At 46.1% G+C, this 60,000-nt stretch overlaps 1 protein-coding gene and 1 pseudogene across 1 annotated transcript; both read left to right on the forward strand.

The window, feature by feature from the left end:
- The first annotated feature begins 33,297 nt into the window (after positions 1-33,297).
- LOC136533412 (subtilisin-like protease SBT3.5) lies at positions 33,298-37,113 on the forward strand (annotated as a pseudogene).
- Positions 37,114-41,958: 4,845 nt separating this feature from the next.
- LOC136533413 (subtilisin-like protease SBT3.10) lies at positions 41,959-44,872 on the forward strand. The gene is made up of 7 exons (XM_066525964.1): positions 41,959-42,048; positions 42,150-42,241; positions 42,435-42,532; positions 42,647-42,802; positions 43,894-44,516; positions 44,596-44,666; positions 44,755-44,872. Exons 1-7 carry the CDS (start codon positions 41,959-41,961, stop codon positions 44,813-44,815), a joined length of 1,191 nt encoding a protein of 396 aa, XP_066382061.1. The 3' UTR covers positions 44,816-44,872.
- The last annotated feature ends 15,128 nt before the right edge of the window (positions 44,873-60,000 follow it).

Below are 60,000 nucleotides of genomic sequence, written 5' to 3' on the forward strand. Positions count from 1 at the left end.
AAGACGAGGACATAAACAACATATGGGAGAAGATGGCAACCAACATTTGGAAGGTGGCCTCAGAGGTGTGTGGAGTAACCAAAGGAAGTGGAGGCGAGGCTAAAGATACTTGGTGGTGGAACGAGGAAGTCCAAAGGGCTATTAAGGAGAAGAAAGAGTGCTATAGACGCTTGTACCATGACAGGAGTGTGAACAACATAGAGAAGTACAAGGTAGCAAAGAAGACTACAAAGCGAGCTGTAAGTGTGGCAAAGGGTAGAGCGTACGAGGATCTTTACCAACATTTGAGTATGAAGGAAGGAGAGAAGGACATTTATAGGATGGCTAGGGTTCATGAGAGAAAGACAAGGGACTTCAACCAAGTTAAGTGCATTAAGGATGAAAGGGAGCATCTCTTGGTGAAGGAGGATGAGATTCGACATCGATGGCAAGAGTATTTTGACAAATTGTTCAATGGTGAGAATACAGACACAACCTTTTAGTTGGATGACTCTTTTGATGACACCAATAGGCGCTTTGTGCGGAGAATCTAAGAATCTGAGGTCAGAGAGGCGTTGAAAAGGATGAAAGGAGGTAAGGCGATGGGACCGGATGGTATCCCAATCGAGGTGTGGAGATGCCTCAGGGACATAGCTATAGTATGGCTAACCAAGCTGTTCAACCATATTTTTCGATCGAACAAAATGCCTGATAAGTGGAGGAGAAGTATATTGGTACCGATCTACAAGAATAAAGGGGATATTCAAAGTTGTACTAATTACCGGGGAATTAAGTTGGTGAGCCATACTATGAAGCTATGGGAGAGAGTTATCAAGCATCACTTGAGAGCAATAATGCGGGTCTCTATAAACCAATTTGGTTTCATGCCCGGAAGATCAACCATGGAAGCCATTTTCTTAATAAGACAAGTTATAGAGCGGTATAGGGAGAAGAAGAAGGACCTACACATGGTTTTTATTGACTTGGAGAAGGCTTATGATAAAATACCAAGGGATGTTATGTGGTGGGCTTTGGACAAACATAAAGTCCCAACGAAGTACGTCGGGCTCATTAAGGACATGTACAACAATGTTGTGACTAGAGTTCAAACAAGTGATGGAGACACAGATGACTTCCCAATTAGGATAGAACTACATCAAGGGTAAGCTTTGAGCCCTTATTTGTTTGCCTTAGTGATGGATGAGGTCACAAGGGACATACAAGGGGACATCCCTTGGTGTATGCTTTTCGCGGATGATGTAGTGCTAGTTGATGAAAGCTGGACAGGAGTGAATCAGAAACTGGAGTTATGGCGGGAGATTTTGGAGTCCAAAGGTTTTAGACTCAGTAGAACTAAAACTGAGTATATGAGATGTGACTTCAGCACTACTACTTAGGAGGAGGAAGATATTAGTTTGGAAGATCAAGTAGTGCCTAGGAAGGACACCTTTCGATATTTAGGATCAATGCTACAGAGAGACGGAGATATTGATGAAGATGTTAGCTATAGCATCAAAGCAGGGTGGATGAAGTGGCGGCAAGCATCTGGTGTCCTATGTGACAAAAGGGTACCACAGAAGCTAAAATGCAAATTTTATAGGATGATGATTAGACCTGCTATGTTGTATGGTGCAGAATGTTGGCCTGTGAAAAGACGACCCATTCAATAGATAAGTATCGCGAAAATGCGTATGTTGCGTTGGATTTGCGGTCATACAAGAAGGGATCGAGTTTGGAACGATGATATACATGATAGATTAGGGGTAGCACCAATTGAAGAAAAGCTTGTTCAACACTGGTTGAGATGGTTTGGACATGTCCAACGGAGACCACCAGAAGCACCGGTGCGTAGTGGAATCCTAAGCCAGGATAGTAACGTGAAGAGAGGTAGAGGAAGACCGAAGTTGACTTGGGTAGAGGCAATAAAAGGAGACTTGAAAGGATGGAATATATCCAAAGACTTAGCCTTATATAGGAGTGCTTGGAAGACAGCTATCCACATGCCTGAACCTTGATTGCTTCTGCTAGGTTTCAACTCTAGCCTACCCCAACTTGTTTGGGACTTAAAGGCTTTGTTGTTGTTGTTGATGAGTTGCTTGTGATCTCTTCTTGACCGTGGCGGCACTCTTCTCCCTCCCGACGGCGGCCGTGGTGCCATTCCCTGTCCCGACGGCCTTGCATGCAAGGGTGTCGGTGATGGGTAGCCGCCCTCGAGCTTTGGATCAGTGACTCTGATCCCCATCCATCTTGTGGTCTCTGGATCCATGACTCCAATCCCCATCCATCCCACATCCCATGCCCTCCGTGTCCATCATCGTGCAGCGCAGCGGTGGCCTTCTCCCGTGTGGACCTCCTCGCACACGATGTAGATCTCCTCCTTGCACACGATGCAAGTAACCTAGACAGGCGGTAGCCGTGGCAGGTCTCTGGATTGGTTGAAAAGCTTGACTACGTGGTTTTCCTCTTACTGTCTTGCTACACTTGGTTAGATCCTTCCGATTAACTACCCGTAGTGCAAGGTGCCCAATTCAACCCTAGCTATATCTAGATCCTAACGATTTTTTTACATTTGCTTTGAGAAAGACCTGACAATTGTGAATTACATCGTGCACCTACCTCATCCTGATGGCAATTAGAATGCAAGCATCAAATAAGTACAGTTGATTGCTTTTCTCCCTCACTTCTCTGATTATATTTTGGATTGATTTAAATGTGCTAGGGGCTCTGCCGCATGCCATAGCTTGTGAAGTCATTCTGAAGTGACCCCGTGTCCGGCGACGCACGGTTCAGTTACATACCAGCTTCCTGTTAGACTGAGGAGGTGTGAGCTGTCTATGTTCTTATCTTCTTATGGTTGTTGTTGCTTGATTTTATCTGATTTGTTTGGGATGCGCGTGTGAGCAGGAGGACGTCCTCGCTATACAACAAGATCAACCCCACTGAAGAGTCTCCGAAGGCTTGCTTAGATTCCAGCCGTGTGCAATCCCTCCTTGCAGGATGACTCTGTCCTCCTTGTTTCCTAATTTTTAGGTATGATTATATATGAATGTGCAATGCATGTAATTTCTTTGTATAGTTAAAACCTAGGAGTGAGGGATTTTGGAAGTGTGTAGCAAATTATTCACAAACTTTCTTCAAGGGATTAATTATTTATGTCCGAGACCATTGTGCTTTGGTGGGAAGTCATGGATATTTAAACTGGAAGCTTGGAAATTGACCTTATTGTGTGCAAATAAACTGCAGAGCTTGATTTGCAGCATTTTTTTTTAAAAAAAGTGCTAAAAATGAGGTTCAGCTGCCATTTTTTCTCTTATCATCAAAGCAATGCTATGATTGTTCATCGTTCAGGTAAGGAAATTCTTATAAAATAAATGGCTGAGGGGGCAACAACAATTTACCACATATGTGTCACTATTAGTTCCATGATTTAGTTTTTAAAAGAAGTGCAGGTTCATCATCAAGGCACAGTTGCTTTAAGTTTTCCAGTTATTTAGTTCATAGATGGTTATAGAATGTCCTTATTTTGTCTTCTTACCACAAGGTGTTGCTTAGTGTGTGTGCTATATATATTTGTATCACATCTGTGTGAAATCTCTGAATAATAAAAATAGTCTCATTTGCTGTTGAAATAAAATTAGTGGAACTTTTCAGTCTCCTATTTCATATTAAATTGGTGCATGACAATGTAGATTGCCTGGTTTGAACATTGTACAAGTCGTGGAAGAGGTAATACTGCTAGGACGGCTATGGATCACGGCGTTGGTGGTGCCAAAAATGGATGTGGACGAGCTGCGCCTCCTACTCCGACACGGGAGGGAATCAGCCGAGGTATGGAGATGGGTTTGTTTGTCAATCACTATTGCGTGAGTAGTTCTCTGTGAATTCTAGATTGTAACAAAATTTGGTCTGCTTCTGTTTATTTGCAGATGAGGGGGCAGCCGTCCCGGCTGCCAAGCATGCGGAAGCAATGGCCCGAGAAGCCACTGTTGTATGGAATCAGCACCCTGTTGGTCACAGCCGGCACTGGTCGACACCCCCGGTCGGCCAGCAATGTATAAGTCTTGGGTAGATGTTTTCCTGTATATAATATAGCTTTATGTTCTGCTCAGTAACTCTTGTGGTCTATGAAAATGATAACTTCAGGTAGTTTTGGATGTGGGTTGCGGCACTGGTGTTCTTTCGATATTTTGTGCTTTTGCTGGTGCCACTCGTGTAAGTTTGTAGTTATTAGTTGCACACTTTGCATGTATGATGATCTTATCAATGTAGGAAAACCGATGATTTTTTAATCCCGCACTCTATAGATGCTACTATATTCCTTGTATATGTGTAGGCATTCACCATTACATGATACCAGTGCAATCGACAGGGAGTGCATTCAGTCCGAGAACCTTAGCTCATCACTGTTATTTGTCCGGCAACAGCTATGGACAAGTGAAGCCTTATCATCCTATGTTTCACTGAAACATAATATACAGACGTATACGCAGCATGCACTAGAAATTATAATATTGAAATTCTTCTTCTGTCAGGTTGTACTGTTTTTCTTTAGTATAGTTTTTCGTTTTCTCTCTGGTGGCCTTCAGCTTCAGTAATCTCTGAGAGTTTAGATTCTTTGGGATTCCTTCAGGTGCAGCATAGCTGAATCTTTTTAGTTCAGTAAAGAAACAACAAATCATTTCAGGCCTACGCAATCGTCTGTTTGTTGATGAAGCTAGACGTCGTCGAGTTCAAGAATTTGCTAAGGACACCGTGTCGCGTCTCATAGATTTAGAGAACTAAATAATATTAAAATTATTTACACGCCTGTGACATGCACTCTGAATAGATGATGGACATGAATTTAGTTTAATATAATAATTATTTTATGCATTTTTATTGGTCAAACAGATTCAAAATATGTGGATTGAGCAATGTTTGTCGACATATCGACATGCACTAATATTGACATATATACTCGAGCCTGCGTACAGAATGATATGGAGATATGGCGGAACTTATTCGTGGATTTATTGGCGCACAAAAAAATAGATACCAGAGATTTCTTCCTGCTGATATAAAACATTATCTTAGACGCATCACGGAAAGTTCTAAAAAGTAGAGTTTATAAGCCTGTGATGTCGTGCTCTCCGTGACTGTTAATTTGATAAACTATGCTTTTTGGATTAGCGGTCACTTTAACGTTGGTATTTAATTTTTACAGCATTGTTATCTTATCGTGCGATCCTTATCTACCCTACTAATGCACCAAGTTTTCTTCGCTTGGTCCACCCAGAAAAGCGTCCCCCGCTGAGATGGCCATCCTAAATGCACCCCCAAAATTGTACACACAAAACCAACCACATCCGAATCAACCGCCTAGATCCGTCCTCAATATTCTTTCTCATTACTCACGCACGATCCAACGATCAGCATATTTTGTATGGTATTCCTCCTCCCCCTCCATGCGTCGCGGAAAAAGGAATATTGACGCGAGAAAAATTGACGTACGAGAAATCCACGGCTCTTTCCACGCGGAGTCCGCCTCTGCTCGATCTCCTGCCTCCGCACCTACGAAGCCTCGCCGCAGCACGTCTGCGCCGCAGTGACCGTTCCGGCGTTCTCAATTCCCGTAAGGCGTAAGCCGTAATCCCGTGATCGTGATCCCCAGCGGCCGGCTGCAAACATAGCGGCGCTGCGGTCCCTCTCCGTCCCTGAACCGCCCCGGTGGTAAGTGATTTGAGTTCATCAATATTCAGTTATAGGGCCCGGCGGTGTTTGTTTGATCTCATCTGACAATTTCAATTTTCTAATCGACCTTGCAATCCAATCCGTACAGTACAGGCATCAAGCGACCGAAGCCAATAGTTGATCCATTAATTTAATTATTTAATTCATCAAGCCACATAGGAACAGGCCGTAGGCTATAGGTAATTTTTTCTAAACTCCATATTACCGTGATAGACTGATAGCGTTCTAATTTTCTAATTTTCTAATTCAATATACTTTTTGAACATGTTAGATGTTGACTAAGTAACATTTGTTTGGTGCTCAGAAAAGAAAAAAAAGAAAACCAGAAGTTCAGTCCATAGAATCGTAAAGGGGTGTCATATTAAAACATTAGATTGCCAGGCCTTTAGTGCCATGCTTGCCCAAGAGCCCTTGAAATCAACACTCTTTCACCCTAACTTTTGTAGTGCTACCCTCAACTTTCTATCTGAGTTCTAACATTCCATTTTTCATTGACCTGAACAGGGAAGCTATTCATCGACTTGACAATGGGGACACCAACAGATGGACGCACTGCCTTCAGCGATATAACAAACATCCAAACCCCATGTACGTGATTAACCAAATTAACATATATACAAACAACACCATGTATATATATGACACCACCATTCCGAACAGCTTGCACGGATGAAGATCGCAAGAGGGAGGAAAGAAATAGGAAATAGCGGGAGTACCGCATAAGGAGAAGGGCTGAACAAACTGACGAGGAAAGGGAGGAAATAAATAGGAAGGCACGTGATTATCGTGCACGGCGGAAGGCTGAATCAAGTGCACTTTCAAACCCACCGGATCAAACACGATCTTCGGGAGGTAACAATACGCTATTTAGAACGTGGCTACATCTCCTAGCTGCGCATCTTGTTTTTAATTATGCCCCTTGACAGCAATAGAAGGACAATATCCACATACTAACACCGTTGGAGGAGGAAAGTTAACAACAAACGGGACAAATCCATCGACAGTTGTCCCGCCCTCGGCGGAAAGATTTCATCCTGCCGCAGCGGTGAATTTCTGTGATAGGGAAGCTACAGGGACCTACTCTAGAATAAGGCTACACACACCCATTCCGACTGCGGCCTCAGCAATTTTGAGTGGTGCATCTTCGCTTCAACACAAAGAAAATGAAAACCCTCATCGGTCTCCGGAATGGTTGCATCGAAATGATAATTACATCAGGAGTCATCAAATGTATGGAAATAATGCACGTCAGCAGTCTACTGAATTCCACCGTGGTCCAGGTGAGTCAGCATTTCGATGACGATTAGACATTTACATGGTACTTATTTTTTATGAATCTATTTTAATGAGTTAATAAATGCACTGAACAAACCTGAGCAGGGTCCAGTTCAAGTGGAGACAGGCTTTTGAGAAGAAGAGAGTGGTACAATAATATGGATGACTCCAAAAAACATGAAGTATTGACCAAAATGGCATTGTATACAAGGGATAATAGAAATAGTACACCTCCATCCATGCAGGCTACTCTAACCAATGCCCAACGGATAGGTTTGTATGGCACTGCTCTATTACACCCACCTTGGTCTAATAACCACAACTAACGTATGGTCCATGACCTACTGCAGGGCTACCACCGCCGCTCCAACGGTACAATGGGAACAGCGATGAGGTACATGAATATGACAGTACCTTGTTTGAGCCAGCACACAATGAACAACCTGATTCAGATGAAGAGGAAGGTGGGTGATGAGGACATGACACCCATGCATATGACCATGTTTGGCGCATGGGATAGAGGGGAAGGAGGCCAACAAGGGTGTCCAAGTCAAGAAGGAGGCCCGAGGCTAATTCGGTTCGAGTCCCCGAGGTGGAGGCCCAAAGCAACTCAAGTTCGAGTCTGCCTTAGAATCCAGGACCAGTCTTCCTTAAACTAGTCACCTAGGACGCATCCGAACTCTATTTTCGATGATCCACATATGGATGGAAAGATAATTTGATAAGGAAGCCAATCCAAGTGGTTTCACGTCAAAAGCTCTTCAGAATCAATAGGAATCGTCAAAACAATTCAACGTCCAGAATCTGCCAGGGTGCTGCGACACCTTCTTTTGGTCCGTTGGATCGTGTATCGTGTTTGGGCCCATTAGGGGGCGCGTCCAGGGTAGGCGATGACCCTAAGACCTTTATAATCATACGCCGCTGCCGTTATTAGGGTTTGGGGTTTTGCTTAGATTAATCTATCAATAACAGTTTCGCCATTCATCGGTTTGTGAGACCCCAACTTCGTGAGTTTAATCATTCATCTGTAATTTGGTTGCGTTCTTTCTTGTTCTTGCTTGTGTTCTTCATTGCGCAGGCAGGGATTAGCCTTCTTGGCAAGGTCAACTTGGTCCATGACTTGGTTGATAACCAGAGGAGCTGTGGTGCTAAGATTGCAGGGTTCGATCTTTTGATCTGAAGCCAGATCGGTGTGTCACTTTCCGCCACAACGATAGTTACCATCACCTGACGGAAGATCGGGATCCCCATCTCCATTAGTGGGTTCCTTTTTAATATTAATCTAATTTAGAACACAGAAAAAATACACTATAATATGAATCATTTTGGCTAACTGTGCAGTTCCTTACTTATAAGTGGAATACATGGAAGATCAGAGTGACGACGATGAAGCGAGGCAATTTTGCGGGGAAGGTACTTATGGAAATGTACTGAAGTCCAGAATTAGTGTGTTTAAATAGTTTTACCATGTCCATTTGCATCTGATCCTTAATTTCCATGCAGATGAAAGATTCGAATCTTACCGTATACCTAGTCATACTAACACCGACGATCCTTACGACTACATCTACAAGGATTTACCAGATCAGCACCACGTTTTGAGAAAGGTACCTGATTGCAGGTATTGTGGGGCTATACGGTTCGAATATGAACCACCAGGATTTTGTTGCCGAAAGGGAAAGATTCATGTGCATATTCCTGAAGTGCCAGCTGAATTAAAGAGGTTATTTACCAGCCAGGTAGACGTCGATGCAAAATATTTTAGAAAACACATACGTTACTTCAACTCTCATTTCTCTTTCATGACCCTTGGGGTTACCTTGGATCGACGAGTTGCCACCGCAGCAGGCACCGATATCTATACATTCCGGGTGCAAGGTTCTTTGTACCATCGTCTTGATCATTTGGTCCCGGGTTCCAAGGGCCCGCGACACATGCAGCTCTACTTTTATGATACGACAGATGCAGGGTTAACACACAGAACACGGAGATCTCCTGACCTCGACATAAACCTCATTAGAAATATTCTGATGATATTGGAGGACAATCCATATGTTTAGACCTTCCAGCAGGTTGGAGCCATTCCAAATCTTGATAACTACGTCATTGAACTAAATACCAATGTCACGCCTGACCAGCGGAGGTACGCGTCTAACACACTACAATATCCTCGGATACTGTAAGTAATCTAATTGTTCTTGTTTCGCTGATCCTTGTGCCTAAAAGGTACAATGCACCAACATCCTCCCAGGTTGGTGCTATCTGGACCAAAGGAGATGACCCCCAAAGATGTTTTGATAGGAGTGTGCTTGTGTATGCAAGAGGAGACCACCCAATTTATATCAAGGCATATCATGGTTGTTATGATCCATTGTCATATCCTTTCTTTAATCCTAGGGGTGAGACTGGTTGGAATAAATTTATGCCATATAGTGGATCATCAACCGTTCAAGCTACTACTGCTGAGGACGAGCCTACAGGTTTAATATCCTTGTATTATTATAAGAAATCAATTCAAACCTGTCTCCACTCGATACTCATTTTTTTCTAATAATTTGAAACCATACACATAAGCCTGGGCGTTCGGGTTACCCGATTTTTTCGGGTCGGGTAATTCGGGTAATTCAAAATTCGGGTAATAAAAATTGCTACCCGATATTACCCCCGAAAAAACACTACCCGCAAATTTGGGTACCCGATAATTCGGGTTCGGGTTCGGGTATTACCCGATATACCCAAATTTACAGAAAACAACAAACTACACTAAATTTCAGTAGCGATCTATACATAATTTCAGCAGTAATTTGTATAGAATTTCAATAGCAATTTGTAGAGAATAATATATTACAGTCACTCATTCAAATAGAGAGAATTATATTCTAATAAAGTGATAAGTTAAATGGTTCAGCTAATAACACATGATGAATACAAAGACAAAACAAATCTTTGGGTAGTTCGGGTAGTTTGGGTACCGGGAGGTATTACCCGAATTACCCAAACTAATTTCGGGTAATCAAAATCGCTATCCGAATTTGGGATCAGGTATCTCGGGTTCGGGTAATTCGGGTCCGGGTTCGGATAATTTGGGTACGGGTAATGGGTATCGGGTATTTTGCCCAGGCTTACATACACAGATGATGCTGAACATGACGCTGACATATAGCAAGTTGAATACTTAAGTAGCCTTATGGACGAAAATCAATCTGGAAAATTTGTGACTGCCCGAGAATACTATTGTTTCTTAATGCAAGTTAGAAGGGGTCTTTTTAACATCTTGTTATTCGGAGAACGACTGTTCCAGCAGTGGGCTGTCGACATGTATATCAAGATAGAGTCTATGAGGCTTGATTGGTATTCTAACCCGGCAAACCAGAAACTCATACGGGCTGAACTATATCAGGTGAGGGAAATGCTCTCCATACAAATTTTTATTCCTGTACATTATATATATTCATTATTATATATATCGTATATATGTTCATCCAATTAAATAATCATTCTAACTATGTTTATTGCACTACTTCATGTAGGGCCTTGTTGATGTAGTTTCTAACGGAGAGACTAGAGCTTCGGAAGTTGGAAAGAGAATTGTGTTGCCGCGTTCTTTCCCGGGTGGTGATCGTGACATGATGCGGCGGTACCTTAACGCAATGGCCATTGTGCAACGTTTTGGCAGACCAGATTATTTCATCACAATGACATGCAATCCGCAATGCAAGAGATCACAGAAAATCTTGAACCTGGTCAAGAGCCACAAGATAGACCAGACCTGGTTTCAAGAGTATACAGGGCCAAGTTACGATCATCGATGGATTTATTGACCAAGAAAAAATACTTTGGAGATGTTGTAGCATATGTGCATGTCACGGAATTTCAAAAAAGAGGCTTGCCCCATGAACACATCCTATTGATTATGAAATCAGGAAGTAAGTTGACAAACCCTGATGATTATGACAAGGTCATTTGTGCTGAGATACCAGACAAAGACAAGTATCCTGTGTTGCATGGACTTGTGATTAAGCATATGTTGCATGGACCATGTGGAGTCTTGAATAGAAGGTGTCCTTGTATGGTTGATGGAGCATGTCGGTTTCAGTTTCCTCGTCAATTTTGTTATGCAACACGGCAGGGGAATGATTCATATCCTTTGTATAGGAGGAGAGACGATGGGCATCGAGTGAAAATAAGAGGGGCTGAGTTAGACAACCGGTGGGTGGTTCCATACAATCCTGGACTCCTTATGAGGTATAATTGCCACATGAACATTGAAGCATGCGCAAGCATCAAAGCTTGTAAGTACCTATTTAAATATGTATACAAAGGCCACGACCGTGCTTCATTCTCAGTTGAACCTGCTGGAGTTATCAATGAGATCCATAGGTACCGGGATGCTAGATACATATCACCTCCTGAAGCTGTATACAGGATTTTTGGTTTTCATTTTTGGAGTATGTCCCTCTGTTTTGCAGCTCCAATTACATCTACCAAACATGCAATCTGTCACTGTGGAGGAGTCTAAAAACCTGGAAGATGTCATCAATAAGCCATCTTCCACTATGACTACTCTCATGGAATATTTCAAGATGAATCGTGCTGACAGTTATGCAAGGACATTATTATATAGGGAGTTCCCAGAACATTATCGGTGGATCCCCAAGCGCAAGGTCTGGCAGAGAAGGAAGACCAGGCTAGGACAGATTGGGAGGATTGTGTATGCGCACCTGACAGAGGGGGAGAGATATTTCTTAAGAGTGCTTCTAAACCATGTAAGAGGTGCAACCTCGTATGAGGATTTAAAAACAGTGAATGGTATCACATACTCTACATTCAGAGAATCATGTGAAAAGAGAGGTCTCGTTGAGACAGATAAGTCCCTTGATGATGCCTTGAGTGATGGTGCCACTTTTCAAATGCCAGCTGCACTACAAAGATTATTTGCAACTATTCTTGTATTTTGTGAGGCCACCAACGTACGTGAGCTATGGGAGAAGCACAAGGATTCATTGTCTGAGGATTATAAAAGAGACAATCCTAACTCAAGTGCTGTCGAGCAAATGGTGCTGAGATATTAGAGAAATGATGCAGTCAATGGGCAAGGATATTGGAAAATTTGATCTTCCCAAGCTCAATGATGCAGGTAATTTTCATGTAAATGAAATTCTACTTTTAATAATTGGTTTTTTTTCATAGCCTAATTAAAAATGTTGCATCAATGAAAACTGACGTTCTATTATTTTCTATCAAAAACAATTGATTTTTCCAATGACATTATGAGAGAGGTCAGAGAGGAGCTTTCCATACATGTAGACCAAGAAGATTTAGATTTATATAAATCTCTTAACATGGAACAACGAGCAGGATTTGATGAAATCATACATCATGTGTTGAATAACAAGAGCCGAGTATTCTTCGTTGATGGTCCAGGAGGAACAGGAAAAACATTCCTATACAAGGGAATTCTCGCGAGAGTGCGCTCAGAGGGATTAATAGGAATTGCTACTGCAACTTCTGGCATAGCAGCATCAATATTGCCTGGAGGGCGGACAACACACTCCAGATTGAAAGTACCAATTACACTGAAGGAGAATAGCACATGCACCTTTTCAAAGCAGGACGGCCTCGCAGAGTTGCTCCGTAGGGCGTCCTTGATTATATGGGACGAAGCTGCTATGACAAGGCGTCAAGCGGTTGAGTGTCTTGATAGGTCTCTACAAGATCTTATGAACTATTCCGTGCCATTTGGGGGTAAGATCATGGTGTTTGGAGGATATTTTAGACAGGTGCTTCTAGTGGTTCCACGTGGAAATAGAGCACAAGTAACTGATGCGTCATTGCAAAGATCTTATTTATGGGACAGTATAAGGAAGATAAGATTGACACGTAACATGAGGGCTCAAACTGACCCCTAGTTTTCAAGTTACCTACTTAGAATTGGTAATGGAACTGAAGAAACCATTGGAGAGGATTATGTTCGCCTACCGAAAGATATTGTGATTCCATATACTGGTGATAGTGACGAATCCATAAACAGGCTCATTCAGCATGTTTTCCCATCACTTGAGGAAAATGCCAGATCAGCCAAATATATGAGCACACGTGCCATCCTTTCAACTAAAAATGAGCATGTTGATCAACTGAACTCAAAGATGATTGCCATGTTTCCAGGTGAGGAGAAGGTTTATCATAGCTTTGACTCTATTGATGATGATTCAATAAACAACTACCCAATTGAGTTTTTGAACTCCATTACTCCAAATGGTCTCCCTCCCCATGTGCTCATATTAAAAATCAACTGTCCTATTATCCTACTACGCAATCTTGATCCTAACAATGGCTTGTGCAATGGAACAAGACTAAGGATTGCAAGACAATGCAATTGATGCAGAAGTCACTGGTGGGCAACATCAAGGAAAGAGGGTGTTCATAACTAGGATCCCTATGTCTCCATCCGATGATATTTCACTCCCTTTCAAGCTCAAGAGGAAATAATTCCCAATTAGGTTGAGTTTTGCAATGACCATCAACAAAGCGCAAGGGCAAACCATCCCAAATGTTGGGATCTATCTTTCAGAACCTGTGTTCTCACATGGACAACTATATGTTGTATTGTCGAGGGGTGTGTCAAGATCAACGACAAGAGTTTTGGTTAAACCAAAACAGGAATTGGATTCCACAAGGAACTTCACCAATAATATAGTTTTAACCAAGAATATTGTTTATAAAGAAGTCCTCAACTGTTGATTAACGGTGGGTATACTCAAATGATTTTATTTTTGTGAATCACATTTTATTTCATTTTATGGGCATTAATATAAGTTCATTAGTGGTGTGTTAATATAAGTTCATTTTTGAAGAATAATTGATGTTCAATATCTGCATCCATTTGGTTACAGGAATAGGTTCCCATCTAGATTTGGAGCATTGGAGGCTTTGAGCGGATGTAGCCTTCTGTATCTCACCATCTTTCTTTGAATATGCATGTGGTTGCCCTGGGTTTCCCTGTGTCCAATGACCGGTGTTCTGAAATGCTGCGGACGTGAGTTGCATGTATTATGTTTGGGGTTCCAAATGATACATGGTTCATTGTCTTATAGCTTAACTTTTAGCATTTGGATATATTCAGTTATATCTAATGAATTACCATAAGAAATCGTGCCATTATTAGAAGAACTGGTTGTGCTAGATACGGTGCAACTACCGTTATATATATTTCTCATGCTGTTTTTTCTCCTTGATGGATATGTATAAAAATTTGAGTTATGAATTATGAAAAAAAATCATATTAGTATATCCCTTGCACAAACAACGTTTGGGCTAATAAGGCCCATTGGCCAACGTGTTATACCTCCAATCGGCGTAGTTACTGTGTACATCAGAGGTACACACGCTCGCCGCCGCCCAGCATCCAATCGATCCGTTGGGCATTGGTCCATTGCTAGCAGTACGCATGCAAGCTACCTCGTGCGGGCTGCCAAATGAGCCCGCAGACCAAGGGGCGGGATGTGGGCTGCCGCATATGCCCACACTGATGTGGACTGCCGCATATGCCCACACCACTGCGCCAGAACAGCCGCCGCGATGAACGCCGCCCACCCCCAACGCACCTACCGCATATGCCCACACCGCAGCGCGCCAGAACAGCCACCGTGATCAACGCCGCCTGCCCCCAACGCACCTTATAATCACGCAAACCCCTTCCTCAGTCCTCGCACGTCCTAGCCGCGACCACCACCGCCAGTACTCCTCGTCAGCGGAACCAGCGACAAACCCCAACCAAGAGGACTAACCTGGCAGCCGGTGTACTTCGTCAACAACGTCGTCGTCAATGGCAAGGCATGGCCGTACCTCCGCGTGTGACGCCGCTGCTACGGCTTCTGCATCCTCATCGCTAGCAACGCGCACATCTACCACCTGTCGCTCAGCACAGTCCCCGGGCGACCCCGGCGACAAGGCTTTGTCCACCGCCGTGATGAAGGACGTGATCGAGGTCGGCAACACCACGGAGACAGACACCTCGACCGTGCCGGCGACTTGTACATGTTATTAGTATTTCCATCTGATCTCCGCCTTATCATTTCCTGCAGCCTGAATGCCCGATTAGATTGCCATTTGCAACCTGAATGCATGATTCAGGTGAATTCCTCTAAATCTTTGTACTTGTCAATTTAAACTATGTTTGGTTCCTACCTTTATTAAATTTAATCTATGTTTAATTATGCTAATCTTTTAAATTTAAGTACATTATTTAATATTGATTTGATCATATTAAGATAATGTCGAAATAGTATAGGGTGAGGCAACAATCGAAGCCTCTAGCCAAGAAAGGCAGAACAAAGAGAATGCCGAAATAATAGTTCCGCCATCCTCGTCCAAAGCTGAAAAGTTTTCGACACCAGATAACTCAGGTGAATTACTCTAAATACTTTTACTTGTAATAAATTTATAAGCTATGTTCGATTACTACTTTTAGTAAATTTATTTAAGCTATGTATGATTAATCATCATTGCAACCTCATAGATTTGGTCTCCCAAATTATTAATTATTATTAAATAATACTTTGCTCATATGTAGAGATTAAAAAGTATATAGAGAGTGAGTCAAGAATTGTAGCCTCTAGCCAAGAAACGTTGGACAACAACAACGCCGAAATAATAGTTCGGCCATCCTCACCCGAAGGTCAGAAATATTCGAGCCTTTAATAATAATTTCACCCATTTCCTCGTTTATGATGAACCTCACTGATCTGTCTGTACAACTCACAGATTGGCTACACAAAAATGATGCATATATTCCCATATGTACAGTCAAACGTACGGTCCGTATTGATGCATTGCCTACTTCTGGTGAGCCAAATTAGCACAACATCATCATGCTACTTTTCAATATGAAATAAGGCATTTATTTAGATGCTAATGTACTAAAGTGGAGCTATATTGATGTAGATGTCGATCAAGAAAGATGCGAAGACAAGAAGCGGAAGCGTGCTCATGAGGATGACGTACACAACAAACTCTTAAGCAACACAAATCTCCTCTCATATTTTGTCCGAGTGGGCCATTGCGTACAAAATGTACAAATATGGAGTCTCAAACTGATATTATATATTGCATCTGCAGATCATTATTAGGGAGGAAGCAAGAGAAGTACAGGTCAATGACGATGCCGTACAAACGCCAGTACTACAAAAGGCACAATATATGATGCGTGCTGACGATGATGTGACGACGTTGCCTCGGTATAATAAGCCAAAGAAATCAAACAATGCACAAATCATGACTCAAGGTGAGCCATAATTAATTGAAACTTACTTCTTTAATTTAAATAATTAATTACTTATTACTAATAATAATATAAAATGATACCTCTGCAGATTATGTGTCTACGAAACAAGATGATAAGGTCATTGAATACATGAAAGGAAAAGTATAGATCATAAACTCGTCAGAATCAATGATGCTTGGGGATGCAGGGATGACCTAGATTGCCTTTTTAAGTCGAATGAGCAAGTCAATGGCGCGGTAAGCATGTTTAACACTGCTTCTACATTACATAGTGTCCATACAAATTATCTGCCAATCTTTTAATGACAAATTAAAAACTTGCAGGTCATAAGTTTGTATATCGAATTGATGCGGCATGAAGAACACCTACTTCATAGAGATGGTGGAGATGTATATTTGGAAAATTCAATGGTTTCTCAAATGCTACGAATTGTCGGGAAGAAAGATGAGAGGGATTTGAGCTATAATAGAGATGAAGTGGTTCAAACAAGGGCACACAATTATTTAAATGCTGATATGGTAAGCTTTACCATAATACTTGACATATGCTAATTTTTTACCCTTTCAAATCTAGAGAAATAATTTAGATAACTCTCTAATACTACAGGTGTTCCTTCCAATCAATATTGAAAAGTTTCACTGGTACCTGGGTCTTGTGAATGCTTCTTTAGGCCAGATACATGTTTTGGACTCTTTTGGAGATAATATGACAAACTTTGAAGATCTCTGGTATACGGTACGTCTAAATAATTGGTATACATATTTATTTATTTAAAATTCTTCAGTACCTGTTCTGTTTCTTAATTAGCCTTGGTGTTTTGATCATACCAGCTCTTAGGAATGGAAAGACTAATAAAATATGCAACAGGGCTTACAAAACTGGACCAAAGTAAATGGAAACACGGTACCAATATGACATCTTGGCCAATGAAACATAAGATCAAGGTCCCAATGCAAACAGATGGGTAAAATACCTTTACGTTTTGTGTATATGTCATTGCCTAACCATTATCTGTATGCCTAATATTTGATTGTTTGGAATATTGCCCAGCTATAGTTGTGGTTTATGGCTTCTTAATTATATGGAGTATTGGACCAGAAGTACTTTATCTGACCATGTAATCCAGGTACTTACTTAAGAATCTACTTCTAATACATATCAGTTATTTTTTAATTGGTTAGCATATAAGCAATTACTGTTTGCAGGAAGATATAAGTAACTTCAGGTTCAAGCTACCTGCGATCTTATATAACTCGCTGTTAAATGAAATAAGAGGGTTACCGGATAAAGAGCAAAAGACTAAGACCGGCGATGACCTAGATGAACTTGTCGAAGAGCTCAATGACCTCGATATTTTGATGTCGGGTAACACGAAGTTGACAAGGACGCTAAAGTGGACAAACAGAGAAGACCTATTGACGACAATTTGCGGGTTGTTCCACTTGATCGCCGATGATGAGACTTTAGAGTAAGTCATGCATTCTAAAGTACAACGTACTGTTCTAATATAGATATTGCCTTTGTCCATTCTAGATTGCTACAGCAAGTAATTTGTTCCTTGTCCTTGTTTTTCAGGAAAGAGTGGATACGAAGTACACGACCATATCCAATTTTTTTAAGTCTTAGACAAATTATAAATATTTTAGATGATGATAGACAGCTGGAACATGAAACCTTTAATATGGCTATTCGGATGGTCGTATGCAACCAAGACATAGCGCAGAAGAAACAAATATTCCACTACATGGATCTCAAATTTGCTGTAAGTTGATATATATAAATCATTCTAAAAGATTGTTTATACATGTCACACTTAAATTATGTAATTGTATAATTATCAGGAAATAACTCATTTTGGACAAGATCCACGATGTTGTCCCAAGATTGACAAGGCATACCAAGATCAATTAAAAAAAGTATTTGAGTGCTGGCCGGAAAAGCAGTACGACATTAAAGAATGTAGCAATGTAAGTTGTGTTTTGTGTATTACTTTAAAACCTTTTAAATTATTTACCACTTACACTCTGTGTGTTTGTTTATAGATTCTACTACCATATTATCAAGACGGTCTATACACTTTATTCATAATCGACATGCAAAAAATAATCGTGCATATTATGGATCCACTTCAAGATCATGTATGCTTGAAGGGTTATGATCACAGAGATTCATATATACCTACATTACACACTATTGCTAGAAGGTTCAATCTTGCCATGGGATTGTTAAATTATAAGATAAACGACAATATTTATCACTGGAAGCGAGAGTACCCTACGTGTGTAACAAAGGTTACACATAATAAACACTAGTAATTACTTGTAATATATTTCAACTTTCATATCACAAAAATAGTTATTTGATATATGTACATCAAATAAACAATTGATCTTTTGCAGGAATTTGGGAGGCTTTCTTGTATACAGTTTCATGAAGTCATGTGATGGCATAAGATTGCCACCGATCAACAATGTAAGCATGTATAGTACATAACTAAGTTTCATAAACTACATTGAAAAATAATAACTTATTTATTGTTATCTGCCATGCACAGCTACCAACTTCGTTGAGGAGGGAATTCTTGGCCGATATTTTGACGAGTAATGCAAAAGAATGTAGCGACAATATCCCTGATAATCTGCAATACATGATTAAGGAGTTAGGTAGAATCTAACTTTACAATGTGCACTTATATGAAAAGTGTTCCCAAATTATATATAGACTCAAATACAATTGTTGTGTAATAGTAATATTATGAAGAATAAATTGGTTATAATTATGAGCATGCCAAGATTAAAACCGTAGCGTTAGCACGGGCATTATACTAGTTTGAATAAAGCTATACTTGTTATACAACTATGTCAAAATACAAATGGATGTACAATTATTATTTAATTCTTCAAACAGATATACGTGTTCTTTTGTTATATAAAGCTATAATAGCTTTGACTTTTGTACTCTTTCCTAGTATGTTGTGATTTTTTTGTACATCAGTAATTTTAATTTTATTGTGACTTCCTTGTATATCATTATTTTTATTGTGAGATGTTTTCTTGTTAAGAAAGAACATTTTTTATTTTGACATTGTGCATTTTTTCACGAAGAAATACCATTCCTTAAATTATTCGTGTATTATCCATGGGATGATCCATAGTGTACTTTTATTATTTTTTCTCAAGGTATCCATAAGATGTTCCGTAGTGTATTTTATATTTTTCATATTGTAACCATAGATTGTTCCATGATGCATTTTCAATCGTTCCCTTAAAATTCATGGGATGTTTTACGGTGTATTTTTTTACAATAATATGTTTATGACATATTTTCGATTGTTCATTTAGCATTCATGGATTGTTCTACCGTACATTTTAGGTTACCAAGATATGTTTAATGATGAACTTTGGATTATTTGATTTCCTTTACTTCTGTGTCTTGACGGCATTAATAAATCCACCAACCTTCTAACCGGTACGATAGATCAAGCCTTGATAAATTGTACATACATGCCCTCTACATCTTAAACTTCAAAATTCCATAAGGATCTACATAATAATTTAATGCGGCTGTAAATATATTTAAAAATATACATAGACCTTTATTTGAAGAAAATTTGGTGAATTAAAATAAAAAATTACAATAATATATAGGTATGATTAAATAATTAAATTGTTAAAATAATCACTCAATTTTCTCAAAGTAACATTATATATGACCAGTTATTCACTAACAAATAAATGAACATATAGGTATGACTAATTAATTGATATATTTTAATAAACAAACAAATTCACTGCCAAGATATAAATTAATCTATGTATTCTCTATTCATGGATGGTGGTGCTAGGATCCATAAATAATGAGATTAAGGGATTTATATTGCAAGAAACATGTGAGGCTACATAATACATCAATTTTAAGACACAAACTATAGTTAATACGGTATTAAAATACTCAAACAACATGCATTCTCTCTCTATACACAAACCATGAAAACCTAGATCTAATTGTCAGCAGATCAACGTCTCCAACGGCTAAGAGCGCCGAGTCTTCAGCATGCCCGCGTCCAACGCACTCCACGCACTCCCGAACGGTTTCGCGCACTCAGCTCGCCAACTGCCTCCGCACAGCGCGCTCCGTCGCGCACACACGCACGCCTAGTCTCCACGGCGCCCGCATCCTGCGTTCATCCACTCAGTGTATAGTGCGTGTGTGTGTTCATGGCCAAAGGCCCTTGTAACCTATATATGTAAACCATATACGATCAATACAAGCTGTCGAGTTGGCCTATACAATTCTACACTAATTAGGCCACAAATTATATATACAGGATTCATCCAAAAAAGACAGGGCATCCTTCAAAAGAATGAAGATCAAAATCTCCCACCTTATATTTAGCAATTCTTGGATCTCCAAAGACGCCAACAATGGTGTCTTTGATCGGGCTGAACGGTGCTGCTCGGGGAGGAAGTATGTTCTAGCAAATTTTTAATGCCAGTATAAATCCTATATTTACACTGGCGATCAATTAAGCCAAGAATTAGTACAGATTCAATTTACATTGGTGATTGTCTTAAGTGCACCACCGATTAAATCTTGAATTTGGTAGCCTTAAGAAACACTAGTATAGATATATTTACACCGACAGTTTGTAGCCATGAGCCCACACTTTTGTGCTTGTCTTTATGAACCACCGAAGGAGAAAAAACCATGGCATCAACAAAATTGTTTCTGTACTAGGTGCCGGAAGCATAAAGTAAAGCCGACATCTTACCAAACATAGCCTATAACTGTTTGGAGGCTCATCCCAATACTCGCGTATATGGTCTATCTTTGCAAGAGTGCACGACAAAAGCTCACACAAAAGGTATCAAATTATATACTCCACTTAGGACACTCAGGAGTGGCATAACGTCAGAATCACCCCCAAAGAAACGTGACGGAGGTTAATCTAGACTTAAAAAAATAAATTACAGAATCCATCAGTAATTCACGAGACGAATTTATTAAGCCTAATTAACCCGTCATTAGCACATGTTACTGTAGCATCGCATTGTCAAATCATGAACTAATTAGGCTTAAAAGATTCGTCTCGTAAATTAGTCGCAAACTGTGCATTTAGTTTCATAATTAGTCTATATTTAATACTCCATGCATGTGTCTAAATATCTGATGGGACATCGACTAAAGTTTAGGAGGAGGAACCCGACACACCTTAACACTGAGACATGAGCATGGGGGACGCACTGACGCAGTGCCCCATCCAGCACAGCAGCTCGCGGCGAAGTTGGGCAACAAGGAGCTCTGCAAGGCCCTAGCTGCAATAGCAGCAGAGTCAGGGATGGCCGAGATGGAGGTCTGATGATTGTGCTCATGCAGATTTTTCGAGCAACAGTCGGTCATGTTGTTTCAATGGGCTGCACATGTGTTATTTGTGGGTCAGTGAGTTGCCACATCCAGTTTATTAGCGTTGGGGAGTACAAGACAGTGGCTAAGGTATTGCCTTGGAGAATCGGATGGAGCTTTCTGCAAGCAGGTTGTAGGCAGAGATGTTCTGGATGTCGGGAGAAAATGTTTGGGAGTCGTTTTAGGGAGTTAGAAGATGCATATGGGTTGATTGTTTATGGCCTCTTGTTGTATCCGTAGATTGTGAGTAGTCCATTAAGTTCTTTTCGCCCAAATTGACAGTCTGTTAAACTGGGAAGTCATTTGCGTTGCTTGCGCATGTAATTCTTTTCTCTCCTTATTAATATATGCCGGCTTTGTTCCGGGTCTTTCAAAAAAAAAAAAGTATCCTACACGCACCGTTTGAGCGCCCGGAGCAGGAGGGCACGCTGTCGCTGTGGTGGCACACTGGCACACGCACTCCTCCTTCCTCCGCGCCACGCTTGGCACTGCCGGCCGCGCCGCTCGTGCAAATGTGATAGCTCGTTGAGTGTGGACACAAAGAAGAATCCCATGTTTCTTGTCTCTGCCTCTCTGGATGAGGTTGTCATGAACAGGCGAGTGGTGGAACCGGAACATTGGTTGACGTCGAGAGCGACGTCATCTTGGCCTGTCAGCTTCCCACCCAGTCCAACGCGTTCACAGTTAACGGCAAAACCGGCCTGCTGTACAAGTGCGCAAGTACGTGTGCATCGCGTCATCCATCACTGTGAAATTGTAAATTGTTGTAGTACATTTCTTTCTCTGGTTGCTATCTAAAAATAAGCTCTTAACTAGATACTTAAAAAGAAAGGTAGACGACCTCTCTTGCTTGTTCTATTCTGAGACCGAGTCCGTTAACTATTTTTTATTTGATTGTGCAGTACCAAACCAGCTCTGTGAGACTATTTTAGAAATTTTCAATAGGCCTTGCGGTGCTAAATTCTTAGCCGTTGGATAGATGTGGCTATGCGATAAAAAGTTGTAGTTGTTAATATGTTTCCCTGTAGCGGTGTAGCCCTATCTATAGGGGCTTTGAAAATTAAAGAACTGTTCCTGTTTTCATGAAGATCCTTAGAAGGATTTGAGAGCCTATTTGGAACAAAGGAATACAAAACAGAGGAACGAGAGAAAACGGAGGAAAAAGAAAGAAATAAAGTGGTAAAACAAATAAATAGAAAAACATAGGAAAATATGACAAGAGGTGTTTGGAACGCAGGAATAAAAAACACATGAACAAGAATAAATTAGAACTAATTTGGTAGTTGTATGTGGGCTCTCTTGAATCAGTATGCAACTCAAACCAATCAGAATCGAACGTTGCACGCTACTGCCTCGGACTTCCGCGACGGAGAGGAAACCTGAGGTGTGAGTGGATTTTTGTTTTCCTATGAAATGAGCATCTGGGTACAGGATTCTAAAGGAAAGGGTTGGGTGATTCCTTTGTTCCAAACATCAAATTTCCTGCCATTCCGTAGCAATGTGAATTCCTACAACTTTCCTTTGATTTTCCCGTGATCCAAACGGCCCCTGAAGTCCTTGCTTCTGAAAATCGCGGTCATGGTCCAGCGCTAGTTGATACTCTGCCTACCGGACCACCGTATGAACTTAACTCTAAACTTGCTGAACCGAGAAGAATTGCAACAAATTCTAGCAAGACTAACATGCTGACCCAAGAAAACATAGGGAGAGGCTTCTTATTTCTGAATGCTACGAACTAGGAAGCTAACTACCCACCGGTTGAAGCACAAGAGTTTGAAAGGACCTTGATGCCGTCTAGAGAGGAGTTTGAATAGGTGTTTCTGAAATTCATTCTCCCAACGGATTAAATAGTCGGAAGTACCAATGCGGATCGGAACTTTCGATGCACGTCAGAAGTTAGCGTCAGAACTTCCGATGTTGTCAGTATGAAACAACATCACTTTATTTTGTGGCAGGAGATTTTTTAGATAAGGAAACAAAGTTCCAGCCTCTACCATCCGCTGATGGTACACAGGTGATAGTCAGGATAGAAACTAAAGCCATAAGGCTTGCACAACCATAAGAAAAAATAAGGTTCAGCCCAGCTAGTGAGCGCAGAAAACAAAGAAAAGAACTAATTCTCAATCTGATTCCTGAAGTTCCAACCAAACTTCACAAAGATGGCCAAAATCAAAGTCTTCCAGCTTCTGCACCCCTTCTAGAATAACGGCCGCTCCTCCTCTCTATGCAGCACGAATAACTGTTTGATCTAGAACGTCGCTCTAAAAATTACCTGTATAAAAGTGTTAGATTTAGCCTCACTCGCGGCCTCACTCCCCACCAGGGGAATGGGGACACCGCCGACAAGTCGCTTCACCCGCTCACCACTACAACCGCCAGGCGCGGCATAAGAGGCCGCATTGGCGCCTCATCTTGACTTGACGACCGCTCCGCACCGACCGCCTGTACACAATCGGCTCGGGCCGAACCAAGACGCTCGCAGCAGCGACCGAAGTCCCAGCCCGGATGGCCCAGGACCACGGGCCTTTGACCAACGCATCCAGCGAGCGCCGCTCCCGCCGCGCTCCAACGGGGGCCAAGGCAAAGGCAAGGCCAAGTCTCAGGATCAGGACGAAGGCCCCTCCACACAGAGGGGGGGGGGGGGAAAGAATAGAAAATATCACCGCCGACTGGCCAACTCCACGTCGGTTGCCACGGCTGATCACACGGGCAAGCAGCCCCAGCTGGACCTTCCGGGCCACTTCCACGACCTCATGGAGAGCCCGTGCACCAACCACGCCTACCCCGTCAAACACCTCTACAAGAACTGCGAGCTCCTCAAGCGCCTTCTACGACAAGCCGACGGGCCAAAGGAAGAAAAAGGCGCAGAAACAGCGGCCAAGAAAGGGGGCGTAGCGGACAAGGATCCAGACGATTGAAGGTTGAAGTGATCCGACCGGACATCCACCGACTGAAGGACGACAACGACGACATTCTTACAAAACGCTTGGAAACAGCTATGTTGTTTTTCCTCCCCTAAAATTCAGTCTTACCATTGTTTACTTAGCGTTTGCTCCTATAAGAGCACCCCGACCCGAACACTTTTTGGCCCGGGTTGCTCGGGGGCTCCACGAGGGTGCACTACTACATCTCTTTTTTGTTTACTGTCATATGGTGAAACTCCTTCCTACCCAAACAAAAGGGTAGTTCGTTCCTTTAATGTGCCCTACGTAGCTTTGCTTTAAAACATTCCGACCGATCGCACCCCGCCTTTTCCTACGGTTACGAGCAGCTAAGCCTCGCGGGACACGTCCCGGGCTCCCAAGGTTGCAACCTATGGGACGAACGGGCAAGTATGAGAAAGAAAGAATAAAAAACAAAATTATGCTAAGGGAAAACTAAGGAATGAAAGGGATAAGCTTCCCCGAAAACGGAGTGACTCCATCACAAATAACAAAACCAACTGTAGTCATTAAGTACACATGAACATTTACACGGGGGCTCCCCCATGAACTTAAAACTTTTTACATCTACTAAACTACTTATACTTTACAAGCTATTGGGGCGGCTCAGCGGCATCTGCTGTCGGTGCGACCGACGAAGGCTTGGGCTGCTCACTCCCCAGTGGGACAACATTTGGCTCGGTCAAAGCCAGGGTGATGTCCACCTCCGACCTAGGCTCCATGCCATCTGCAGGCTAGGCAACGTCCTCCCGACGCACGCTTCTGGCCATGTCTTCACGGCGGACGTCCATCACCCACTGTGCAGAGACTTGCTCTGCCACCAACCTTACGTGCGGCAGCAAGCTCTCCCCGAGCGTTTGGATGTCCTCCGTGCTCAAGCCATCAGCGTACCCACTGTAGATAGTGGCAAAGTCCAGGTTTGGGTGGTATGTCGCCACCGGGGTCAACACCCCCGACGCTCCGTAGAACAGCCCTCTTGTGATAAGGTCTCGGACCGCATCCGGGACCTCCGCCAGCTGGACCGCGGGAACGCTAGTACTTGGGGCCGACCCAAAGACCTCCGAGACGATGAGCTAGGCAACATTGTGGATCTGGTCAAGTTCCCCCTCGAGAGCATGTCGCTATTCACGGGACTTGGCCAGCTCCTCTACATTCCAGCTAAAAGTCGCCTTGACCGTCTCCAGGTCCCGCTCCAATGACTTCACCTTTCCGCCCAGCTCTGAAAGAAGGGCGACAAGCTCAGAAACAGGCTGAAGGAAGAAACCGACACGACGAAAAACAGAAAAGGTACGTACCGATGTGGAAGTTCTCAAGGGTGGAGAATTCCTCCGCCTGCCAAGCCACCTGCTCACGCAGCTGGGCGCTCGCCTCCTCCGTCCCCATCACCCGGCCCTGAAGCACGAGCACTTCCTGGTCTACCTCCGACCGGGCTTTTCGTTCTGACTCCAGGGCCTTTCGCGCCAACTCCAGGGCATTCCGCTCCGACACCAAGGCGCTCCGCTCCAACTCAAGGGCCTCTAAGGATTCTTGGAGCGCCGTCTCGGTGTCCGCCAGGGATTTTCGCAACCCCACCTTAGTCTCCGCCTAGCAGGCCTTCGCCGCCTCCAGACCCTGCTCGGTGGTGGTCGCCCGCTCCGCTGCACGCTGCTCCTTCGCCCGCACCGCGGTCACCTCAGCCGCCCGGTTCTGGGACTCGTGGCGGACGGACTCTGGTTGACGCTCAAGCTCAGCCACCCGGGCATGCTCCATCCGGAGGAAGCGGGACTTGCGGGATGACATCTCCTTCAGACCCTACGAAAAGCAAGTAGGCTGAGGCAGCCAACAAGAAAGTCAGAGGTCAAGGACAAATACGAGAAACTCACCTCCGCGGCGAGCTGTAGGTCGACCTAGACTAACTGCTGGGCAGACTTAACCCGCTCCTGGGCATCCTCGACCTTCGCGGATAGGTTGACAAGTTCGGACACCATGGCAAGTCCTTTCCCCCCAAGGATGTCCCAGAGCTGACACTCCTAGGAATCCCAAAGGACTAACCGCACCTTTGCTGGGTCCTCAGGGCAGGGCCACTCTAGGTCGCCCTCCGACAGCCCGCCGGAGGGCCCAGCCTCTAACTGACCCACCGCTAGCTCCACCATGTCATCTGCCTCGTCGTCGGACGGGATCTCCACCACCTCGGTTGCGTGGGCCACCGCTGGGCGTTCCGACTCTATCCCGGTCGCGTCTCCCCCGACGCCTTCAGCTCCGACCGCGAGGGTGAGCCGTGCAGCCCTCCACCCGGTGAGGCAGGGAGCTCGGTCTCCCTCTCCTCTTCCGCTGTAGCTGGTGGAGGAGGGGCCACGAGAGTTACCTCCGACGCGACCTCCGCCGTCAGCACTAGGATCGCCGCCAATGCCGACGCTGCCGCTGCCACCGTACTAGCAACCGACCCGGGGGGCACCACCCCCGGAAGGAAAAGGCTCGCCGCCGCCACCCTGTTCCCCCCGCCGGTCACCGCGACGCGCTGCAGGGTGGGCCTCCAAGTCTCCTGCACGGGAGTTGGGGCGATGCTCAACCCCGTCATCGCTCGACCACTGAGAAAAAAAGTGCAGGTAAGTCACACTCCAAAAAGACTCAACAGCAAAAGATCGAAAAGAAACAAAGAAAAACATACTGGGAGATAAGCGGCACTACTCTGAAGGCAAGACCCGACGTCGACAGGCCTATAGGGCAAGGACTGCTCACAGGTTGCGACCCGCGCCCCCTCACTTCAGCCGGGGGCGGAGTCGCCCCAACTGGCTCCTGCCCAGCCTGCGGGTCACCATGACCCTCGGCTCGGGACGCTCTGATTAGAGTAGCAGGCGGGGCATCCTTCGGCTGCAAGTCATGCACTGGCACCGGTCCCAGCGATGCACGGGTACCAGTCCGCTCCTCGAACCGCCCAGATTGCTCGGCCGCGTCCGTGGCAGGCGGGGACAAGACCAGCGACTCCACCGAGGGGCGCAGTGACCACATCCGCTTTGCCTCCCGTTCACCGACGGCGTCCGCACTCGCCGTACACTTCCTCGGCATGGGAACCACCGCAGGCCTCTCTGCCTCCTGCTCATCACCAGCGAACATCGCCATAGGGTCATGACGCTCCGCCGAGGTCACAGCGACCTCCTGGCTTTCCTCCTCCTCGGAGAAAATCATGTCATCCAGCTCTGTAGGAGCCTCTGGCTCAAGCTCTAACTCAACGTCACTCCTTCTTTCCCCGGCCTTCACGCGCGGGGCGATCTCCTGCTCCTTCTCTTGCTTCCACCGAGCCTCCTTGGTTCTCTTCTTCTTCCTGGCATCCGCCGCCTCCTTCTAGGTGGCCTACCAAGCGACGCCCTTCGGTCCCTTGGGAAGGTGCGGCCAGGACTTGTAAACTCCAAGTCCCTATGGAACGGGCGACTCGAAATCAAAAAATAGGAAAGCAGAGGAAGAAGCTTGGACTAAAGGGAAGGGAGCGTACCAGTCTGGACACGATCGTGGAGTTGAAAGGTGTGGGCTTCCCATCGACCTTCTCTTTGGGCTTCATCTGCAGCACCCGGTCAAGGCGACTCTAGACCTCGTCGTCAGGCAGCTCCTCCGACGACGCATGGTCCGGGTCCGTCAGGCCGTTGTACTTCCACATCGGCTGCGTCCTCTCTACCAACGGCGCAACCCTACGACGGTAGAGGGTGTGAAACACCCGTACCCCGTCAAGGCCATGCCGCACGAGCTTCCAGAGCTCCTCCTCGATGATTTCCACCTTCTTCTTCTCCCAACGGGCACAACCCCATGACCAACTATCTTGCTTCTCTGGCCTCTCACCGGTGAACGCTGGGAACGGCGCCTCCACCGGATTCCTGATATAAAACCACTCCCCGTGCCACCCTTCGTTGGAGTCACAGGGGATGTACGTGGGATACGAGCCTCCCATGCTCGGTTTCTTCTGTAGGGTGAAACGCCCCACCGGCGCGACCTTGGGCGGATTCCCCACCGGCAAGGTTCTCCCAGAGAACAACCGGTGGAAGAAATCCGCGTGCGGCTCCATCCCGAGGAAGGCCTCACAAACGGTAACAAAGCCGGTGATGTGCAGCACCCCCATCGGATTGAGGTGCTGCAACTCTAGACCCCACTCATTGAGGAGTCCGCGTAGGAACTAGTGCACGGGGTATCCCAACCCACGCTCATGGAAGGCAAGAAAGGAAACCACCTCACCAGGCTGAGGTTGCAGAAACTCCTCCCTCCCGGGGGCCTCCAGTGTGCCACCTCCTTCAGCGGCAGAAACCCCTTCGCGGCGAAGGCCTTCAACACCGACTCCCTCACCGTGGATGACCTCCAGTCTGACATTTCGCTCCGAGATCACGAAAGGATTTGTGAGTTTTTCTCTTTTCCCTCTTTCTCTCCCTTTTCTTTCCTAGAAACCACCGTGGCTCTCAAGAATGCTCTCGGTAAGAAGGAAAAGAAAAGGAGGCGACAGATGAGGAATAGGCGAAAAAACAAGGTGAAAACCTTCTCCCTCCTCCTACTTAAGGGAAAAGATGCAGCAGTTGGGGAAGGCGCGCCGATCGGGAGAGACGAAACGGCGGAGCAAAAAAACCCTCTCTCTTTCCCATTTAATGCAGATGGGACGCACCCTGACCGATGAGACGCGCCCTGCCCGACGGAACGGTGCCTGATCAGAAGGGACATAGCCTGGCATGGCCCACCACTACCGCACACCAACCACTACCACCCGACGGGCACAAGAACCAAAGCACCACCGCATGCAGGTGGCCCTCCGCTTCCCCAGGCGGGACTTAGAAAAAATCCAAAAACGGGATCTCCACCAGGAGAGACCATCGGGCTTCCTAAAAGTCGATCGAACGGCTCAGGAAAACACACCGAGGGACAGGTAAGGAGCAAAGGGATGCCTCATGTAGGCCATGCCGGCCCCGTCACGAATGACGAGCATGGGTCCCGGTCGGACATTTTCGACTAGAGCTCTTCAAACCCCGTCACTCGAGTCATCAATGTAACACTATCGACCCCCGCTATTTCTTTATAATCAGTTCATACATCCATATGCGCATTCATTCCATACGCCCATGCCCTCCGGATGATTTGGGCCCTGAACCGCCTGGGGGCTCGGGAACTAAGCATCGCACATGCAGCGAAATGCATCACAACGCTCTATGTTACGTCACGAAGCGGCAGTTGCCTCATTCGACATGATCAACGACTGACTAGGGTTCCAAGGCTGGGCCACGAAGGGCTCGAGGCCGCCCCACGTCAAACAGAGCCAGGGGAGAAAAACACGGATGAGCCCCGTGTGGCCGTCGCCCGGTCTGCCCCGAAGCAGACAGGGTCATCTCAACCATCTCGTTCAATCCTGAACCTCTTGCCAAGCCCATAGAATCTCCATCGAGGGGAGGCCGTCAGGCCACCCAGGTCGGTCTCTGGAATGACCCAGACATCTGCCGGGTTGCAGTGGAATGTCACAAGAGGGCTATGCCGACCACGTCACGAACGACGGACCCAGATTCCACTCGATCATACCCGTTAGCGAACTCACCGAGCGCGTCACTCGAGCCTGAGCGATCGGGATAAGGGACAAAACTCAGCCCCTCCGGTTGTGAGAAACCGAGGATGGGGTAACGCACACAACTCAAACCGACCCCTACCAAAGCCCAACGGGGCTCAGGGGCTCAAGACACCAAACGCCTGGGTCTGTGACCCCGAACTCGCCCCATCCGTCTACGCTTCGACTGCACACCAAACGCCTGGGTCTGTGACCCCGAACTCGCCCCATCCGGCTACGCTTCAACTGCACACCAAATACGCCTGGGTATGCGGCCCCAAACTCGCCCCATCAAGATTCGAACTCTGGTTTGCCCGATCCCTAAAACTAACTAACTATCTGCCTCGGCTGCACGGGCTGCACCGGGGCCAGGATCCACGATTCTGACTCGCTCGATCCCACAGCGCGCACCAACGCTAGGATCAGCGAGCTCTGTCTCGTCCGATCCCTATACTAACTGCCTCGGCTGCACCGAGGCCAGGATCCACGACTCCGACTCGCCCGATCCCATGACGCGCACCGACGCCAGGATTAGCGAGCTCCGTCTCTTCCGATCCCTATACTAACCACCTTGGCTGCACAGGCTACACCGACGCCAGGATCCAAGACTAACTGCCTCGCCCGATCCCACGGCGTGAATCGACGCGAGGATCCACAAGCTTCGTCTCACCGAATCCCTAAAAAACTAACCGCCTCGGCTACACAATGACGCCTTGGTTAACAACTCCATCTCGACTAAAAAAAGCACGCACACACGCATGCTGACAAACACCCCCCAGATGATTCTGCCCGTCCCCCACTGGCAACACGACCCCCCCAGACAATTCTACCCGAACAGCCCGAGGGCTCGGGGGCTACACCCGCGGGTGCGCTCGCGCGCACCCGCCGTCGAGACAAAAATCCCCCAGACGATTCTGCCCGAATCGCCCGGGGGCTCGGGGGCTCCTGTCGGGTTCATAAACCCGGGGTCCCTCGCGGATCGGCTTTCCCGCAAAGGCTCGGCCCAAGCAGACACCGTGCTACTCATGGGCTGGCCCAAGTATCTAAACAGCAGGTCAGAAGAGCGATCCAATCACCGACCGGAAGGACTGGTCGAGAAGGAGCAACGCCCGTTTTTTGACTCCGGCCCACCTCTCCGACCGGAGCGCTCACTTCGGTCTCCAGCCCGCCTCCGGACGGGCTCTCCGACCAGAAGGCCTGGCCAAAGCACCACTTCCGACTCCGACCCCACGTCTCCGACCGGGGTACGCAAAAACCCTGCTCACTGTTCTTCTCCGACTGGCGTAATCAGAGCCGACTGGGCCCAACCGACCGGGGGCGCCCGCTCGAAAAGGACCAGGGAACGAATGGAGAAAGCAAGGCAAGGCGCACAAGTCAAACCACGATACCATGGACCGTACCCTGTACGCTTGTAGAAACAGTACTCTACAACCTCCCTGACACACAGTGTTGTTGGCGCCGATATTTTTCTCTACAGTATTGTGGGCGCCATTAACTCCCATACGGTAAGGCTCCCCCACATGCCTCTGGGCATCGACAGTGTTGTGGGCGCCGGCATTTACCGTACTGAGTGAACATGGTGAACTCCTCACGTGCCTCTGGGCATCAACAGTATAGCAGGTACCAACATCTGCCATACCCGAACAAAACGACAGAACCTCCCACATGCATCCGACATCTAATAGTGTTGTGGGCGCCTACCATCATCATGTACCCGCCGACGTGGGCAACAAGGCTTAGAAGCATACGTACTCTCTCCCTCTCACATGTAAGGCCATCCCCTTCATCTATAAAAGGGGATGCGCTCTCTCCCAATATTCAAGTGATTTCAGATTCATTAGATCGATCAAGTTCACTAGTTCACAACCACAGAACCGCACACGCTTGAACACTTAGCTCATAGCGGAGCTCCTGTCGCTCTCGGCCCTTTCGACCGAAGTCCGACCAGACCTCTTGTACCCCACATCTTTCTCCTTCTCGTTTGTAACCCCACTGCAAACTTCGAGCACCTGGGCTCAGGAATAAAGTCACCAACCGACTCAAACTGGACGTAGGACACGTTGCCTGAACCAGTATAAACCCTATGTCATTGAGTGCTAGGCCACCTCGGATCATAACGTACGGTAAAACTACAAATATTTACTTGTTGATCACTTTCTGCACCGACACCGTATCATTTCTATTCAACCATATCGCCCAACAAAGTGCGGCAGCTCTAGTAAAATTTGGTTTCTGAGTTTAGGACTTAATCCACGTAGCCAGGAACAAATCAAATCAGCAAAGTTAGTAGGTGGTTGAATTCCAAACATGATATGGACAATATTCCAAACAATGCTAGCAAAGTGGCAGTCAAAGAATAAATGTTGGATAGTTTCCAGGACTACATAGACAACACTTGACATTTGCTTGTCAGTCCCTCTTTGCTAAGGTATCTTTCGTAAGTGTTGCCCCTTTTTTAAATACCACAGAAAGATATTAATTTTTAGCTGTACTTTTATAGTCCAAAGAGGGCTTTTCTCAGGAAGAACGCCTTTTGAGGCCAAAGTTTTATACATAGACCGGATTGTGTACATACATGCCATTCTTAATGAGGTTCCATCGGAAAACATCTTTCCTGTTTGTGAGGTGAGCTTGTATAACTTTTGACACTAAGTCGAATCCATTTTTCTTTTATTTGGAACATCATTTTACAAATCCTCGCTAATCAAAGCGTCACCTCTCTTATAGTGACATGTCCTAAGGAGTTACAGTTTATTTATATTCCAGTCCAAACAATACTGGTTGTAAGGAGGTGGGGGTACGGGAAGAACATGTGGTGTTGGAGTTTTCCTTTGGACTAATTTTTATGTAATTTTGTTGACCAAGGGAATAGAATCTTCTTCATATAAACGTCTATAAATAGCGGCACATTTGTGGCACCTATCAGCAACCAACATACAGCATAGGAAAGTGGGAAACATGGGATTCTCTATTCCATCGCGTGCCCCGGTGGCTTCAGCGCTCCTGCTTTACCTCTTCTTGCCTTTACTACCGGGGGCACATGGAGGATCCCGTAGGGTAAGCATGCATGCCCGATGCATTGCTAACAGTTTTGTAAAGAAGCTTCCAAAATCGAAACTCTAAGTAATCACCTATCTTTGTATATAGCTATATATTGTATACCTAGGCGATGTGTAACATGGACACCCCAACGATGTCATCGCTTCGCACCATGATATACTCAGCAATGTTCTTGGAAGGTACGTACGTGTCCTCCTCCTAAGACGACTGATCCTGATGAATGATGTGCAAATTCATGGTTGATCGTGTCCCGTTATTACCTCTTCCAGTATGGACGATTCTTTGGCTTCCATGGTTTACAACTACAAGCATGGCTTCTCAGGCTTCGCAGCGATGCTCACGGAAGACCATGCTCATCAGCTTGCAGGTCAGTCCTTTCAGTCTTTTTGCTCAAACTGGAATTCGCCGTCTCACTTGCTGTTAAGCCACGAAACCAACCAGAATCGCTTTTGGTTAAATCGGTTAACTTGGTTAAAGACAATACAAATTATTCCTCCACGAGTAATAATTCAATACTAAATTTGCATGGGGAACCACCAAACAAGGAGAATGCATCCTACAACAAAAGCAAAAATTGAAAGCAACTAGGAATACTTGCAATAACTGGAGGAGTCTCATACAAATATGAAATGTGTTAAATAAGCAAATTGATAGAACATAATCTCAAACAGTTTCATACTGGTCGATGATGATGGGGTTGCGCACGGCGTCCATGTGCATGTTCTCGAAGGAGAAGGAGACGGAGCCGGAGCCGGACCTGCCCTTCCACGTAGTTCACCGTTAGCCACACACGCCCGCGTGCCCTGCTTGCCCAGGCTCCCGATGCTCATGCCGTGGCCGGCCACCGGGCCGCAGGGAGGTGACGTTCTCGGTGTGCATGTTGAGGGTGCCGGTGCCGATGGAGACGCACTCGTCGCAGTTGGAGACGGCGGTGTTGGTGATGAGGACGTCCTCGGCGTTCTCGACGTGGATGCCGTCGGTGTTGGGGCTCAGCGCCGGGGAGCTAATGGACAGGCCGCTGACGAGCACGCGGCGGCAGCTGTCAAACTGGACGGGGCTGTTCTGCACCTTGAGGTCTTGTACCGTCACGTTGGTCATGAAAAACCTCAGCGCCTGAGGCCTGATGATGGATATGACAGTCGATCGGCAAAGAATTAACCCACCATGAGAGATCAACGTCAGTCCGTCGGATATTTCAAGGATTTTTTTTTGGCTCACCATTACTTACTCTTCACTTGATCACTTCATTCTAGAACTGTAGCTGAACATTTGTCAGTGCACCGTTAAAGTAACCATACTTTTTGTGGCTTCTTAACTCTGCAGAGCTTCCTGAAGTCATCAGTGTCCATCTAAGCAGAAGCTGCAGAGCGACAACCACTCGTAGCTGGGACTTCCTTGGTCTGAACTACCAGATGCCCAGTGAGCTGCTCCGTAAAAGCAACCAAGGGGAGGATATAATCATCGGGGTTATTGACACCGGTTAGTAATACAATTCTCTACGCAAATCTGAACAAGCTCTGGTTTGCTTCGAACTGAAACAAATCTTTTAATCCTGCGGTGATCGATCTTGCTTTGCTTCAGGTATCTGGCCGGAGTCGAGAAGCTTCAGCGACGAAGGGTATGGCCCGGTGCCGTCACGGTGGAAAGGCAAGTGCGAAGTCGGGCAGGGCTGGAACAGCAGCAACTGTAACCGCAAGATCATTGGTGCACGGTTTTACAGCGCTGGAATTGACGAAGGGACCCTAAAGGCCGAGTACCTCTCGGCCCGGGACGCCCACGGCCACGGCACACACACGGCCTCCACCGCGGCAGGCTCCGTCGTAGAGGGAGCCAGCTTCCACGGTCTTGCCGCTGGCGCTGCGCGTGGCTGCGCGCCTCGGGCCCGCGTTGCCGTGTACAAGTTATTGTGGCAAGGCAGTGGCAGCAGCGCCGCCATTCTCGCGGCTATGGACGACGCCATCCATGACGGGGTGGACGTGCTCTCGCTGTCGCTCGCTCACCCCGAGGAGAATTCGTTCGGCGCCCTGCATGCCGTCCAAAAGGGGATCACCGTCGTGTACGCGGCCGGGAACGACGGGCCTAGTCCGCAGACGCTTGAGAACACGGCTCCGTGGGTCATCACAGTTGCCGCGAGCAAGACTGATCGCTCGTTCCCCACGGTTATCACCCTGGGAAACAAGCAACAGATAACGGTATGAATTGAATACATACAATACAAACGCCCACTCTGAAGAATCACAAGGCTGCCACGTATATTTACATAGAAGCAATGAAGCAGATGTTACTGATCTTGAGGAGACAAACAACTCTTGCCTATTTTTCAGGGACAATCTCTCTATTACCAAGGGAAGAACTCATCCAGGAGCAGTTTCAGAAGTCTTGCCAATGGAGACCAGTATGCAAAGCCATTAAATTTACTTTATTTTCTGCAAATGCTCCAAAAATTCTGAAATTGACAGCAACTTTTTAACTTAATTTCTGCCTTCTCTTAGATGCACGCAAGATTATTTGAACGGTACTGATATTAAAGGGAAAATCGTGATTTGCACATTGCCAAATCCACCAACGATGAACGGCCCACGCGCGTATTTCTCAGCCGCGTGGTAAAACATCGTGAATGGAGGAGGAACCGGACTTATTTTTGTTCAATACACGACTGACATTCTGCAAGACTTGGAGGGTGACTTTCCATGTGTTCTTGTGGACATTGACACTGGTAAAAAGATCAAAAAGTATATCGACTCCGCCAGGTACACCACTTCCTGGATCCTCATTAGCACGTACAACAATGCACATAACAAGCTAGATCAATTCTTTCTCTATCATGAGCTGAGCCTTTCTCCGGTAAATTTCTGGTCGTTTCAAGCAGCCCACCGGTGGCAAAGATTGAACCAGCCCGCACCAGTATAGGTGCCCTGCTAGCCCCAAAAGTGGCATCATTCTCCTCCAGAGGTCCATCACCCGACTACGCTGATATTATCAAGGTACATAGAGTCAAATGTTGCGTCTAACAGTCTGTAGGCGCAAACATGCCATCACCTGTTGTCTCACAGCAGCCTTTGCTTCCTCCACAGCCTGATATAGCTGCACCTGGAGCCAACATCCTAGCAGCAACAGGAAATTCTTACGAAATTATGTCAGGGACATCAATGTCTACCCCACATGTAGCTGGCATCATCGCGCTATTGAAAGCTCTGCATCCAAACTGGTCTCCTGCTGCACTGAAATCTGCAATCATCACCACTGGTAATAAAACCAAACACCGCTTTAGAAGACGATTTGACTTCTGAAGCCATGATTAGTTTACGAGGCAATATGTTACATGTATTTACCTCTGTTTCATTTTGCATGCTGAAGCATCTGTAACTAACGAAGATCGCATGCCAATACTGGCTGAAGGATTGCCTCGAAAGATTGCCGACCCATTTGACTATGGAGGTGGACACATCAACCCTAACAGAGCAGCAGATCCTGGACTGATTTATGACATCAATCCAAAGGATTACAACTACTTCTTTGATTGCACCATCAAAACATCTGTTAGCTGCAATGCAACATCGACACCTGGGTATCTCTTGAACCTGCCATCCATCTCAGCTCCAGATTTGAGGTATCCAGTTACCTTGTGGAGAACTGTCACTAATGTAGGCGAGGTCAATGCAGTGTACCATGTTGCAATTGAGAACCCGGCTGGAATCAAGATCGAAGTTGAGCCATCTGTTCTTGTGTTCAATGCTGCAAACAAAGTTCACACATTTCAGGTCAAGCTATCACCTTTGTGGAGGTTACAAGGGGATTATACATTTGGAAGCCTTACTTGGTACAATAACCAAAAGAAGGTTCGGATTCCAATAGCGGCCCGGATCACGATGTATGATTTATTTGTAGATGTTGCATAACTGGGATGGACCATTTATCCTGCATGGCATCGCTCATTATCAAAGTTTTTTCAGCACAGTCCAAAAAATTTAAGAAAATAAGACATGCCAATTGTCAAGTTTCATCGTGGCTTGTATTTATTTTGCTTGTAGCCAAATAGGCTATGTGTTGTCTAGATCTGTTTGTTATGTTATATACAACTCTGATAACTATGTCGACTTCCTTTTGTTGCTGTACTTTTTAATTGCTACTTCAATAAATCTCTATCTTTATATACTAAAGTAAATAGTGTTTCTTTTTTGTCCAAAAATTGATGGTAAAGAAGCACGATTGGTCACAATCGTGCGATAGGCAAGGTGCACCCGTCGCAAGCGAGTGGTAGAACAGCTCATTACTCTGATTGCACGCGTGGCACATCCTCCTCACCGCCAAATTAATCCGATACGGAATTGAGAAGGTAAAACTAGATATCCCTCAGCCCACATCGTCGCTACTGAAAAAAGATATGCGTTTGCACGCCCACTTCCTTCCCCTCTCGTCTCTTCTCCATTTTGCAAGTGCTTTTCCTGAGAACGGCAGTGAGTGTTGTGGTCATGGAAATGGTAGATTCGGGGCTCTCGGGCCGGATCCGATTCCCCTGTGCCAAATCTATTAGTGGCCAGAGGGATTTGCTCATGGTGATCTCCTCGGCCAGCGTGCTCCCCTAGGTGTTTGGTGGCTAGTCCCGATGGACTCAGCGTGCTCCTTTGGTCGGGGTGCCCTCTCGAGCGTGTCCAAGTAGAGGAGGATAGTACCGCGACGAGCGACGACGTCGAAAACAACCAAAGGTCATGCCCACCGATAAGGTGATGGCCGGGTGTGGGTACGTCCCTTTTGGCCACACTGATGTTCGGGATCTATGCCGGGCTCGTCGATAGGCCCTGTGTTATATATGTGTCAAATATGTGCATACTTGTTACAGTTGGACTTGAGTTGTATCAGGGGAAACATCCAGCCTCATTGTCATTCTGCTCTCCTGTTTTCCTCTATGGTGTTATGCTTTCATGTTCTTCTATTAGTAGATCTGTTTAGGTATGAATCTAACTATGCACTCTAACACCCTAGATAGTCGGCTTCACCTATGTGGCCCTTCTACTCGACGACGACTCCATATGTCGCCCCAACTGTTGGAGTGTGTAGGTGCAGGAGCACCACACCATGGTCAGCAACGCTGGCAACCACCAAGAGGTCACCTTCCCCAACGTCATGATAGCCTTGTATGGGTCCTATCGGTCACGCAGCGGTTGGTGTTGCGGCCGTGGCGTCGTAGATCTAGAGCTTCCAGGCCTGGATATAGTTCTCCCTTTGTTGAAAGCTTTGCCTCTGGCAGCCATAGTGGGTGTCACGCAGCCCACAAGTGTTCATGCAGCTGGTGTGTGAGGCAGGCACTACCGTCCACAACCATGTGTTGTTTGCCATGGGTGCTTGACCGTTAGGCTGGCTTCTTGGTGTAAGTCTTACTCGGCTCATAGACGGTGCTAGCGACAATAGTGTCCTGATGCGTCATATTCCTCCTTGGAGGCGTCATTGAAGAATCACTTGCCACCTTGCTGCATATGCGGTCTTAGGGTGAAAACCTAATGTCTTCGGATGAGCAATGGTAGCATTTTCATGTCATTCCCTTCCTAGAGGCATCGCAACTGGAGACAGTCTATGTACGTTGTGGGTGTTCATAGTTGCATATAGTGCAAGCCTACCTTTGGTGATAAAATCCCCAGAATATTTGCACAAGTTACTAAGAGACAAGTATCGCTGTCAGTGTCCTTGCTCCACCATCAATCCATCATCCATGATCCTTTATTATATTGTCCCACCAAATGCTGGGTTAGCAAGGCCGCCATGATCCCCTCTCTTGAATCTCCCCGTTCTTCTTTTGCCAGCCCTCCCTCCTTTCCAAGATCAAGGACGAGGCAAAGGCTTTGGTGTGCTGCATGAGCTAAGCGCCTGAGAGATTGTCCCAACTATGTAATTCAGTCTTTGCATCTTTGAGCTGTGTTTGTGCGTGCTAGGCGCTCTGCCTCACATCTGGCTATTTTTTCTTCTTTCTTTGTTGCTAAGTTTGTAACTCTTCTTTAACAATACATGATCGGCAGATCTCCTACTGTTTCTTTCCAAAAAAAGAAAGAAATAAGGAACTCCAAGCTCTCGTATGCTTTTCTCGAATAAGCAAGAGTTTTGTATATCTTTGTATCAAGGTAGGAGAAGAATGTCATACACTACGTGTCTGGGTAGCCCAGCGCAAACTCAGCCAGGATCACGACGATTACGCAAATTACTCTAGGTACTAGTGGTCCTAAACTCTTAATTACACACGTGTTAGACAAAGTTCTCGTATGACATAACAATGGTGAAACATGGAGGACGCACCAAAGTGCTCAATATCATTGCGTTCTTAGCCGTGACGAAATTACAAAAAGAGATGCCAAGTTCCACAATGCTTTACTTATATTTCTTTTCCTTATAGCAAAGTAGTCTTCGCTATGTGGACTAAACATATATTTAATTTGTTATAGAACTCTAATAACTGTGAAGAAATGCAAAAGCTACGCTTTAGATTAATTAAGAGAGGAATGTCAAAATCCCGTTGCTGATGTACAAATTCTTTAAAAATATAGTTGTACAGTATTTGTTAATGGTTGCTATAATTAATAGGCAAATTGAAACCAACAAATCATGAAAAGTCAGTGCTTGCCCCCAAATCAGCTCCCCGTTGGTTGATAGACAGAAAGAAATCCCCAAAGTCGTCCAACCAATCAGAATAGAGCCAAACTACAGTTTTCCAGGTGTATGGCCCATCAACAATACACTCCTACTTCTTGGCCTATGACTATGGCCCCTGGTCGACGCGTCATGCAAATCCAGCACCATCTACATCTCTAAGAGTTGTTTGCTGACTTATGCTAGTTAGAAATCAGAAGCTAAAATAAATAGCCTAACTGTTGAGCTAGCTTTCAAAAAGATGAAAGCTAGCATCCGATAAAATAAACTAAAAACTAAAAAGTACGTTATAAACGACTTTTCTATTTTTCCGCTGAGGAGCTAAAATTTATTATAAAAATCAATAAAAAAAAGTCAACAGTTAGAAGCCAAAGGCTAGAAAAACTGCTTTTGAGCTAAAATTAAAAAAAAACTGGCTCTATTCGTTTCGTTGAAATTTAGCTTATGCTGAAATACTGTGAGAGAAAAAATATTGTTTGTTCGCTAAAAAATACTGTTGAAGTAGTGTAGCAGACCAAACAAGCAAGCCCTAGTCTGTGTAGGTTGCAGTTGTCTCAGTCTTGCAGCATACACGACCTTAGAAATCAGGATGCGTCAATCTTCACATGATGCACGGATGATCTCCTCAAATGACCAAATCAAATCTTTAAACTGGACTGGCTCAATCAGGCCTTGACTTTTGCAAAGAAGTGCAATGCAATTTGTAGCTCTAGGTCGTAAGCAACATCGATAGCTTTGCTCCTATCGGTTATCTTGGAAATCGATCGTAGCACACAAACTAATTTAATTAGCAAAAAAAATGTTAATTCTGGATCTAGTACAAAAACTTCTGAATACAAGGTGAAACAAATAGCATTTGATGTTTTTCCTTCTCCTTTGATGATAGCTGTTATTCCCCAAGGTTCCGCAAGAGACAAGCGGTTATAAGACACGTTTGGTGGAACTTTGGTTCGCTTTTGCTTCGGTTTCTCTATAAAAGCGGTTATAAGACCTGCGGGGCTCCGTTTTATTAGCTCGAACTCCTTGGTGCAATGTGTCAAGGTGCTAGAGCTATTTGGAACCCCGTAGGCCCTGTTCGGCTGATCAATTTTCGGATGATTCAATAGTGTTCTATGAGAGAGAATAAGCTGAAACAAGCTGAAAGTAGTTCAGCCGAAATGTGTATACAGTCAGGTCTACTAGTTGAAGCATCAATTGCGAGGAAAGAATGTACTGAATAAATGATCTCTTGGACCGGAATAAATTAAATTGCAATGATGCAATCCCGAACACACCTGCTCATTGAAACATTATCTTGCGGCGTCGAGCTAACACAGTCACACATGACAAAACCGCGCGCCCAGGCAACTTTCTTCTGTAGAAATACGTATATTTTTCCTCAACCGGATATCGCTTGACTTTGGTGCCTTGTAGAAATATCTTATCTCACAAAGTATTTTCCATTGAGGGAATTACAAGGTTAGCATCTGATTTTTCTCGTGAGAAAAGGTTATCATCTGATTCAACTTAGAACATAATAGTTCAAATAGGTTGAATCGCTGTTAAAAAAAAGGAGCACCACAAAAGTTTGTAGCAAAACCTGCTGGGATGCACTAGTATAACTTTCTAGGGAGTGATCGGTGCTTCGGTTTTTGATACGTTCACTTGTGGATGTATCAGCGACTGAAAGTGAGATACCCCTCAAAACAATATTGGAAGTTAAAAAAAAAAAAAATCAAAGGAAAAGTGGTACTCCATCGGTCCCAAATAAATCAACTTCTAGAGTTACCCATGTTATTTTTTTTTAAATTTGACTAATTTTCTAGGAAATAATATCTATATCCATATGGAAAATAAGTGCACTATGAAAACTTTGTTTCATGTATCTAATTATATTAATCTTTGTTATAAATATTGGTGTTCTGAAGTTAGTCAAACTTATAACAGCTTTTTAATTTATTTAGAAATGGGGCATGCCTACGTATTGTGGATAATGAGATTGAGAGTGGTTACGGACTCTTCCCACACGCTGAGTCGCTGACCAAGAGAATAGAAAACATCATTCACGTCTATAAATGCCAGCTCATTAACTTCAATAATGTGCAACGAGACATATATTGGCAAAAGACATGGCACTCTGTTCTTCCATGCGTGCCCATCTGGCGCTACTACTTTGCTTTTGCGTGCTTTTATCGGGAGTAAATGGACGATCTCGCAAGGTAGGCACGCTTGCTAATAGTTCAGCCATCACTGCTATCGTATGGTATAGCTTAAATAAGGCTTCTTAAATCCAAAATTCTACTCATCTATGTGTTTGTAGCTTTATATTGTCTATCTAGGCGATGTGAAACATGGGCACCCGAACGATGTAATCGCTTCGCACCATGATATGCTCACGACTGTTCTTGGAAGGTACTTTCTAGTTCCTATTTGACCCCTATGGATCATGAATTTCCTTTTACTTGCTGATTTTTATCAACCCTGATCGATGAACTATATCTAGTAATCCATTATTTACTATCATAGATTTGCATAGTTATTAGGTGATGTTTACTTGCTAAGAGATCGAGTATGTTGTATATCCGTGGAACTCCTGAACTTTCAGCAAGGAAGAGACTTTGGACTCCATCATCCACAACTACAAGCATGGCTTCTCAAGCTTCGCAGCAATGCTTACTGAAGACCAAGCTAAGCAGCTTGCAGGTCAGGTGTTTCCGTCTGTAGGCTCAAGACTTTGCAGCAGTTATAGCCTGTAGAGACTAGGGATATCAGCAAACTAACCGCGCCTTTCTGCCTTCGCTAATCCATATCCAACAGAGCTTACAGAAGTCATCAGTATCGAACCAAGCAGAAGTTACACAACCATGACCACTCGAAGCTGGGACTTTCTTAGTCTGCACCCCCAAATACCCAGTGAGCTTCTCCAGAGAAGCAACTGTGGAGAGGACGTAATCATCGGGGTTATTGACACCGGTTAGTAACCAATATTAGTGTACAAAACTACTATTTCCGTCTAGAATTACTTACGTTTTAGTTTTATCCAAAATCAAACTATCTAAGTTTTAACCTAATTTATTAAAAAAATTTACCAATGTTTATGTTAGCAAATACTCGAAGGGCGGGCCTGGTGCAAGCGGTAGAGTCTTACCGTCTGTGACCGAAAGGTCCCGGATTCGAGTCGTGGTCTCTTCGTATTGCACACTTATAATATGAAAACACTTGCTACAACGGAAGACGGGAACAAATAAAACATTTGGAACATACTGTTGCAACATATGTATGAAACATATGCAACATCCTGATTAAAACGTTTGCAACATACGTAATGAAACATTTTAAATAAACTCTTGCAACATGTCTCTGAAACACTTGCAACATGTGCAACATCCCCGATCTACTTTTGCAACATCCATATGAAACAACTGCAATATACCTCAAAAACGTCTGAAACGCTTGAAACATATATTTGGAACATAGGGGAGGTGGAGCGCCTGTGCCGGTCAATTCCGGTTGTCGGGGCGGCAGCTGGCGGCGAGTGGCGGCGCGCGAGCATCACTAGCATCCAGCACCAGCGGCGCGCACGAGCACCACCACCACCAGCACCGAGCTTGGGTCGGTTGGGCGCGCGGCGCGCGCGATGGGAGGAGGCGAGAGGCGCGAACGAACGGCGACGGATGGGGCTCGCGGCAGCAACGAGGGGAGTACGCATCAGCATCCAGGACGGGGCAGCCGTAAGGCACTGTGACATGGGAGGAGGAAGCGGAACGGATAAAGATGGGTGATTTTTTTTATAAACTCGCGAGCAGAGCAAGGGACAGGGTAAAAGCGCAAGCAACGAGGCGGTGAATATGCAGGAGCGGCAGAGTGAGCGGGCGGGTAAAAACACAAGTAACGAGGTGGTGGGCTTGTGGAAGCGTCCGACGATGTGCTCGTGTCGGACGTAAGACGCGTAGTATTACCGCAGGCACATCACATGACATGCATGTCTTTCCGGCGCCAATGGTTGTTGATACTGGAGTAACACAATGATCCTGGCTTATCTGTATACGGTGCACTTGCTGCAGGTATCTGGCCGGAGTCAAGGAGCTTCAGCGACGAAGGGTACGGGCCGGTACCGTCACGGTGGAAAGGCGTGTGCCAGGTCGGAAAGGGCTGGGGCAGCAACAACTGCAGCCGCAAGATCATCGGCGCGCGCTTCTACAGCGCGGGCGTGGCCGAGGAAGAACTCAAGATCGACTACCTGTCGCCTCGGGACGCCAACGGCCACGGCACGCACACGGCGTCCACCGCGGCGGGATCCGTCGTGGACGCGGCTAGCTTCCACGGCCTTGGCGCGGGCGCGACGCGCGGCGGCGCGCCCAGGGCCCGCATCGCGGTGTACAAGGCCGTATGGGGCAGCGGCCGCGGGGCTGGAGCGGCCAATACAGCCACCTTGCTCGCGGCCATCGACGACGCCATCCATGACGGGGTAGATGTCCTGTCACTCTCCCTCACCAGCGAGGAGAACTCTTTTGGTGCCCTGCACGCCGTTCAGAAGGGGATCGCCGTCGTGTACGCCGCGGGGAACTTTGGGCCGGCGTCGCAGGTGGTTCGGAACACTGCTCCCTGGGTCATCACCGTCGCGGCGAGCCAGATTGATCGTTCGTTCCCGACCATGATAACGCTGGGAAACAAGCAACAGATCGTGGTACGAAACACAACCGATAACTCACGATTCATGACTTAATACCTATGCTGATCTTGAGCAAGCTCTGCTAATTTTGCAGGGTCAATCCCTGTACTACTATGGGAAGAACTCAACGGGAAGCAGCTTCAAACCTCTTGCATTTGGAGGCCTGTACGATAAGTCCCTTGTTGTTCTTCGCTGCTTAATTTGTGTGAATTTTCCGAAAGTGATCGGCCAGGCTCTGTTCCTTTCATGTTAGCTGCACCGCCGATTCTTTGAACGGCACGGACGTGAGAGGCCACACGTGTCAGGCATTGTAGCGCGGCTGAAGGCATTGCACCCAAATTGGTCCCCGGCTGCACTAAAATCAGCCATCATGACAACAGGTAACAACCAGAATTCAGAACACTAGTTCTAATCCATGTGAAGATTGTCTGATCTAACACATTTTTGCATGGCTGAAGCATCTGTAACTGATGAACGTGACATGCCAATACTGGCACAAGGATTTCCTAGGAAGATTGCTGACCCATTTGACTACGGAGCGGGGCACATAAAGGGCAGCTGATCCTGGACTCATTTACGACATTGATCCTAATGATTACAACAAGTTCTTCGGGTGCAGCTTCAAGAAATCCGTACCATGCAATGTGTGAAAGTGACCAACTAGTAAATATTTGTAGTTTTGCCGTACGTTGTGATCGGATATGGCCTAGCACTCAATGACAAGGGATTTATACTGGTTCAGGCAACGTGCCCGACGACTTTATTCCCGAGCCCAGGTGCTCGAAGTCTGCAGTGGGGTTACAAACAAGAGAGAGATGGGGTGTCCGGTCGGTCCAGTCGGAAGGGCCGAGATCGACGGGAGCTTTGCTACAAACGGAGTGTTCGAGCGTGTGCTCGAAGGATTGCGAGCTATTGATCTAATGGACCTGAACTTAAGAAGTCGACTTAGGTTAACTGCCTGTGCATTGGAGGGAGCGCATCCCCTTTTATAGAAGAAGGGGATAGCTTTACACGGGAGAGAGAGTACGAACGTTTCTAAGCCTTGTTGCCCACGCCGATGGGGATGGGATAATGGTGGGCGCCCGCAATACTGTTGATGTTACTTGTGGAATGTCAGGTGCACGCAGGAGGTTGAGCTGCTTTCTTCAAGACTGGAGGACGTCGGTACCTGCAAAAATGCTGTCTCGCCGACTGGAGGTAGGGCTTTACCACGTTTACCCGGTATGGTGAATCCCGGCGCCCGCAATACTGTTGATGCCCAGAGGTACATGGGGGTCTCACCGTATGGGCGTTTTGACCGGCGCCTACAATACTGTAGAGGTAAATGTGGATGCCTACAAAACTGTTTGTGGCAGGGCGGTTGTAAAGTACTATTCCACAGGGTATGGTCCCTGGTGCCGTGGTTTGACTTGTGAACCCTGTTTTGCCTTCCTTTGTACGCCTTCTGGTCCCTTCCGAGCGGGCATCCCCGGTCGGATGGTCCCTGTCGGTTCTGGTGCGCCAGTTGGAGAATAGCGATGGGCAGTGTTTTCTATGAACCCCGGTTGGAGATACGAGGTCGGAGTCAGAAGCGGTCCTCGGGTCAGGCTTTCCGAGTGGAGGCCATGCGAAGGCGGCCGGGGTCGGACGCTAGCGCTCCGATCGGAGAGGCCGTCTGGAGTTGGCCTGGGCCTGAGCTAGTGCTCCGGTCGGAAAGATGGGCCGAAGGTGGTCAGGGCCTGAGGCGAGTGCTCCGGTCTGTTGAACTTAGACTCTCAGGCCGGTCCAGAAGAAAAAATGTCGTCCTCCTGGGCCGAGCCTTGGCGTGGAAGCCGGTCCCCGAGGGACCCCGGGTTTATGAACCCGACAGGAGCCCCCGAGCCCCCGGGCGATTCGGGCAGAATCGTCCGGGAGATTTTTGTCTTGCCGGCGGGTGCGCGCGAGCGCACCGGCGGGTGTAGCCCCCGAGCCTCCGGGCGGTTCGGGCAGAACCGGCCGGGGGGTTTTTCTGCGTTGCCAGCGGGGGAGGTTTCTCGTTCGGTGGGTGCGCGCGAGCGCACCCGCGGGTGTAGCCCCTGAGCCCCCGGGCGGTTCGGGCAGAACCGTCTGGGGGGTGTTTTTTAGCGGGCGTGTGTGCGTGTTTTTTGAGACGGATTTTTGTTTACCCAAGGCGTCGTTGCACAGCCAAGGTATTTAGACGCAAGGATTGGATTGAGACAGAACCTAGTGATCCCGGTGTCGGTGCGCGCCGGGGATCGGGTGAGGGATTTTTTTAGTTTTGATGTGACATAGCTCACTGATCTTTGGCGTCGATGCGCGCCGTGGGATCGGGTGAGGTGGAGTAGCGAGTAGCCCCAGGCGTTGGTGCGCGCCGTGGATCAAGAGAGTTAGTTTTAGTTAGTTTCAGTTAGTGAAGCCGTTACGCGAGTTTAGAAGTCACGGTCCCAAGAGCCGTAGCCGGATGTCGCTGATCCTATCGACGCGAGTTCAGGAGTCGTGGTCCCAGGGTTCCTTTGGAGCGTAGTGAAGCTGTCTGAAGCCGTTACACGAGTTTAGTAGTCGCGGTCCCAGGTTTTATTGGAGCGCAGTGAAGCCATTACGAAGAAGTTGTTAGTTTAGTTAAAGATCAGACGAGGCGGTGCTCACGGGTCCTGGCGTCGGTGCGCGCCAGGGGCCGGGCGAGTCATAGTCGTGGATCTGGCAAGTTCGAGGTCGCCCTCCTTGGCATTTTTCTTGAGCCCCTGAGCCCTTTCGTGCCTTCATAGGGGTCGACGTGAGTTTATGTGCGTCTACCCCATCTGATTCCTCACAAACCAGGGGGGCTGAGTTTCGTCGCCTGTCCCGATCGCTCGGGCTCGAAGACTAGCTCGGTGAGTTGTTAACGGGTGTGATCGAGTGGAATCTGGGTCATTCGTGATGGGGTCGGCAAGCCCTCTTGTGACATTCCACTACTCCTTTACCTGCAATCCGGTAGATGCCTAGGTCGTTCCGGAGACCGACCCGGGTGGCTTTTCGGCCTCCCCTCGATGGAGATTCTGTGGGCTTGGCGGGAGGTTTAGGATCGAACGAGAAGGTTGTGATGACCCGGTCTGCCGGACCGGGCTAGGGCCACACGGTGCTCATCTACGGTTTTCTCCCCTGACTCTGTTTCGATTACTCATATCGAATGAGGCAACCGCCGCTTCGTGATGCAATCATGGAACGTTCTGATGCATTTCGCTGCATGTGCGATGCTTAGTTCCCGAGCCCTAGGGCGGTTCATGCCCTAACCGTCCGGGGGGGTTCAGGCGTATGGAATGAAATGCGCGTATGGATGTATGTATGATTTAAATTGAAATAGAGGGGTTTTTTTACCTTTGATGGTTTTGAGTGACAAGGCTCGGAGACATTTAGTCAGAAATGTCCGACCGGGACCCCCATAGGGTGTCCCCTCGCTTCCTACCTGTGTCCCGGTGCTTATCCTGAGTGAATCGATCGACTCACGAGGCCGATTGATCTCTTCGGAGATCTCGCTGTTGGGTCTCTTCTAGGTCTTGACGACTGGAGTGATGGGGTTCGGAGAGCTTTAGTCGGAGACATCCGACCGGGACCTATGCTTGTCAATCGTGGGTTAGCACTTGTGCGAATAGTTTTTATGTATTGAAAGATTATAGTTGGTTTTGTTTTAAGTGATGGAGTCACTCCATTCGGGGAAGCTGTCCCCTTTGTTCCTTTAGCTTTTCCTTAACGTAATCTCGAGCCCGGGGCGTGGCCCACGAGGCTCGGTCGCTCGTTACCGTAGGAAAAGGCGGGGTGCGATCGGTCGGAATTGAAGCAAAACTACACAAGGTAAGTTAAAGGAGCGAACTACCCTTCGATGGGGTAGGAAGGAATTTCTCTCATATGATTTTAACAATAAAACAGAGAGATAATAGTGCCCCCTAGTGGAGCCCCTGAGCACCCCAGGCAAAAAAAGTGTTTTGGGTCGGGGCGCTTTTATCGGGGCAAGTGTTTAACTAAAAGAGCTATAAGACTATTTTTAGGGGAAAAACGACGTAGCTGCTCGATGTTCCAAGTGTTGTTGAGAAGGTTGCCGTTGTTGTCCTCCAGCCGGTAGGTGCCCGGTCAGATTACTTCTATTACCGTGTAGGGTCCTTCCCATGGTGGAGAGAGCTTGTGTTTTTCCTTGGTTGATTGGGTCCTGTAGAGTACGAGGTCACCGACTTCGATTATCCTTCCTCTGATCTTCCTTTTGTGGTACCTGCGGAGAGTTTGCTGGTAGCGGGCGGAGCGGATGATGGTTGTTTCACGGGCCTCTTCGAGCAAGTCGACTACGTCTTGTTGAGCCTCCGTGGCTCGGTCGCGGTCGAAGGCCTTTACTCTTGGTGCGCCGTGGTCAAGGTCGGAAGGAAGTACTGCCTTAGCCCCGTAGGCCAAGAAGAAGGGCGTAAACCCTGTGGATCGGTTCGGGGTCGTTCTTAGGCTCCAGAGGATCGCTGGGACCTCTGCAACCCATCGCCCGACGTACTTATTGAGTCGGTTGAAGATGCGCGATTTGAGTCCCTGGAGGACCATGCCACTGGCGTGCTCGACCTGACCATTGGTACGTGGGTGTCCGACTGAGGCCCAGTCGATCCTGATGACGTATCCATCACTAAAGTCTAGGAACTTTTTTCTTGTGAAGTTAGTCCCGTGGTCAGTGATGATGCAGTTGGGAACGCCGAACCGGTAGATGATGTCAAGGAAGAATTTGACCGCCTCTTTCGAGCGGAGGTTGGTGATAGGCTTGGCCTCTATCCACTTGGTGAATTTGTCGACTGCCACGAGAAGGTGAGTGAAACCGCCCGGGGCCTTTTTGAGTGGTCCTACCATGTCGAGGCCCCAGACTGTGAATGGCCAGGTGATAGGGATGGTTTGGAGCTCTTGTGCCGGCAAATGGGTTTGCCGGGCGTAGAACTGGCACCCCTCACACCTGCGAACGACTTCCTCTGCATCTCGTAGTGCGTTGGGCCAGTAAAAACCTTGGCGGAAGGCTTTTTCGACCAGCGACCTTGGGGCCGCGTGATGCCCGTAAATGCCGGCATGAACCTCGAGGAGGAGATCCCTCCCCTGGCCAGTGAGGATACACTTCATGAGTACCCCTGATGGGCTCCGTTTGTAGAGCTCGTCATCGAGTGCGACGAAGGTCTTGGCGCGTCGAGCGATTCATCGGGCCTCCGTCCTTTCGGGCGGGAGAACCTCTTCGAGGATGTAGGCGAGTAACGGTACTCGCCAATCAGTTTGATCAGGTGCCAATACGGCGACGCTCGCTGGTGGCGTGGAGGTACTAGGATCGGAGCCCCCGGGCACTGGTTGGGCGACGGGGTCAGAGCCCTCGAGCACCGGTTGGGCGTCGGGGTGCATTCGGTTCGGACCTTCCAAGATGCGAGCGGACGGCTCGTGGATGTCGTTGATGAAGACCCTGCTTGGGGACGGATCCCGCCTGGCGGCCAGTTTTGCGAGGAAATTGGCGGCATCGTTGTCCCTTCGAGGGACGTGATGCAGTTCAATCCTCTAGAATTTGTCCTCGAGCTTGCGCACCGCTTGGCAGTATGCCACCATGAGAGGGCTTTTGCAGGAGGACTCCTTCATGACCTGATCAATGACTAGTTTCGAGTCACCATGGATGTAGAGTCACGTAGCGCCAAGCTCGATGGTGATGCGGAGTCCGTTGATAAAGGCCTCGTATTCCGTGGCATTGTTTGAAGCTGAAAAGTGGAGGTGGATGGCGTAATGGAGCCTACTCCCATCCAGGGAGATCAGAACCACCCCAGCTCCCGAGCCAGGCGCCATCATGGACCCATCAAAGTACATTGTCCAGTATTCGTGGGTGACGACCGGGATTGGTAGCTGGACCTCCGTCCATTCGGCGACAAAATGCACGAGAACCTGAGATTTGATAGCGGTGCGGGGGGTATACCTGATGTCGTGGCCCATGAGTTCAAGAGCCCACTTGGAGATTCGTCCCGCGGCGTCGCGGTTGTGGACAATGTCTCCAAGTAGGTATGAGGTGACGACCATGACTTCATGGTCGGTGAAGTAGTGTAGGAGCTTCCTGGTTGCCATTAGCACGGCGCTTAGGAGTTTCTGCACCTAGGGGTACAGGACCTTGGGGTCGGTAAGTACGTCTCCGATGAAGTATATGGGTCGCTGCACTTTGAGCTGGTGCCCTGGTTCCTCCCTCTCTACGACCAGGGCGGCGCTCACCACATGGTTACTTGCCGTGACGTAAAGGAGGAGGGGTTCTCCCCGCTCGGGAGCGACAAGGATTGGGGCCGATGTTAAGGACGTTTTGAGGCTTTCGAGAGCCTGCTGGGCTTCCTCAGTCCAGACAAAGGCGCCCATCCTTTTGAGGAGTTTGTAGAGTGGCATTCCTCGTTTGCCGAGCTGGGAGATGAAGCGGCTTAGGACAGCCAGACAACCGGTGAGCCTCTATACACCCTTGATGTTGCATATGGGGCCTATGTTGGAGATGGCCATGATCTTTTTGGGGTTGGCCTCGATGCCGTGCTCGGATACGATGTATCCAAGCAGTTTCCCCTTTGGAACCTCAAAAACACACTTTTTGGGATTCAGCTTGATGTTGAACCTTCGGAGGTTTGCGAACGTCGCGGCCAAGTTTGTGATTAGGTCACAAGCTTGAGCCGTTTTGACCACTATGTCATCAACATAGACGGCGATTGTTGGTTTCGGCCGCTCGGCCTGATCGGGTTGGTCGAGCGGATCGATTTGGTCGGTGAAGCATTGCTGCATGCACCTTTGGTAGGTGGCGCCAGCGTTCTTCAGGCCAAAAGGCATGGTTACATAGCAATACAAACCATACGGGGTGATAAACGAGGTTGCGAGCTGATCGAACTCTTTCATCGCGATCTGGTGATAGCCTGAGTAGGCATCCAGAAAGGAGAGGATTTCGTAACTCGAGGTGGAGTCAACTATCTGGTCTATGCGTGGTAACGGGAAATGATCCATTGGGCACGCTTTGTTAAGTCCAGTATAATCGACGCACATTCTCCACTTCCCGGTCTTCTTTCTGACCAGGACAGGGTTGGCTATGATAGAACCGCCCAATTTATACAAGATCAAATACGGTCATCCCCGCTAACATGTTGACACACCCATACTTTCACTCCTATAAACCTGGTAGTACGCCGAGTGTCCCGAAAGACCTCGGTAAATCAACATCACAACCAAGATCGCGTGATTAAGCAAATACACATCACATACACAGGGTTGTAGTGGAAATAATATTACAAATGGGTTCACAAATAAAAATACCAGTTTGGGTTTCAAAACCGCTTAGTGAAAACAACATAGCTTTCAATGATTACATTAATATAAGTTCCAAATATATTGCTAGCATAAGTGATATCATCCGACAAAAGCATATAGATGAGAAGTAAGTATAGAATCACCGAGCCCACCGGCGGTTAGCCACCATCATCAACAAGTCGAGAACATCACCTGCAACAAGGTGGGATAAACCCTGAGTACTCAAATGTACTCAGCTAGACTTACCCGTCTTAAACCAAAATAAAGCGACACCAAGGATTATGCAAGGCTTTCTTTAGTGGGCTAGCTGACTCGTTTGTGAAAAGCATAAGCTATCATGAAGAAACCATTTTAAGTACTTTGCATCATCTTTATTATGACCTATCCATCTAGGTAAGCACCTGTACTATAGCAATCACTTGATTAACCAATAACATCCAGTTACCAATTTAGATTTAGCATATCCCATACCATCCAGATAACCATCATTATTCCATAATAATTACTACGATGCCGTAACTCGAGTCAAGTGCTCACTATCCAGGAGCGATGGCGATTCGAATCGATTCCTAACCAGCTGGTGATTTATTCCTTACACAAACCTCACTCACCCGCTAAAGTGAGATATCAGTCACCGAGTCAACTATCCAGGAATCTCAAGTTTGCCAGGAACCACATGTACCCGGGGGCCGACCGACGGCACTTTGGTCTTATCATCTCGCCCCCGTGTCCTACCACACCTACTCCAGCACAGTGCGCTGCGGGCAATCTACTCGGCCCGAATAATCTCCTAGCTTCACGGTCGAAAGGTACTTTATTCGGCCAGCTAAATGTAAGGCATGCGTTCAACATGACTCAAGGCCCAACAACGGTCGGTCCTTAATCGACATAGATGGAAACTAACAGCACCCCAGAACCCTGTCTGGTGGCCTCCAACTTTTCCGTCCGGTCTCCAATTATCCATCACACATAGTTAATTTCAGGATATCATTCTTTCCATAGCTAAATTCTTCCAGTATCCACCTCTAAATTCTTTCCATGGCAGACGGCTGCACGGGAGCGAGGAGAGTGCGAGAGGGAGCGAGCAGGGAGTGGAGAGGGGGATGGAGAGGGCGTGCTGGTGCCCCTCGTCATCGGCAGCAGGGCGCAGGGCGCGTGGCCGAAGGTGGGATGCGCGGCAGCGGCGGGAGTGCATGGCGACCACGTTCACAACACGCGTTGCCATTCGGGCATTTCCCCGAGCACGTGGCGGGCGTCGGTGTGGGCAAGGTGGGCGCCGGATTGGGCTAGATCTGGGCCGATTTAGACCTCGGGCCCAAACAAAGTTTGAAGCCCGCGAACTGCTCTACATTTTCTATTTAGAGACCAAGGTCATTAGAGCTCTTCAACAGCGGGTAATTAAGCCACAAACTGCTAGTGTCAGCGTATTGACAGCGACAAGCAAACGTTCAAATTGATGGTGAAAACGAGGTCAAACTGGTGCCATATTTTTACATGCCCTTCTCCGTGAACTTAGCTCCAACTTCCATTTGGGGGTCAAGTCAAGTTACTTAACGAAATTTGGAGAACGCGAGACGTCAATGCCGATGGCGATGAATTTCTAGACTTAGAATATTTCTTAGTGCTGAAATCAGCAGCAAATTCGATCTTGTGACCTCGATTTGACTTACTTCCAAGATGATCTAGCTCTTCGTCCAAAAACAAAGTTTGTTCTACATGATATGGACTACAACTTTCATTTAAGGTCCAACCTCAAAACTGGTATAGAACCTACTGTTCTACTTTGACCAAAGTAGGATCACGATGAAGCTTAAATTATCCTTTTTGATCCATTGGAGCATTTTCTTGGCATTTGCCCAACATAAACCTTTCATGACTTTTGTTGTAGAATTTATCTAGAGTCATTTTGGCAAGGTTGCAAGATTTGGTTGACAATCGAGAATTCCATTCACTTTATAAAATAATTCAAGCAAGGACATAACTCGTCATTTCATGTGACTTCTTGATTCCAAACTTCACGAAACTTTTCCATGGATCAATATAGATGGGTATTGATGTGAGACACATGAAGATATTCCAATAACACCAGCCAAGCATATATCTTGAAAAGGGCCTCTATGTAAAGCAAGGGTGCAATATCCAAGTTTAGGTCGGGGCTCATTTCCATAGGTTTGACCTTGACATCTTCATCATTACTTAATATGCCATGTTTGAGCTCAAACTCATTGCTTAACTAGTGGCAAACACCTGGGGTGTTATAGCCCTCCCCCCTTAAAAGAATCGCGTCTCGAGATTCAGGACGAAAGACTTTTATGGAAGAGAGACATGCTACCAGTTTCCAATATCAGCCATAGCTTTAGGCTACCTAGCTTCAAGCATAAGAGAGGCTAATTTGGTCAAGACACTTTCTAATACTTGTCCTTTGTAGTAAGTTTGGTCTGAAGAATTTCCTTCGTTGGCCTTCATGAAGTATTGTTACTTTGGGAGGAACCAAGATAGCAATGTCCTACGTACTTCGTCCTTGATGTACGAAGAGCGATACAAACGTAGACTAAATACTTGTAGCATCTACTTCCCAAGTGGATATAGCACAGACCATATGGACTTTGCACTAGACCGTAGTCGATTGACGGATATTCCTTGCAACGGTGCTATATTTGTTCCCAAGGTTGGAAAAGCAGTTCTCTACAAAAGTGGCTTGAGCACAACTTTTTATAAGGGACGAGATCCTATACGACAAACATCCACTGAGGTTATGGAAAACCGACTATCCAACAAACAATGTCTATTTTGGTTGCAACTGTCTAGTCATTTGATGCCAACTGATGGAAAGCTACATAATGTTCTATGTGTGCAGTGCTCTTTCTCTGATAACAATATTGTATGGTCTGAGTCTGCTGAGGGAGTGGTAAACATAGTAGCTGACTCTGTCGGCTCAACGTTCTCGATGATCATTCCTTAGGGAGCCTTTGGATCCAGGTTACAATAGGGATCTGGGTGGAATCTGATGCAACCTCTTGGGTAAAAACACATATAAGGTACTCAAGCATGTCAGCATTGGAGAACCATTGACGTAGAAGGATGTTAGCGAGGCTTGGAGGACAACACAAGTTGCAAGTAATCACAAAACTAGGGACTAGTTCACTACCAAGCAGGTTGAGCATAATTTGCCTTCGTGGTGCAGTTGCACAGCAAGTTGGGTTGACTTGCATCGCAGCAAAACCAGCTTTCTTGAACTATATTTGACATCGAGGCTTCCATTCTTAGGCCAATCAATATCTCGAAAACCATAATCCAAGAAAAATATATGGTTAGACACCTTTCCAATTGCTTTTGAATTGCAAGGGCACAATTTTGACTTCTAGAACACCTTGACTGCGTTACTAATCTTGACATCAATTGCAAACACAACTTTCTAAGGTAAAGGATGATCACAGTCAATAGAGAAATTGTAGATTCTATACTCTTTTGTTTGCTGTTCGTAACTCACAATCTACAACTCCATTATGCATGAATTTTGGTAGGCATACAGATCCATGAGTCTTCTAAATACTCACCAAAATTCAACTCAAACGAACACCGTTTGACCATCCAAACAATTCATCTATCAACACTATTGTGTTCTGAAATGGCAGCAAACCGAGCCGACAAGATATCTCTCAAATCCGATGTTTTACTCAACCAATACTCCAACAAACTTGAGGCATCGACCTGTCCTAAGTGAGGAATGAGGTCACCAAAATTTGAGGCCATTCCAACCATGTTTGAGTCACTAATTGCTGGCTTGAAAATAACCAATTTTTGTGTCACAAAAGCTGGACAGATTTCTTGTTCTTCCTTTTCTTTGCTTCACACGTTGAGGTGTGTGTTTTGCACTCTCTAATCTTTCTCATAGTAGCAGCAGCTTTTCTCTAGCCAAGGATGGAGGCAATAGTCTTCCTGCCATGCTTCTTAGGTAACAATTTCCGCCGTTGATCTAGATACCAACTTGACGATGCACAAGCATTGGACTTGTGGGCTGTTTTCGTAGGGCACAAAACATTATTCCACATGTAGGGCATTTCTACATTGACAAGGAATCATTCCTATATATCCTTCGGCACTTCATCCAATAGAGTCCGGACACATGTGTTAGTGGCACCTTGGGGCACAAAGATGCTGACTAAAACTAGGGACGTGCTTTCGCTAGCTCCTACCTAGCCGATACAACGTCTTGTACTATATACGTGATTGTCCATGATGGAATTGACTTGATAGCACATTTGGAGAAGAAGTAACACTTGCATTGCGGGGCCAGGTTTGCTGTTTCCTTGATCAACATTGTTCTGTGAGATCTGGCCTTCATAGTTACCAAATAGTCGTTACCTAACTGAAGGCTAACTTTCCTACTGGTAACAAATCAGTTGTCCCTCAACACTAAAAAGGTTCCAAATCTTCACTCTTGATAATAAAAATTGTGGTCGAAGCCTACAGATGGTCGCCATTGAAGTCAGCAGAAAGGGGTCACACCAAAGAAGGTCAGTTCGTCTACGTGATCCTTATGCACCTAAAGATTGAGAACTTGGATAGGAACTCATATATACCTGGTGACCTATTACAGCACATAATATCTTGGTCCATTTATCATCCGACTGATAACTTGTTCAACCTTAAGTGTGGTGCACCTTTCTAATCCAATGAAAATGACATAAGTTGCTCACTAGATGACCGACTTCATTACAGGGACAGCTAAGGAGGGTCACTTGCCTACCATCTCTTGTAGTCTGTTATGTTCATGTTAGTGACCTGTTCTTCAAAGGTTAACTGCTGGACGACTCCAGAAGGAAATCCCATTGCATCCGGTTCGACGTACAGATCTTTTGACATGATAAGGAGAGATAACCAAGGAAGAGCTCAAGTGAGAATAACATATCGGTGTAGTTCTGTAATGGATCATGACTAGAAACCTCGATACCAGCACGTTCCGAGCAGCACAGCCTTGTGTATGCACCCACAGGGGCTCTCGGTTTCATCGCGACACCATAGATCGCTAATCGTGGCACCATTACTGAACATATAACCTACAAGAAATCTCTCATGGCACAAATTGGGTTGCATAGGAGCAAGCACTATGCGAAGGAGGGACAACAAACAAAGGTAGGCACAAGCTTGGGAGTCAACAAACAGGGGATCCGAAGATCAAAACACAACGTAAGAGAGCATAGCTTAATTGCCAAAGACAACTGAGCAGGGGACTTCTTGCCGAATTTCCATTGAGGTCTTGTGTCCACCAAGTGATTACCAGGTCAAGATAACATGTGATTTGGTCTTTTCGAGCAGCAACATGAGATCAAGACTGATAAATGTCCAGAGACTTGAGAGAGTTGGAGACAAAATAAACAAGATTCAAGGGACAGAGCCAAGGCACTGACTAAGGATTCAGTTGATAAGGCAACGACATGATCTGCGAGGAAAAGGTTCCAAAGCAGGGTAGATAGCGATTAGCGTTGCACCAGATCATCAGTAGAAGAGCAATGAGATCTAACAAGGATTTTTGAGCAAGGTCCTCCCACACAGGAGCGGGACAACCACGATTCATGCAAGCATTCAAGGGAATCAAGCTTGGGCCTAAGGTCTGGCAAAGGCATGGATAAAGGTCTTCGTAGCACAACGTTCAAGGCTAGCAACCACATGTACAGGCTTAGGCTCCTAAGAGAGAACTTAATTGGAGACGACAACCATGAGATTACCAAAACTTGGACGTGGTTCTAGGATAGCGCTCTTCAACACTCGTATGCTTACCGAGGACAAAAGGGGTGATAACTATGGCACTAATTAGATAACAAGCATACATACCCACCACTTGGCTAAACTAGAGGACATTATAGGTTAAGCATGTAACCACAATTATTTCTAGCAAGGCTAAGCACACACTTTTCTCAAGCACTTCCTATTCAAACAACATGGAACAAGGCATTCTTGTTTAACTCCACACAAGGAAGATAGTGCAATACATCGACCACAAGTTACTTAGTACATAGAACAAAGGAAGGGAAGCATATTTATGCACAAGCACAATCATGATGCATGCTCGTCCTATTCGTCCTCACGAAATTGCCAGCCTAAGGTGGCAATCACGTTCTATGTCGGTGGCATAACACGTACTCTCTCGATATATAGCTAGTCGTCAGCTACATTCAATCTACGCATTCGTGGTTAGCGTACCTGCAGGCAAATTCATTGCAGCCCATTCTCACAAGAGATAAATAAGCACACAATGAAAGTAGTAAACTAAGATACTTTCCATATATATATCCCTAGATGTATATACTTTGATATCCATAGCTACCCAGCAGATATACCCACAATTAAGTACCTTCATATATACATGTGTGTACCATGTAAATATTCCAGTAACCACAGCTAACTCTCCCCTAGACCGCTAGTTGGACGGTCATGCTCTCACAACTCACACTTACCTGGGTGTAGAGGCAATTGATCCATACATTACCATTCAAGCGAATGGCATCCATACAATAGCATGCCGTATGGACGACGAAAGAAAAATTGCAATAAAGTACATCCCTCAAAGTTAGTACTTAGATAGCCACCTAATAGTCCTTAACTGGGCATAAAGGAGGATGTCGCTAGCATAGTTTTGCAAATAAGTTTTGACAAATTTGCCTGTAGCTAAAGTTTTAGTTAAAATAGACTTTTTAAAACCAAAACTTGGCTTTTAAAACTATGTACCTGACAGTATTATGCTTAATCTCGCTCTGATACCAGCTGTGATAGAACCGCCCAATTTATATAAGATCAAGTACGGTCGTCCCCGCTAACACGTTGACACACCCATACTTTCACTCCTATAAACCCGGTAGTCCGCCGAGTGTCCCGAAAGACCTCGGTAAATCAACATCACAACCAAGATCGCGTGATTAAGCAAATACACATCACATACACAGGGTTGCAGCGGAAATAATATTACAAATAGGTTCACAAATAAAAGTACCAGTTTGGGTTTCAAAACCGCTTAGTGAAAACAACATAGCTTTCAATGATTACATTAATATAAGTTCCAAATATATTGCTAGCATAAGTGACATCATCCGACAAAAGCATATAGATGAGAAGTAAGTATAGAATCACCGAGCCCATCGGCGGTTAGCCACCATCATCAACAGGTCGAGAACATCACCTGCAACAAGGTGGGATAAACCCTGAGTACTCGAATGTACTCAGCCAGACTTACCCGTCTTAAACCAAAATAAAGCGACACCAAAGATTATGCAAGGCTTCTTTAGTGCGCTAGCTGACTCGTTTGCGAAAAGCATAAGCTATCATGAAGAAACCATTTTAAGTACTTTGCATCATCTTTATTATGACCTATCCATCTAGGTAAGCACCTGTACTATAGCAATCACTTGATTAACCAATAACATCCAGTTACCAATTTAGATTTAGCATATCCCATACCATCCAGATAACCATCATTGTTCCATAATAATTACTACGATGCCGTTAACTCGAGTCAAGTGCTCACTATCCAGGAGCGATGGCGATTCGAATCGATTCCTAACCAGCTGGTGATTTATTCCTTACACAAACCTCACTCACCCGCTAAATTGAGATATCGGTCCACCGAGTCAACTATCTAGGAATCTCGAGTTTGCCAGGAACGACATGTACCCGCGGGCCGACCGACTGCACTTTGGTCTTATCATCTCGCTCCCGTGTCCTACCACACCTACTCTGGCATAGTGCGCTGCGGGCAATCTACTCGGCCCGAATAATCTCCCAGCTTCACGGTCGAAAGGTACTTTATTCGGCCAGCTAAATGTAAGGCATGCGTTCAACATGACTCAAGGCCCAACAACGGTCGGTCCTTAATCGACATAGACGGAAACTAACAGCACCCCAGAACCCTGTCTGGTGGCCTCCAACTTTTCCGTCCGGTCTCCAATTATCCATCACACATAGTTAATTTTAGGATATCATTCTTTCCATAGCTAAATTCTTCCAGTATCCACCTCTAAATGTAGGTGACCGGATATCACCGATCGCTACCGGTCTAAGCAAGGCTAAGCAGTCATTCGATCCCGACCTAACAGGGTAATAAGGTAATAAGGTAGGCAAGGATAGTAATAAATGCATCAACGGTTTCAATCAACTCCTACAACTTAATGCAGCAATATATAAACTCATATATAGGAAGAATTGCTTTTATTAAGTAGGAGACTTATAATGCTCCGGG

Source organism: Miscanthus floridulus, unplaced genomic scaffold, assembly GCF_019320115.1.
Source record: "Miscanthus floridulus cultivar M001 unplaced genomic scaffold, ASM1932011v1 fs_877_3_4, whole genome shotgun sequence".
Taxonomy (NCBI): domain Eukaryota; kingdom Viridiplantae; phylum Streptophyta; class Magnoliopsida; order Poales; family Poaceae; genus Miscanthus; species Miscanthus floridulus.

Excerpts from the sequence above, each read along its gene's own strand:
- LOC136533413 (XM_066525964.1), top strand. The coding sequence starts at position 41,959 with ATGGCACTCTGTTCTTCCATGCGTGCCCATCTGGCGCTACTACTTTGC. Across the intron at positions 42,049-42,149 it reads TAAATGGACGATCTCGCAAG|CTTTATATTGTCTATCTAGG; the intron begins GTAGGCACGCTT and ends ATGTGTTTGTAG. Across the intron at positions 42,242-42,434 it reads CTCACGACTGTTCTTGGAAG|CAAGGAAGAGACTTTGGACT; the intron begins GTACTTTCTAGT and ends CTGAACTTTCAG.